This window comes from Lichenostomus cassidix, chromosome 22, assembly GCF_008360975.1.
Source record: "Lichenostomus cassidix isolate B80296 chromosome 22, HeHo_3.0, whole genome shotgun sequence".
NCBI classification, from domain to species: domain Eukaryota; kingdom Metazoa; phylum Chordata; class Aves; order Passeriformes; family Meliphagidae; genus Lichenostomus; species Lichenostomus cassidix.
The window spans coordinates 2,190,775-2,249,384 of record NC_139502.1 but is presented as its reverse complement, the minus strand read 5'-3'; the positions used below and the strand labels follow the sequence as shown (position 1 = coordinate 2,249,384).

The window sequence follows — 58,610 nt, the reverse complement described above, 5'->3', positions numbered from 1 at the left end:
CTGATAAACTGATAAAAGTGATCAATTTGGTTTTGATAAATGGATAGAAGTGGTCAAATTGGTTCTGATAAATTGATAAAACTGATCAAATTGGTTCTGATAAATTGATAAAAGTGATCAAATTGGTTCTGATAAATGGATAAAAGTGATCAAATAAATTCTGATAAACTGATAAAACTGATCAATTTGGTTTTGATAAAGGGAGAAAAGGATCCCTGCCACGCTGAGTTCCACGGGATGGAACAAAATGGGAACATTTTCAGCTGGAAAATCAGCAAAATTTTCCCAATTCCCCTGAGCTCAGGGAGTTCTGAGAGCTTCATCCCCACAGGGGCAGAGCTCACCTGCATGGAGCCCCAGGGGAATGGGGCAGGGAGGCTGAAAATCCCATGGGAATGGGGCAGGAGGTTGAAAATCCCATGGGAATGGGGCAAGGAGGCTGAAAATCCCATGGGAATGGGGCAGGGAGGTTGAAAATCGCATGGGAATGGGGCAGGAGGCTGAAAATCCCATGGGAATGGGGCAGAAGAGCTGAAAATCCTATGGGGAATGGGGCAGAAGAGCTGAAAATCCCATGGGAATGGGGCAGGAGGGCTGAAAATCCCATGGGAATGGGGCAGGGAGGCTGAAAATCCCATGGGAATGGGGCGGAAGAGCTGAAAATCCCATGGGAATGGGGAAGGGAGGTTGAAAATCCCATGAGAATGGGGCAGGAGGCTGAAAATCCCATGGGAATGGGACAGGGAGGCTGAAAATCCCATGGGAATGGGGCAGGAGGCTGAAAATCCCATTGGAATGGGGAAGGGAGGCTGAAAATCCCATGGGAATGGAACAGGAGGGCTGAAAATCCCATGGAATGGGGCAGGGAGGATGAAAATCCCATGGGAATGGGGCAGGGAGGTTGAAAATCCCATGGGAATGGGGCAGGAGGGCTGAAAATCCCATGGAAATGGGGCAGAGGGGCTGAAAATCCCATGGGAATGGGGCAGGGAGGCTGAAAATCCCATGGGGATGGGGCAGGAGGGCTGAAAATCCCATGGGAATGGGGCAGGAGGGGTGAAAATCCCATGGGAATGGGGCAGGGAGGCTGAAAATCCCATGGGAATGGGGCAGGAGGTTGAAAATCCCATGGGAATGGGGCAGGAGGCTGAAAATCCCCATGGGGAATGGGGCAGAGGGGCTGAAAATCCCATGGAAAATGGGATTTGGTGACCCCAGAGAGTTCCTCGGGGATGATGCACCAAGATCTGGGAATTTAGGGGCAAATGCACCTCTGGAGCCACAGGGATGAAGTGGAATTTCTCATTTTTGGGGAGAAATGAGGTGGTGGAAATCCATTTCCACCTCCGACCTTTCAGCCAGGGCAGCTCATCCCAAACTGCACTTTGGGGTTGATGGGGCACTGAACCCCACCAGGGGGATTTCCCACTGGAAATCCAAGAAATAAATCCAAGGAAATCCATGAAATAAACAACCAAAAAGGGCAAAAAAAACCCCTCACTCAATCCCTGCAGATGTCCTGATAAATATCCCAAACTCTCAGGCAATTCTCCAGACTTGAATTACAAACCTTTCCCCATTTTAAACCTTCAAAAATTCCATCCAGTTTGGGACCACGAGGGACTCGAGATGATTTTTTTTTTTTAAAAAAAAAGCACAAAGTGAGTGAACAGAACCCAAAAAAGTCACCAACCCACCCTGCCCCGTTCACTCTGCTTTCCATCACTCCAAAAAAACATCACAAAAAGGCTAAGCCAGCCTCTCTCTCTCTTTTTTCATATTTTTTTTCCCCTTTTTTTTTCAAACGCACTGTAATTTCTCAGGCAAACTCCTTGTGAAAAGTCAGCAATACATCCTGCTGGAAGCCCAGCTTTCCCCCCTCCACGCACCACATCTGTGCCCTTGCCTGGAGGTCATCTCTGCCGCGGCGTTTCTCTCTGCTTTCCGAGACGTTTCAGGCCGTTTTTCATCCCCAGCTCGTGACAGGCTGCTGTTTATTGTATCCCAAAGCCACCAGAGCTCCGGCCAGCCCGAGGAAACGGCGATTAGCTGGGGAGTGTAGATCTTCCTGACGAGCGGGGAGGGTGGAAATGGGAGAAGGGAGGAGAAGACGGAGTCTCCTGCACTGACAAGAGGAGAAATTCAAATTTTGGGGTTGCTCAGCCTGATCGAGGCTGGCATTTTGGGTTGGGGTTTCCATCAAGGCACACAGATCATCTTCCACTCAAAGTGCTGCTAAAATTGCAATTTTGAGGTCCTTCAGGTAGCCATTTCAGCCACCACACTTCAAATTTCAGCTCAAATCTTTTTTTTCATGGGGAAAGAGTGGAAGAAAGTGTTGAGAACAATTTGGGGCAGAATAAAAGCCATTCCTGGTCAAGGTTCACATTTTGGGTTGGGGTTTCCATCAAGGCACACAGCTCATCTTCCACTCAACGTGCTGCTAAAATTGCAATTTTGAGGTCCTTCAGGTAGCCATTTCAGCCACCACAACTGAAATTTCAGCTAAAATCTGTTTTTTCATGGGAAAAGAGTGGAAGAAAGTGTTAAGAACAATTTGGGGCAGAATAAAAGCCATTCCTGATCGAGGCTCACATTTTGGGTTGGGGTTTCCATCAAGGCACACAGCTCATCTTCCACTCAAAGTGCTACCAAAATCACCATTTTTAAGGTCCTTCATGCAGCCATTTCAGCCACCACAACTGAAATTGCAGCTCCTGCACCATCAAACCTTTTTTTTCTTGGGGAAAGAAGGATAGAAACTGTTAAGAACAATTTGGGGCAGAATAAAAGCCATTCCTGATCGAGGCTGGCATTTTAGGTTGGGGTTTCCATCAAGGCACACAGCTCATCTTCCACTCAATGTGCTGCCAAAATCACCATTTTTGAGGTCCTCCATTTCAGCCACCACACTTGAAATTTCAGCACAATTTTTTTTTTTTTTTTCACAGGGAAAAAGTGGAAGAAAGTGTCAAGAAAGTGTCAAGGACAATTTGGGGCAGAATAAAAACCATTCCCAGTGCCCTTTCCATCTCCTTTTCACCTCTGTAATTGCAAATTCCTCCTGGCTTTTTCTGGCACTGCTGGGATGCTCTGGGTTGGCACCAGGCTGTCAGAGTGGCATCTGCCTGATCGAGGCTCACATTTTGGGTTTGGGGTTTCCATCAAGGCACACAGCTCATCTTCCACTCAAAGTGCTGCTAAAATCACCATTTTTGAGGTCCTTCATGTAGCCATTTCAGCCACCACACTTCAAATTTCAGCTCCTGCACCATAAAATCTTTTTTTTCATGGGGAAAGAGGGATAGAAACTGTTAAGAACAATTTGGGGCAGAATACAAGCCATTCCTGATCGAGGCTGGCATTTTGGGTTGGAGTTTCCATCAAGGCACACAGCTCATCTTTCACCCAACATGATGCCAAAATCACCATTTTTGAGGTCCTTCCTGTCGCCATTTCAGCCACCACACTCCAAATTTCAGCTCCTGCACCATCAAACCTTTTTTTTCATGGGGAAAGGGCGGAAGAAAGTGTCAAGGACAATTTGGGGCAGAATAAAAGCCATTCCTGATCGAGGCTCACATTTTAGGTTGGGGCTTCCACCAAGGCACACAGCTCATCTTCCACCCAAAGTGCTGCCAAAATCACCATTTTTGAGGTCCTTCATGCAGCCATTTCAGCCACCACACTCCAAATTTCAGCTCAAATCTTTTTTTTCTTGGGGAAAGAGTGGAAGAAAGTGTCAACAAAAGTGTCAAGGACAATTTGGGGCAGATTAAAAAACCATTCCCAGTGCCCTTTCCGTCTCCTTTTCACCTCTCTAATTGCAAATTCCTCCTGGCTTTTTCTGGCGCTGCTGGGATGCTCTGGGTTGGCACCAGGCTGTCAGAGTGGCATCTCCTAAATCAGAATTTTCCAGGATCCCAAACCCTCCTGCTCCCCGGATTTCCCCTGGCTCTCCTCGCTAGAGCGACCTCGGCGCGTCCTGGCCGAATTCCAGCTCTGGTAATTACATCCCACATTCCCAAATTCCTCTCTTCCCCCTGCAGCATTTCCAATTGAACGTGGAATTATTCCATTATCTGACTCAAACTGTTCTCACAGCCCCTGCTGAGCCCTGGGCACTGCAGAGATCCCAAAATCCTTCCCAGAATCAGTGCTGGAACTGGGACTGACTGGGCAAACTGGGGGGCAGAGGGCAGGCTGAAAGGCAATGAATTGGGTTAGAAAAGGAGGTGGAATGAAGGTGAAGAGAGGAAGGAAAAGGAGAGCTCTGCTGGGGTTGGCTCTGCTGGGGTTTGGATGCTTTTTGGAGTTTTTTTTGGGTTTTGGGTTTTTAATCTGCACAACAAAAATCCAAAAGTGCCCTGGAAAGAGAGGGAGAGGGACAGGCTGAAAGGCAATGAATTGGGTTAAAAAAAGGAGTGGAATGAAGGTGAAGAAAGGAAGGAAAAGGAGAGCTCTGATGGAGTTGGTTCCACGGGTTTTGGGTGCTTTTTGGGGGTTTGTTGTTTTGGGGTTTTTGGGTTTTTAATTGGAAAAACAAAAAACTAAAATGGCCCAGGGAACATCGTGGGGTTGAGAAAAGGGATAAAAAGGGATTTTCAACATGGAAAGAGAGGGAGAGGAGCCAGTCTGAAAGGTGATAAATAGTGTTAAAAAAGAGAGGTGAATGAAGGTGAAGAAAGGGAGCAAAAGGAGAGCTCTTCTAGGGTTGGTTCCGTGGGTTTTGGATGCTTTTTGGGTTTGGTTGTTTAGTTTTTGGGTTTTTAATCGGCAAAATGAAAATCCAAACCTGCCCAGGGAATATTGTGGGGTTGATAAAAAGGATAAAAAGGAGAGAAAGGGACTTGCAATAAGGAAAAAGAGGCAGAGGAACCAGTCTGAAAGGCAATGAATTGGGTTAAAAAAAGGAGTGGAAGGAAAGAGAAGGAAGCAAAAGGAGAGCTCTAGTGGGGCTGGTTCTAGCGGGTTTTGGATGGTTTTTGGGTTTTGTTGTTTTGGTTTTTGGGTTTTTAATTGTGAAAACAAAAAACCAAAACTGCCAGGGAACATTGGGGGGTTGATAAAAAGGATAAAAAGGAGAGAAAGGGACTTTCAACATGGAAAGAGAGGGAGAGGGACAGTCTGAAAGGCAATAAGTTGGATTTAAAAAAGGAGTGGAATGAACTTGAAGAAAGGAAGGAAAAGGAGAGCTCTGCTGGGGTTGGTTCCGTGGATTTTGGGTGCTTTTTGGGTTTTGTTGTTTTGGTTTTTGGGTTTTTGATTGGAAAAACAAAAAGCTCAAATGGCCCAGGGAATATTGTGGGGTTGAGAAAAAGGAGATAAAGGGATTTTCAACATGGAAAGAGAGGGAGAGGATGAGAGGAACAGTTTTAAACTGGCAGAGGGAAGGGTTAGATGGGAAATTGGGGAGCAATTCCTCTCTGTGAGTGGCTGGGATTCTGGGAATTCTCTGGAATTCTCCTCTGGGAATTCTCTGGAATTCTCCTCTGGAATTCTCTGGAATTCTCCTCTGGGAATTCTCTGGAATTCTTCTCTGGAACTCTCTGGAATTCCCAGAGAAGCCTCTCCATGCCTGGAAGTGTCCAAGGCCAGGCTGGACAGGGTTTGGAGCAGCCTGGGACAGGGAGAAGTGTCTTTCTTTCCTGTTCTGTGCCCAGATAAAGCCAGGGAGATGAAACTGAGGAGTGTTGGATGAAATGGAATTATTTATTTATTATTATTTATTATTATTTATTATTTATTTCCATCAGGAATTCTCCCTCACCGTGTGGGGGAAGAATCCTCGAGGTGTTGAACATTAAAATGACCACAGAGCATTCACTGCTCACAAATGGCATCCCAGTGCCCAGCAACCAAACACCAGGGGAAAATAAAATAAAATAAATAAAATAAAATAAAAATAAAAGAATAAAAAATAAAATAAAATAAAATAAAATAAAATAAAATAAAATAAAATAAAACAAAATAGACTAGACTAGACTAGAATAGAATAAAATAAAAATAAAAAAAATATAATAATAAAAATAAAATAAAAAATAAAATAAAATAAAATAAAATACTATAAAATAGAGGCATAAAATAAAGAAAAAACCTCATTGCCTCTTTTGAAATGTTTGTGGTTCGTTGTCATTAATTGGGAAAAAAGGGATTTGTGGTTCTCTGGGGGGAAGATTTCTTTGATCCCTTTTTTCTGCCATCCATCCTAAATCTGTATTTGGATAACAGATTAGAGGATATTTTTGTTTGGGTTGCTGTTGTACTTTTAAGCTCAGTTTTTGATGATTTTCCTCACGATGTTACCATTTAAATCACTATTTTTTAAATGGAAAAGGCAGCAGGATGCACCAGCAGATGCTGAGCAGTCCACAGAGGGCAACTGTTCATTTCCCAGGGGACACCTTTCCTCGTGGTGACTGCCACTGCAGGGGCTGTTTGCTATTTTTATTATTATATTTATTATTATATTATTATTTCCATTGTTATTTTATTTATTGTATTATTATTTTTATTATTATTATTTATATTATTATTTTATTATTGCTATTATTATTTTATTCATTGTATTATTATTGTTATTATTATATTTATTATTTTTATTATTATTGCTGTTTTTATTTTATTTATTGTATTATTATTGTTATTATTATTATAATATTTATTATTTTTACTGTTATTGCTGTTTTTATTTCAAGCATTCTCGATGTTTGTATCCCAACACTCCTGCAGCGCCAGGGATTCCTGGGATTCCTGGGATTTCCTGGGTTTATTTCCAAAATGCACCTTGATTTTCCCCTAAAACCACAAACCAGCAGCCAAAGGTGAGGGAGAAATTCCACACCTGCTGCAGGCTGGGAGAGAGGGAAATGGGAAAAGGGAAAAGGAAAAGGGAAAAGGGAAAAGGGAAAAGGGGAAAGGGAAAAGGGGAAAGGGAAAAGGGGAAAGGGAAAAGAAAAAGGAAAAGGAAAATGGAAAAAGGAAAAGGAAAATGGAAAAAGGAAAAGGAAAATGGAAAAAGGAAAAGGAAAAAGGAAAAAGGAAAAAGGAAAAAGGAAAAGGAAAAGGAAAAGGAAAAGGAAAAGGAAAAGGAAAAAAAAGGAGAAAGAAAAATCGAAAAAGGAAAAAAGGAAAAGAAAAAAGGGAAAAGGGAAAAGAAAACATGAAAAGGAGAAAGGAGAAAGGAAAAAGTAGAAAGGAAAAGAAAGGAGAAAGGAGAAAGGAGAAAGGAGAAAGGAGAAAGGAGAAAGGAGAAAGGAGAAAGGAGAAAGGAGAAAGGAGAAAGGAGAAAGGAGAAAGAAAGGAGAAAGGAGAAAGAAAGGAGAAAGAAAAAGGAGAAAGAAAGGAGAAAGAAAAAGGAGAAAGAAAAAGGAGAAAGGAGAAAGGAGAAAGGAGAAAGGAGAAAGGAGAAAGGAAAAAGGGAAAGGGAAAGGAAAAAGGAAAATGAAAAAAGGAAAATGGAAAAAGGAAAAAGGAAAAGGAGGAAGAAAATAGGAAAAAGGACAAAGGAAAAAGGAAAAAGGAGAAAGGAAGACGGAAGAAGGAAAAAGGAAAAGGAAAAAGGACAAAGGAAAAGGAAAAGGAAAAGGAAAAGGAAAAGGAAAAAGGAGAAAGAAGAAAGAAGAAAGAAGAAAGGAAAAAGGAAAAGAATAAAGCTGCTCTTGAAACTCCAAAAGGAGATCCAAGCTCAAACACACATTGCCAAAACAGGGATAAATTAAAAAAACCAGAGTTTTCACCAATTCCTGAACATATAAATTCTCTCCCAGCTCTGATCTTACAGATAGCAACCAAAGAATTGGTGGGAATAAATATTTCCTTCTCCTAATCCTTGGAAAACTCTTCATTACTTCAAAAAAAACCCCAAATCTGAGTCATTTCCAAGCAGCCTCTCATCACTCTCAAGGCTGAAGTAGTTACTGCAGAAAGATCAAGGGTTAAGCTGCGAGACTTTCAAAGAAATAATAACAATAAAATTAAAAAAATATTAAAAAAAAAACCTCATCCAATTTTTTTTTCCCCCCAATTAAATCAAGACCATTCCTAATTAGTTTTTTCCACCGGAGACATCTAGTGGGAAATGACAGAACTGAACGAGCCACGAGCTGCCTTCACCCTCTCATTAAGATATTTTTCCCAAAAGCAAGGCAGACAAATCCAGCTCACAGCTGGAGACCAGCAGCTCCAAAACGGATGGATTGCTTTCTGCCAGCCTTGCTGCCACCCAGCTTGGAGAATCACTCCCAGGGCTTTTTCCCTGCTGGATTCGGAGTTTTGCAGGAGAATGAGAGGAAAAGTTGGGGCTCCTTGAGAGATCTCCTGCTTTTAATAGCTTTTTTTTTGACTCCACACCCTCAGAAATCTTTTTTATTTTGGCGGTTGGAGGAGCTGGATGGTGCTGGCTTTGCTTTGGGAGGGTTTGGCTTCTTCCAGGCACAGAGAAAAAGCAAAACTGTGGTATTTAAAGCTCAAATTCCCATTTAAAATCCACTCAGAGCCCAAAATCATGTGTAGTTCGTGGTCTGGATGACCAAACGCCCCAATCCCACCACATCCTAATTGCCTAATTCCATTCTGGCAGCTGGAAGCTGGACGGTGTTAACTCTGGGTGAGTTTGGCTCCATCTAGGCACACAGAAAAAGCAAAACTGTGGCCTCTGCAGCTCAAATTCCCATTTAAAATCCACTCAGAGCCCAAAATCACATGTGGTCCATGGCCAGGATGACCAAACACCTCAATCCCACCCTGTCTTAATTTCCTAATTCCATTTTGGCAGCTGCAGGAGCTGCATGGTGCTGGCTCTGCTTTGGGTAAGTTTGGCTTCATCCAGGCACACAGAAAAAGCAAAACTGTGGTATTTAAAGCTCAAATTCCCATTTAAAATCCATTCAAAGCCCAAAATCATGTGTAGTTCATGGCCAGGATGACCAAACACCCCAATCCCACCACATCCTAATCATTTCATTCCATTCTGGCAGCTGGAGGAGCTGGATGGTGCTGGCTCTGCTTTGGGGGAGTTTGGCTCCATCCAGGCACAGAGAAAAAGCAAAATAATGCCTTTTAAAGCTCAAATTCCCCTTTAAAATCCACTCAGAGCCCAAAATCACATGTGGTTCATGGTCAGGATGCCCAAACACCCCAATCCCACCCTGTCTTAATTTCCTAATTCCATTTTGGCAGCTGGAGGAGCTGCATGGTGCTAACTCTGGGTGGGTTTGGCTTCTTCCAGGCACAGAGAAAAAGCAAAACAATGCCTTTTAAAGCTCAAATTCCCATTTAAAATCCACTCAGAGCCCAAAATCACATGTAGTTCATGGCCAGGATGACCAAACACCCCAGTCCCACCCTGTCCTAATTGTTTAATTCCATTCTGGCACTTGGAGGAGCTGCATGGTGTTAATTCTGGGCGAGTTTGGCTTCTTCCAGGCACAGAGAAAAAGCAAAACTGTGGTATTTAAAGCTCAAATTCCCATTTAAAATCCACTCAGAGCCCAAAATCACGTGTGGTTTACAGCCAGGATGACCAAACCCCCCAGTCCCACCACATCCTAACTGCAGCAGGAGGAAGGAGAGCTCAGGCTGGAATTTGGGAGGATCTGAACGAGGCTTTGGTGGCTTTGGAAGAAAACCAATGTCCTTTTCCCCAATATTTCACCTTCCAGAAGGTTCTGCCTGCAGGGGTTTGCAGGTGGATTTTGGGTTGCAATTCCCCCAGGAATGGCCAAGCCTGGGAACCCCTGGGATTTTAAATTTTATCTTTTTTTATTCTTTCACTTCCCTCCAGCCCATTCCGTAACTGGGAAGGGAAAAAAGGGAAAAAAGGGAAAAAAGAAAAAAAAGGGAAAAAAGGGGGAAAAAAAGGGGGAAAAGGGGAAAAATTAAAAAAAGGGAAAAAAGGGGGAAAAAAAGGGGGAAAAGGGAAAAAAGGAAAAAAAGGGAAAAAAGGGAAAACCCGTCCTGTCCCGGAATGAGGAGCTCCAGGATATCTGAAACACTCCTAAAAACCAAACAAAAAAATTGCATTTTCTGCTCCTCTGGAGAGATGAAATCCTGCCAGATAAAGGGAAAACCTGAAGAGGAAGAAGCTCCACGGAGGGAACACTGGAATGTGGATTTTAGGCAGGCAGGCAGCTCTGCTCCACCTGCTGAAGAGAGGAAATTCAATTAAATCCTCTTTGTTTTATTTCTTTCCCCACTCCACAGCTCTCAGCTTCCCTCTCCTCACCTGCCCAGAGCAAAACTCACCCATTTTCCAGGCTGGATGGTGGAGAAAAGGTTTCAAATGAAAAATCCCTTGTGGGGATGGGAAAAAAAGGGAATTTTTGGGAAGGTGGAGCTGCTCAGCCCCAGCTGCAGGTGAGAGGACAAGGATGTGGCACCAGCTGGCCGCAGGGACAGCAGCCCTGGGGACAGCAGGAAATTGCCTTTTTGCTATTTATAAACTGCCAGAGGGAAAGAACAGGGAAAATCTGGGCTTGCCTCACCCCAGCCTCATCTGGAGGGGTTTGAGTCTCTCAAAACCCCAATAATTTGGGTTTCTCAGCTCCCAGCCTGTTTCAGTGTCACTGCACTGTGGTGCCAACTTGGCTAAAGAATTTTAATTTTAATTTTGGGGCACAGCTCTGAAGTTCTTCTCCTTATTTCAAGTTTTTTAGAAGAATGGAAGTGCAGTTTATCTGCACTGACTTTGTCCCAGAGCCCTGACAAGTCCTTTACGGGTTTATTTTGGGGAAATTATTCCCACTTTGGACCTTCTTGTGTGCAAAATGAACTGAGAAGAGCAAAGCAAAGGTGAAGCCAGGATTGATCCCAAATTAATTCAGTTTGTACAGAGCCTAATGCAGAAATACCTCAGGAAAGGAATTCACCTGATATGGAAATAAAAAGGAAAAAAGAGGTTTTCAGGACAACTGAGCTAAATGCTGATAACAAAACCTCTTTGTGCTGCAAACAAACATCAAACTTAGGTCTGTTTGATGGCAAAATGGATAAAAAGAGATTTTCTGCCCTGCAAAGCACAGGTTCAAGTTGCAAGCAAAGCCCTTTTATTGTGCAATAATTCCTTTATTTCTGCTCCTTGCCATGTCCCAGCTGAGGCACCTGTGAGAGTTCCCCAAACTCACCCCAGTGGGTTTTTCCAGCCGATTATGGTTTGGAATATTTCCCCCAGCAGAGGTTTTTTTTAACAGGAGATGCTGGTGCTGCACTCACCAGCTGGGGAAAAAAATCCAGTTTCGAGCAGAGAGTGTGAAGTTCAGCTTTTCAGGGCAGAGGGAATCCCCAGCGGGATGGGGAAAGCTCCAGCTGATGAGCACATCCATAAAAATAATAAATGATAAAAATCCGTAAAAATAATAAAAGAGGAGCTGGTGGTTGTGCCGAGATAACGACAGGAAATAAAAAGATTCCTTGCGCTGAACGCTTGGGAATATTTAATCAAAATGCTGCTGCAAAGGGGTGAGGAGGGAGGGAGTTTTGGGGCTGCAGGATGGGATCTCTGTGGGGTTATGGGGTGTCCTGGATGGAAGGAGCCACAGCAACTCCTGACACCCCAAAATCCCAAAATGCTGGAGCTGTGGGAGATTTGGGAATGTCACATTCCCTGGGGAGGCTGGGCAGTGCCCCAGCACCCTCTGGGGGAAGAATCTTTCCCTAAAATCCAACCTTTTATCTAAAATCCACCCTAAACCTGCCCTGGTGCAGCTCCAGCCCTTCCCTGGGTCCTGTCACACCTGGGGAAACCTCAAATCTTTTTGATTTCTCAAATCTTAGTTTTTAGATCTTTTAGATCCTCAAATCTTAGTTTTTAGATCTTTTAGATCCTCAAATCTTAGTTTTTAGATCTTTTAGATCCTCAAATCTTAGTTTTTAGATCTTTTAGATCCTCAAATCTTAGTTTTTAGATCTTTTAGATTCTCAAATCTAGGTGACTCCTGAAGGTTCCCATCCGCCGAGGAGCTGGAAAAGGGACTCTGCAGGGTCAGGGGGATGCTAACCAGAGTTTCTTTCCCAACCCTGGATAACTGGATCCCACAAAAAGTGCAGTTGGGGTTGGGAAAGAAGCGCAGAGGCTGCTGGAGATTGAATGATTCGTGAGCTGAGCTCAGGGTTTGTAAGTGGAGCGAGATGGGAGAAAGGGCTGAGGGAAAGGAGGTCTGGAAAGGAATCTCTTGGCACAAAAAGGGTGAGGAAAAAGCTCTGTAGGGCTGAAAATCCTGTCCTGGGAGAGCCCAGAGCACCCTGAGCTGCTGAGCTCCTCACCTGCCCTCCATCCTTTCATTTGGGATAAATTCCACTGAGAGAAATTCAAATATTCCTACAGCTTCTCCCTGCTGGAAAGGTGTAAATCCCTCCGGATTGGATTGTGGGGAGAAATTCCTCCCTGGAGGGTGGGGAGGGATGGGATGGAATTCCCAGAGGAGCTGTGGATCCCTGGGAGTGTCCAAGGCCAGCTTGGAGTCACCTGGGACAGTGAAGATGTCCCTGGAAGTGACACTGGATGGGATTTAATGTCCCTTCCAACCAATCCATTCCACAGAACAAACTGGCAGCACCCAGTGCTGCATTTAAAAGCCGTTTAGCTGTAAAATAGCTAATGTAAAATAGAAAAAAAAAAACGAGTCAGCTAATGTAAAACAGAAAAGAAAAAAATTAAAAGAAAAAAAGAGAAAAAACCAAAAAGAAAAAAAAAGGAAAAAAAAAAAAGAAAAAGAAAGAAAAAAAGAAAAAAAGGAAAAAAGAAAAAAAAAGAAAAAGAAAAAAGAAAAAAAAAACCAAAAGAAAAAACCAAAAAGAATAAAACAAAAAAAAAACAAAAAGAAAAAAACAAAAAGAAAAATACAAAATGAAAAAAACAAAAAGAAAAAAACAAAAAGAAAAAACCGAAAAGAACAAAAAGAAAAGAACAAAAAGAAAAAAACAAAAAGAAAAAAGAAAAAAAATAAAAAGAAAAAAAGAAAAAACCGAAAAGAAAAAAAAAGGAAAAAAAAGGAAAAAAGAAAAGAAAAAAAAAAAAGGAAAAAAGAAAAGAAAGAAAAGAAAAAAAAAAACCAAAAGAATAAAACAAAAAAAAAAAAAAAAACAAAAGAAAAACAAAAGAAAAATACAAAAGAAAAAACAAAATGAAAAAAAAACAAAAGAAAAAAAAAACAAAATGAAAAAACAAAAAGAAAAAAACAAAAAGAAAAACCGAAAAGAACAAAAAGAAAAGAACAAAAAAAAAAAAATAAAAAAGAAAAAAAAAAAGAAAAAAAGAAAAAAAGAAAAAACAAAAGAAAAAACGAAACAAAAGAAAAAACGAAAAAAAAGAAAAAAACAAAAAGAAAAAAAGAACAAGAAAAAAACAAAAGAAAAAACAAAAAAAAAACTAACAGAAAAAACCTTCCTTGGCAGGCTCCAGACCATGCTGGCCTCTCCTCCAGAGGGCTTAGCCCAGAGTCCAGCAATCAACCATCCCCTCCCTTCCCCAAACCATCCATCCCTCGCTAATAAACTGTCCCAGCATTGAGTTTCAAGCCCGATATTTCCAGGGCTCCACGGCTTATTTCCAAGCCCCGCCATCAACACGAGCGAACGCAGGAAAAAGGATGAAATAAAACACATCCTATCGGAGGAAATGAGAGCTCCTTAAGCAAGAAAAACACCCAGAGGAAAGAGGTGGGCATATCAGGATACAAATGGGCCGCCGGGGAGCTGCAGATTCCACAGGCATGATGTTGTTGGAGTGTTTGATAGCGGAGCGAGCACCTGCGGAGATGAATTACATCCTTGTCGGGAGCGCCAGCAGCGCGGCCCTGACAGCTCAGGAAGCGCTGATGGTATATTTCAAATCCCCGCCAGCCGCACAGAGCGGGGAAATTCATCACAGGGCTGGAAGGGATTAGCTGGAGGGGTTTGGGGGAAGGTTGGTCCTCCAAAAAGCACTGAAATTTTGATTTTGTTTCGGTGTGGTTGCACCTGAACGGCGGCGAGAGGAGGGTTGGGAGTGAAGCGCTGGGCCCAGAGAGGGAAACGGCACGGGAAGGGTTAAAAAATGGGACTAAAGGAAGTTTTTTGCAGGTTGGATGGTAATGTCTGCTGCTTTCAAGGGGGGAAACCTCGTTTTACACACGTAAAATCTCACTTTACACACGTAGAATCGCACTTTACACACACAAAATCACACTTTACACACACAGAATCACACTTTACACACACAAAATCACATTTTACACACACAGAATCACATTTTATACACACAAAATCACACTTTACACACATAAAATCACACTTTACACACACAGAATCACATTTTACACACACAAAATCACACTTTACACGCACAAAATCACACTTTACACACATAAAATCACATTTTACACACACAGAATCACACTTTACACACACAAAATCACACTTAACACACATAAAATCACACTTTACACACACAGAATCACACTTTACACACACAGAATCACATTTTACACACACAAAATCACACTTTACACGCACAAAATCACACTTTACACACATAAAATCACATTTTACACACACAGAATCACACTTTACACACACAAAATCACACTTAACACACATAAAATCACACTTTACACACACAGAATCACACTTTACACACACAGAATCACATTTTACACACACACAATCACACTTTACACACATAAAATCACACTTTACACACACAAAATCACACTTTACACACACAGAATCACACTTTACACACATAAAATCACATTTTACACACACACAATCACACTTTACACACATAAAATCACACTTTACACACACACAAAATCACACTTTACACACACAGAATCACATTTTACACACACAAAATCACCTGCGGAGATGAATTACATCCTTGTTGGGAGCGCCAGCAGCGCGGCCCTGACAGCTCAGGAAGCGCTGATGGTATATTTCAAATCCCCGCCAGCCGCACAGAGCGGGGAAATTCATCACAGGGCTGGAAGGGATTAGCTGGAGGGGTTTGGGGGAAGGTTTGCTCCTCCAAAAAGCACTGAAATTTTGATTTTGTTTCGGTGTGGTTGCACCTGAATGGCGGCGAGAGGAGGGTTGGGAGTGAAGCACTGAGCCCAGAGAGGGAAACGGCACGGGAAGGGTTAAAAAATGGGGATAAAGGAAGTTTTTCGCAGGTTGGATGTAATTTCTGCTGCTTTCAAGGGGGGAAACCTCGTTTTACACTCATAAAATCGCACTTTACACGCGTAGAATCGCACTTTACACACGTAAAATCACATTTTACACACACAAAATCACACTTTACACACATAAAATCACACTTTACACACATAGAATCACATTTTACACACATAAAATCACACTTTACACACATAAAATCACATTTTACACACATAAAATCACATTTTACACACATAAAATCACACTTTACACACATAAAATCACATTTTACACACATAAAATCACATTTTACACACATAAAATCACACTTTACACACATAAAATCACATTTTACACACACAGAATCACACTTTACACACATAAAATCACATTTTACACACACAGAATCACATTTTACACACATAAAATCACACTTTACACACACAGAATCACATTTTACACACATAAAATCACCTGCGGAGATGAATTACATCCTTGTTGGGAGCGCCAGCAGCGCGGCCCTGACAGCTCAGGAAGCGCTGATGGTGTATTTCAAATCCCCGCCAGCCGCACAGAGCGGGGAAATTCATCACAGGGCTGGAAGGGATTAGCTGGAGGGGTTTGGGGAAGGTTGTTGCTCCAAAAAGTACTGAGATTTTGATTTTTTTTCGGTGTGGTTGCACCTGAACGGCGGCGAGAGGAGGGTTGGGAGTGAAGCTCTGCGCCCTGAGAGGGAAATGGCACGGGAAGGGTTAAAAAATGGGGATAAAGGAAGTTTTGTGCAGGTTGGATGTAATTTCTGCTGCTTTCAAGGGGGGGAAACCTGTTTTGCACACGTAGAATCGCACTTTACACACGTAGAATCACATTTTACACACATAAAATCACATTATACACACAGAATCACATTTTACACACACAGAATCACACTTTACACACACAGAATCACACTTTACACACACAGAATCACATTTTACACACATCAAATCACATTTTACACACATCAAATCACACTTTACACACACAGAATCACATTTTACACACACAAAATCACATTTTACACACATCAAATCACACTTTACACACACAGAATCACATTTTACACACACAAAATCACATTTTACACACATGAAATCACACTTTACACACATAAAATCACACTTTACACACAGAATCACACTTTACACACATAAAATCACACTTTACACACATAAAATCACATTTTACACACATAAAATCACACTTTACACACATAAAATCACACTTTACACACACAAAATCACACTTTACACACACAAAATCACACTTTACACACAGAATCACACTTTACACACATCAAATCACACTTTACACACACAAAATCACACTTTACACACATCAAATCACACTTTACACACAAAAAATCGCATTTTGCACACACAGAATCACAAAATTACTTACAAAAAATTACTTACGCAAAATTCCTTACAAAATATTAATTACAAAAAGTGAGGCACCGAACCACGAAGAGGTTTGTGAGAAGCCCAAGGGTGTTCTGAACGGTGTGAGCAGAACAAGGGGAATTGAATTCCTTGCCATGCCCATCACACCACACAGGCTGACATTTCAGTGCATTTTGAAATATAAAAATTTGAATTTTCCCTCTATTTCAGTGTATTCCTGACTGAGACAGGCGATGCAACTTGGGGATCAAAAGTTTCCGTGACAGAAAGAAATTTTGTCCCGTGGGTCAGGCAGAAAGGTGATTGAAACCAGACCACAAACGTGGTGCATCTCAAAGAAATTGGACTGAAAATGTCTATTCTGCATTGAAAAAATTCAGATTTTCATGCTATATTTTTTTTAAAAAAAAAAGTTTCAAAGTGACAAACATCAAAATAGAAGCTCCACGTTGGAGTTTTTAATAATTCCAAAAGATTTGGAATTATAAACCAAGATTTTACCAGCGTTACAGAAGTTGGGATTTTCAGAACGCTTTCCAATTTCAGAGTTTCCCCCACAAGCTCTCATTAGGCTAATTTGTTATTTTTTCCTTGCTTGCCACGGGAATCTTAATTACAATTGCTCCAAATCCAACTCCCATCCATCTTAATCATTTTTGGCCAGGCTGGTAAATCATCTGCTGCAATCACTTCCAAAAAAAGTTTGTTCTGCACTGAAAAAAAGGCTGAGAAAGGAAACAAAAAGTGAATTTATCTTTTTGGATTCATCTTTTTTCCACTCAGCCCTCAGCAGCAGGGAGGTGGAGTGGAGTTTTCAGAGCTCAGGGTTTTCAAAAAGTGGGGTTTTGAGAAAAATTCTGGGGAATTTTTGAGCAAATGGTTTTGCTGGAGTCAGGAGGAGGTTGGGAATTGGAATCGAAGAGAATTGGAATTGAATTTTGAATTGAATTGAAAGGAATGGAACTGAATTGAATTGAGTTGAATTGAGTTGAATTGAATGGAATTGAAATCAAACTTCAGGGAATCACGGAATGGTTGGGGTGGGAAGGGATTTAATCCCATCCAGGGATATTTCCAGGGTGCTCCAGGCCTTGAGAATTCCATTAAATTCATTTATTTTCTCCCCACTTCGTCAGGGAGTGACCTCATCACCTGGATGGAGACCTAACGAGCACAAGGTAATTATTGGGAATTAAAAATCATCCCAGAGCTGAAATCTTTGGCCAAAACCTCTCCCAGCCTGTGCCAACTGCAGTCACCAACGCAGTGCACAGCTCAATGGGTTCTCTTGTTAGGAACAATTTGAAATTTGTCTGGGATTTTTTCCTTAAAAAAACAGAAAAACCCCATTTTTTTGGAAAGATTAAATATCAACTGAAAACAGAGGAAACATCTGCAGGGCTTGACCTTCTCCTCAACCTCTGATGGCTGCTGAGTATCAGAACTTTTGAGTGAGAAACCCAAATTGAATTTATTCTTGCCTGGTTTTGTTTTTCCTCAGGTGGGATTGCCAAACAGAGGATTTGGGGATGAAAATTCTCCCTGTGCCCAAATTGGGGCACAAAATTCAGGTTTCTCTCATTCCCCACAGCCCAATTTCAGCCACTCACTGCCCTCCCCTGGGGCATTTTTGGGCAATTTTTGCCCAAAAGAATTTTTCTCCCAAGTTTGATTCCATTTTCCCTGGATGTCCTCTAAGGAAATTGTGGGAACTGAAGGTGAGCACCACAAAACTTTGGATATCCAGCTTGCTTTGGGTCCTTGGCTGCCTTCAAACCAGATGGGAATTGCAGCTTATCAGCTCTGAAAGGAGAATTCTGCAGAGCAGAGCTGCCAGATGAAAAAAAATTATCATTATGATTATTATTGATAATAATCATAATAATTATAATGATGATAATAATATCTGTTGATCTGCACCACTGCATTTAAGGAGTATATTTTCACTCATTCTAAGAGTTTTATTTGATATAGAAAACTTTATCAGGATCCTCCATGGATGATGGAGAAATGTTCTCCACACAGGAGGAAACCCAATCCTGCTCCATTATTATTATTATTATTGATAATAATGATAATAATATCTGTTGATCTGCATCACTACATTTAAGGAATATATTTTCCCTCATTCTAAGAGTTTTATTGGATATAGAAAACTTTATCAGGACTCTCCCTGGCTGATGGAAATTCCTCCCCACCCAGGAGGAAACCCAATCCTGCTCCAGCTCCCCACTGTCCCACTAATCCACCCAAATCCCTCCATCCTCTGCTCCTCTCAGAGCTTCCCCTCCTTTTCATCCTCAAAAAAACCCTCCTAAACCCCGAGTTTCCGAGGAAGTTTCCCTAATGAAGACCTCATTAGCAGCTCACAAACACACCCAGAGCACCTCCAGCAGCAGAGAAAGGAGAGAACTCCTCAGCCCAGCCTGGATCTCGGGGTGCAGCAGAGGGAAAATAATGAAAAAACCGAAAAAAAGGTTCAGATTTCCTCCCCAGAAGCGCAGCCTGAGCTCAGCTGCAGCAAGGTGAAAGGCTAAATGTGGACAGAATGGGAATTTGTGAAGTGCTTCCTGGGGGGAATACTTAACAGCAGAAATATGTTTCCCCTGGAGACCTTCCCCACCATTTGGTCCGATTTCTTCCTCCAAGAAGTGAACCAGCTCATGATGTAATGCTCCAGGGAGAACATTCCTCTCGAAAAAGAGTATCTTCCTAGGGAGAAGTTGGAAGAAAACATCTTAATATTGTTTAAACAGCTTTTGGCACAGGCGCTGCTGCTCGGGGCTGGGGGAGAAGCAGGCTGGGAATGGGAAGTTGTAGGGGTTGGGTTGAGGCTTCTCCTCGACTGTCACCCCAAATCCTCAGTCCTCAATGGAATCAGGGGGAAAGAAAGATGTTTTCAGAAGTGAAATAAGGCATTTTTTAGAAGAAAAGGATTTGCTTGGTTAATAAAAGAGATACAATTCAAGGCAGGGCAAAACCCAAGGTGACCCAAAACCCCAAAGCTTGCAGAGCATGCAGGAAAACCCAAACCAGCAGAGCTCTGTGAGGAGGGAAGTTTTAGGGGTTGGTTTGAGGCTTCTCCTCGACTGTCACCCCAAATCCTCAGTCCTGAATGGAATCAGGGAAAAAAAAGATGTTTTCAGAAGCGAAAGAAGGCATTTTTTAGAAGAAAAGGATTTGCTTGGATAATAAAAGAGGGACAATTCCAGGCAGGGCAAAACCCAAGGTGACCCAAAACCCCAAAGCTTGCAGAGCATGCAGGAAAACCCAAACCAGCAGAGGAGCAAGCAGGGGGAGAGCTGGAAAAAAACCCCCAAAAAATGAACATTTAGGGATTCCATTCCATTCCATTCCATTCCCTAGCTGGGATTATGTCATGCTTAGCACCACCACAACTCTGTGTTCACATCAACTCCTCCTGGCACAAACCTCACAGAGCTTCCCTTGCAAACACACCCTGGGCACTTCGGGCTTGTTTGATTTTATATATATTTTTTTTTTCTTGAGGAAAAGAGCCAAATGAGGTTTTTATTCCTCATTAAGGTTTGTACCCACAGATTACCTTTTCCTCAATGGCACACCTGAGGCCACTCAGCAGCTCAAAATCTCAGTTTGAATGTGAATTCCCTCAGAATTCCTTAATAGATTTGCATTAGTGGTTATATTATTTACAGTCAGAAGGTTTGTGACCTGCTGGGTGCAGGATGGAGGATTTGGGTTTGGCCAAACCTTGGGGGGATTTCCAGCAGGGAATTTGGGTCTGCAGGGGATTTAGGGGATGTTGGATCCCTGTTTGCCACCCTGGTGCTCCCAGGAGCAACAGCTCAGCTCGAGAAGAGATCAAATCCAAACCCAGAGGGGATAAAAATCCCAATTTCCCAATTCCTACCTCGTCCAGGTCAAAGCATCATCAGGGTTTTGGAGGAATGAACAGAATTTGTGCTCAGCTTCTCCTCAGACGTTGAGATTCCTGATTATCTTTAATTTTTTCATCGTCAGGATGTAAAACCAAGGCTCACTGAGCTGCTTTAAAACATCCAGCTTTGCATTTGATCTGTTCAAAGAGGTTTTTGCTCGAAATAAAAACTTTGTTTGCAGGGTTTGGTTGGATAATTTAACTTTAGTCCTTCGTTGTTCAAACTCTCAGGAGAGCTCTGGGCACAGTGACTGAATTAAAAGGTGTTGTTCTTGTTATTAATCATAAGTAAATAACTAAAATATTAATATTACTATGAATAACACAATAAAATATAACAATAACTATAATAATGATTATAATCATGATAATAATAACAAATAATAGGATTGTTGAGCCCATAAAACACTTTGCACACCACAGAATATCTCAGTTTCAATGCCAGGGCTTGGCAATGCTAAACCAGCAGTTCAAATCCCCATAAATGATTTAAACTGAGCTCAGAGGACTTTCAGCCCAATCCTTTGCAGGCTTCTGTCGAGAGCTTTTACTGCTTGTGGCTGCAGATTTTTCAGGTTCTTGGTCGACCCTAAAACCCTTAAAGCCTTGAATCACAGCTATTTATCACCCATCAGGGAGCTGCAGAAAATGTATTTTCCTCCGGAATGACCGTTCTCATAAAAAAACTAATTTAAAAAAAAAAAAAAAAGACAATTAGGAATGTTTTTTTTAAAAATCTCCACTCCAGCCCAACTTAACAAAGATCCTTAAACCTCACAAGCCTGACTCCCCCCCAAAAAAAACGAATGCCACCTGCAAGCTGTAAATATATACATTATTTAATTCCTTTTTCTCCCCCCGCCAAGTATTTTCTTTGGCCGTTCCCTTCAGCCCAAAAATTGTCAAACTAAATTCCCCTTTAAGAGCAGAGCTCCAGCTCCTGCCAGCTTGGGGGGGAAATACACTTTATTTATCTTGGCTGGGCTTTCGGGGTGGAAGGTTTTGCAGCCCATCCGAAGGAGCTCGGCGAGGAGGTGAAATATTGCACAAGAAAAGCCATTCATTAGATCTGTCTGCTCTGCCTTCCACAAACACTGCAGCCTGGCCAGAGCCCAGCTGGGCAGGGGGCAGGGAGGTGGGAGGCAAAGGGGTCACTGGAAAGAACCCAAAATCAACACGGGTTGGGGTTTTTGGGGGAGTTTGTCCCTCCCTGAGTAGTCAGGTTTGCATTCTCTCCCCAAAAAATCAACACAGTTTGGGGTTTTGGGGAGTTTGTCCCTTCCTGAGTAGCCAGGTTTGCTTTCTCTCCTTTCTCTTCCCCCAAAAATTAACACAATTTGGGGTTTTTGGGGAGTTTGTCCCTCCCTGAGCATGCAGGTTTGACTTCTCCCCCCAAAAACTAATAGAGTTTAGGGGTTTTGGGGAGTTTGTCCCTCCCTGAGCAGCCAGGTTTGCCTTTTCCCCCTTCTCTCTCCCCAGAAAATTAACACAGTTTAGGGTTTTGGGGAGTTTGTCTCTCCCTGAGTAGTCAGGTTTGCATTCTCTCCCCAAAAAATCAACACAGTTTGGGGTTTTGGGGAGTTTGTCCCTTCCTGAGTAGCCAGGTTTTGCCTTCTCCCCCTTCTCTCTCCCCAAAAAATCAACACATTTTTGGGTTTTTGGGGAGTTTGTCCCTCCCTGAGTAGCCAGGTTTGCTTTCTCTGCCTTCTCTCCCCTAAAAATCAACACAGTTTGGGGTTTGGGGGAGTTTGTCCCTCCCTGAGTAGTCAGGTTTGCCTTTTTCCTTTTCTCTTCCCCCAAAAATCAACAATTTGGGGTTTTGGGGAGTTTGTCCCTCCCTGAGTAGTCAGGTTTGCTTTCTCTCCTTTCTCTCCCCCCAAAATTAACACAGTTTGGGGTTTTTGGGGAGTTTGTCCCTCCCTGAGCAGCCAGGTTTGCCTTTTCCCCCTTCTCTCTCCCCAAAAATAACACATTTTTGGGTTTTTGGGGAGTTTGTTCCTCTCTGAGTGGTCAGGTTTCCCTTCTCTCCCCAAAAAACTAACAGCATTTGGGTTTTTGGAGAGTTTGTCCCTCCCTGAGCAGACAGGTTTGCCTTTTCCCCTTTCTCTCCCCCCAAAAATCAACACAATTTGGGGTTTTTGGGGAGTTTGTCCCTCGCTCAGCACACAGGTTTGCCTTCTTCCCTTTCTCTCCCCCCAAAACTAACAGAGTTTGGGGTTTTTGGGGAGTTTGTCCCTCCCTGAGCAGCCAAATTTGCCTTTTCCCCCTTCTCTCTCCCCAAAAAATCAACAGCATTTGGGGTTTTTGGGGAGTTTGTCATCCCTGAGTAGTCAGGTTTGCCTTCTCTCCCCCCAAAACTAACAGTTTGGTGTTTTGGGGAGTTTGTCTCTCCCTGAGCACACAGGTTTGCCTTTTCTCCCTTCTCTCCCCCCAAAAATCAAGTTTGGGGTTTTTGGGGAGTTTGTCCCTCCCTGAGCAGCCAAATTTGCCTTTTCCCCCTTCTCTCTCCCCCAAAAATCAACACAGTTTGGGTTTTTGGGGAGTTTGTCCCTCCCTGAGCACACAGGTTTGCCTTTTCCCCCCCAAAACTAACAGAGATTGGGGTTTTTGGGGAGTTTGTCCCTCCCTGAGCACACAGGTTTACCTTCTCCCCTTTCTCTCCCCAAAAACTAACACAGTTTGGGGTTTCTGGGGAGTTTGTTCCTCACTCAGCACACAGGTTTGCCTTTTCCCCCTTCTCTCCCCAAAAAATCAACAGCATTTGGGCTTTTTGGGGAGTTTGTCATCCCTGAGTAGTCAAGTTTGCCTTGTCTCCCCCCAAAACTAACAGAGTTTGGGGTTTTGGGGAGTTTGTCCCTCCCTGAGCACACAGGTTTGCTTCCTCTCCTTTCTCTCCCCCCAAAATCAACACAATTAGGATTTTTGGGGAGTTTGTCATCCCTGAGTAGTCAAGTTTGCCTTCTCTCCCCCCAAAACTAACAGAGTTTGGGGTTTTGGGTGAGTTTGTGCCTCCCTGAGCAGCAAGATTTGCCTTCTCTCCCCCCAGAAAATAACACATTTTTGGGTTTTTGGGGAGTTTGTCCCTCCCTGAGCAGCCAGGTTTGCCTTTTCCCCTTTCTCTCCCCCCAAAATCAACAGCATTTGGGGTTTTTGGGAGATTGTCCCTCCCTGAGGAGCTCAGCCTTCCATCAGGAGCTTTTCCTGCCAAAATTCCAGTTCCCAAATTCCCATTTCCCAGCCCCACCAGGATTCCAGCCCAGCTCTGGGCTGGGGTTAGGGGAGATTTGGGGTTTAGAGCCCCAAGATGAGCACGAGGAGCTTCCCAAATTCCCATTTTCCAGCTCCAGCAGGATTCTAGCCCAGCTTTGGATCAGGGGAGATTAGGGGTTTAGAGCCCCAAGATGAGCATGAGGAGCTCAGCCTTCCATCAGGAGCTCTCCCTGCCATCAGGAACTTCCCAAATTCCCATTTCCCAGCCCCAGCAGGATCCCAGCCCAGCTCTGGGCTGGGGTTAGGGGAGATTTGGGGTTTTGAGCCCCAGGATGAGCATGAGGAGCTTCCCAAATTCCCATTTCCCTGCTCCACCAGCATTCCAGCTAAGCTCTGGGCTGGGGCTCAGGGGAGATTAGGGGTTTTGAGCCCCAAGATGAGCATGAGGAGCTCTCCCTGCCATCAGGAGCTCATCCTTCCATCAAGAGCTCTCCCTGCCATCAGGAACTTCCCAAATTCCCATTTCCCAGCACCACCAGGATCCCAGCCCAGCTCTGGGCTGGGGTTAGGGGAGATTTGGGGTTTAAAGCCCCAAGATGAGCATGAGGAGCTTCCCAAATTCCCATTTTCCAGCTCCAGCAGGATTCCAGCCCAGCTCTGGATCAGGGGAGATTTGGGGTTTTGAGCCCCAAGATGAGCATGAGGAGCTCAGCCTTCCATCAGGAGCTCAGCCTTCCATCAGGAGCTCAGCCTTCCATCAGGAGCTCTCCCTGCCACCAGGAGCTTCCCAAATTCCCATTTCCCAGCTCCACCAGGATTCCCTCCCAGCTCTGTGCTGCCCAGCAAGTCCCACATCAGCTCAGAGTCCTCCTGAGCTCATCCCAGCCAAGCAAACCCCCAGCAAGGCTCATCTGTCACTCATCTGTCACTGCTGACAGGTATTTGCTCCATCTGCCCCTCAGGGGCTGCAGTGATGGAGATTCCACACCTCCCCAGCCCTGAGTCCCTGCTCAGCCCTCTCTGTGCAGCAACTTTTCCCTAATGTTCAACAGAGACCTTTCCCAAGGATTTAAACACATTTCTGGTCCTTGTCAGAGCAGAAGTGGAGAACAGGTTATTGCCTCCCACCTTCTGCAGAGCTGAAGATTTGCTCAAACCCTCTCCAGGTTAAGGAGGCAAATTATTTTGAGGATAAAAGGAACTAAAAAAGCACCATAAAGAAGTAGAAATCTCTCTTGGAAAGAACCAACCTCTTCATTTCTTGTAGAAATCCTTCATTTCTTTCAGCCTGCAGAGCTGAAAGCATCCACAAATAATTCCTGACAATCCTTCTCCACCCAGCTGTGCCAGGAGGAAAACCCAAGCTTTGTTTTGCTCTCCTTATCCTTGTTCTTCTCCTCCTGCCTTAATTCCTGCTCAGGGAATCTTGAGGGAGAGCTCCTGATACTGAACTCAGAACAGCAGCTGGGATTCACCTCTGCAGCACCAAACACACAGTTTATGGCTTTTTGGGGCAAATCTGACTGTGATTTCCATATAAAACTCACAGCTGATTCCAGCCCATCACAAATTCACTTTTCCAGGTTAATTCCAGAGCACAGTTCAGTCGCTGCTTTGTTTTGAACAGCAGAAGTAGCAGCTCTGGCTTGAGTAAAATAATTTACAAATTCAAAATTTATGAATTCATTAATTTAGGAATTCACTCATTGTTTTTTTAAGCTTTAAATGTCCACCCCAGCCAGCCTCTCAGAGGTTTTATTTCCCGAGCAGAAAGCTCAGCCCAGCCTGCCCTCTCCTGGCAGCCAAGCACAGCATCCAAGCACAGCAAATCCCCAAGCCAAACATCAAGGCCACTGTTTTTGGAGGGATTTATCCCTGGTTTTGGAGGGATTTATCCCTGTTTTGGGACAAAGCCCTGTTTTTGGAGGGATTTGAGGCAGGGAGATGTGGCACTTGGGGCTGTGGTTTATGGGCCACAGGGCAGTGCTGGGCTCTGATCTTCAAGCTCTTTCCCAAGCTCAGTGATTCTGCAACTTGAGCAGCACTTAAATCCAGGAGTTCCTTTCAAGTTGCTGTAGGAATTCTTGTCTGGGGAGCAGGAGGAATAAAAATCCAACAGCTCTGGTTGATTGGAGCTCTATAAAAGCAGCCAAGCACATCGAGGGGTTTATCCCACATCACTCAGGGTACAAATGAGGTCACAGAGGGGACTGTGTGGGACACAAAGCCATTTCCTCCAGGCTGGCACTGGGACAGCCCAGGGTGACAAATGGCAGCAGACAGACAGACCACCTGCAATCCTCCCTGCTGATCTCAGGGAGCTGAGCAGAAAATCCAACCAGGAAGGTGACAGGAGCTGAAATCAGGACTAGAAATAAAGCACAACTTTCCTGGTGAGGAAGGATTCTGTCCCCTCCCTCAGCCAATTTAATTTTCCAGATGAATTTTATACACAATCAAAATTTAAAAGCTTTTTTCTTTGTTGGTTTGTTGTTTTTTTGTTCTTTTTTTTTTTACATCAGAGAATAATTCATGAACTCTAACACAAAATCTTAATCTAAGGAACTCCACATGTCCAAATTCTTTTCAGGAGATGGGAGCAATTCCCCACTCTCTCCTCTTCCCCTTCAAGAAGTGATTTCTTCTTTATTTGCAGACAGCTCAAAGGGTTTTTTAACATATTTTGAAATGTAGAAAAAAATTCATACAGATTTCAACAGCAATTGATGAGGAATGGTCAAGAAAATGGGAAACAAACCCTTCACATAATTGTAGCTGAAAGGACACATTTCACACCATGGTTTAACTGCTAAAGACAAATCCACATTCATCATGGGAGAAGAATTTTTTATTCTCTTCATCAGCTGCCATAGCTGTGCCAGACCAATGCTCTGAGCCAGTCTGCCACACAGTCCAGCTCTTCAAGCATTTTAGGCATCAAGACTAGGAAAATGAGTTCTAAGTTATGCAGAAAATGAGTCAGAAAATCAGTGAGGAAATAGAAAGAGAAGAAAGAGAACACAAAGCTCCAAGAACCACCTTCACTTCAGGAAATTGGAGATTTCACTCTCAGCTCAAGAGTTTCTGTCTCTTCAGGGTGTTTTTGGTGCCTCCTGTCCTTCCCCCACCCAGAATTTGTGCTTCTCCTCCTCTGGGTGGGAGCCCAGGCTGGTTCTGCTCGAGCTGAGGCTCCACAGCTGCTCCTCCTCCTCCTCCTCCCCCTGCCAGGAGCAGCAGCGAGAGCAGCAGAGCTCTCGTTCTCCTTCCCCGGGGCTGGCAGCGGGCTGAGGCTTTGCTTTTTGGGGTGAACATTCTCAGCTCCTGCCAGGACTGAGGTGCTGCTGCCTCTCCTGCCTTGGGGAGGAGCTGCTGGGGGAAATTCCTTGGGAATCTCGCTGGGAAGTTCCACCCAGGCCAGGCCTTGGCTGGCTGCATCCCTGCTCAGCCTCATGCTGCGCCGAACCCGCAGCTCCCCCTGGGCATTGCTGCTCCTCCTGCTGCCCTGGGGGAATCCCTGGGGGAAATCCTGGGGGAATCCCTGGGATTCCTCCTGCCTGCCCCGAGGAACTGATAGGATTTCTTCCACATTGTAAGAGGAAACTGCCAGATCCACCCCAGTTACCTCCAGGTTTTCGGCAGGAGGGAGGTAGAAGGAGCTGCTGCGTCGCCTTTGCCTCCGCGGTGGATCAGAGCTGGCAGGAGGATGAGGAGGATGTTCAGTTCTCTGGGCAGCTTCCTGGTTGTGGTGTTGGGTCAGAATTTCCAGCCCAGTTAGGAGATTTCCTTGGAATTTCTCATTTTCTATCAAGGAAATGCTTTCTTTTGCTTCTTGTTCACGTGGAGTCTCTTTGCCTCGCTGGAAATACTCAGATGTGTCAAAATCACTTTCTGCATCTGGCACAGTGTTTGAAAACTGGGGGGGATAAAGAATAAGAATTTCAATTTTTAAAAAAAAAAATTTAGGCCAAAGGTAATCCACAAAACCTGGTTTCAAACAGCTGAATTGGCTGCTGTTCTCCTCACTAAGTCATCCTCCAAAATCCCCAAAAAAAGGGAATCCTGCAGGCTGGAATGTTTCAGGGTGAAAACTGAAAGCTTTGAAAACCCCAAAGGTTTTCAAAGGTTTTTTGGGTTGCTTGGGAAAAAAAGCAGAGAATCCTGGAATGGTTTTGGGGCTGGAAGAGACCTTAAGGATATTCAGTTCCAGGCTCAGAGAGCTTCCCCTGGCCCAGCTGAGCTCTGAATGCTCAGTGCCCCCAAGCATGGAGACCCCACAGCCTCTCCAGGCTGGCTGTGCCAACATTTAACCACTTTTAGGGTTTTTCCCCCCCCAAACATCCCTTTTGTGACCCAGGAGCAGAGTCTGTGCTCCCTGGCTGTCCCAACATTTAACCACTTTTAGGTTTTTCCCCCAAACATGCCTTCTGTGATCCCTCAGTTACCTGAGGAGCAGAGTCCATGCTCCCTGGCTGTCCCAACATTTAACCACTTTTAGGGTTTTTTTCCCCAAATATCCCTTCTGTGATCCAGAAGCAGAGTCCATGCTCCCTGGCTGTCCCAACATTTATCCAATTTTAGGGTTTTTCCCCCAAACATGCCTTCTGTGATCCCTCAGTTACCTGAGGAGCAGAGTCTGTGCTCCCTGGCTGTCCCAACATTTAACCACTTTTAGGTTTTTCCCCCCAAACATCTCTTCTGTGATCCATCAGTTACCTGAGGAGCAGAGTCCATGCTCCCTGAGCCCTCAGAGCTGGTGGCTGTTGTCACCTCCATGTCCCCAAGGCTTGGGCACACAGCAGCTGCATGGAGCTTCTTCCCTCTGCTCCTCCCAGCCTCTGCCTGCTGGGGAACTTCCTGGGGAATACCGCTGGGTTTGGGATTAGCCAAAGCTGCACCCTCTGAAGGACAAAAAACAGGGTTATTGAGTCAATGTGCTAAATATTTTATGTATTACAAGCAAAGCTTCATGGTATTTTACTTATTATAGGTATTATTCATTATTTTACTTAATATAGGTATTGTGTATTATTTTACTTCCTACTTAAATTTCAAAAAATTCTGTACAACCATCCCAGAGAAACAGTGGGGAAAAAACCCCAAAGTTCTGCACATCCCTTCAGTCTTCATGCCCAACTCACCAGCTTTAAACACTATTTAAATATCTTAACCATCCAAAAAAGAGATTTTTTTTGGTCAGATTTACTCTGGAGTCCAACAGGAATTAAATTTATCAGTTGGACATCATTAATTTATTAATTATTAATGCTAAATATTATTTATTAGCATTATTAAATTCTAATCAATATTTAGCAAAGAAAATAGCAATTTAATTGCTATTGCAGAAGCAATTAATAGTAAAATAATCTACAATGGGTTTATCACCAATGCACAAAACTCAAGCTAACCTCAGAAAAGTTTTTAATGTAACTGTTAAAATAGGAAATCAGAAGGGAGAGAAAGAGCAAAGCAAAATAAACCTAAAAACCAAATTACCTGTACAAAGTGCATCTGCCTTTGGTGAGTTTGGAGTTGAGACAGCAGAGAAAACCTCTGGAATTTCAGGGATAGGGCTGAGAAGAGGTTTTTTAGAAGCTATTTCTCTCTCCCCATATATAGATTTCTTGGCTTTTTTCTTCCTTCTTCTCCCAAAGCTTGGGTACTTCATTTTCTGAAAAGGTTGAGAAGGCAGAGCAGAGCACAGAGAAATTTTAACCATCCTCTGCAATGCCATGAACTCAAAAATAAAGCAGAATTCACTCACCTGGCTCTTTTTGGGAGCAGCCGTGGTTGGATTCTTCTGTCTCTGGATTTTGTTCTTGGTTGGATTTTTGGTGTCTTTGTCATTTGGAGTGTCTGGAGCTGCTGAGTCACCATCAGGGTTCTCTGGCACAGCTCTGCTCTGCTGGGGAAGAGGATTTTGGGGAGTTTTGTGCTTCTAAACCCCCCAGAGTCCACCAGGAATCAACTGGAATTAATCCAACTGGGAATTAAATATTACAGACTCATTGCACACAGTGCAATCCTGTTTGTAGAATTGTGAAAATACAGGAAATGCTCATTTTTAGTTATTCCTTTTAAGAAAATGAGTTACTTTTAAAATATTCCTCTATTTTCTGCCTTCTCCTTCCACCAGGAGTCCAACACTGAAAGCATTTCTTGCTCTAAAATCAATTCTAAAATTCCAGCAACCAAAACATTCTGTCAGATTGTTTGGGGAAACTCCTGGAAAATTCAACAGAAATTGTCAATTCAAGTGTCAGGCTGGATTTTTAATAACTGGAAAATCTCATTTCCTGAAGAAAAGGCACTAACAGGAGGTATTTCCATATACCTGGATATAGATAAACCTCATACCTGAGGCTGGAAAAATATGTTTAAGCATCAAGAGGGATAAAAGAATAATTCTGCCTGAGGAAGTTCAAAAATCAAAATAAATTTAATCACTAAAGGAACTCACCTTCCTTTTAGTACAAGAACGAGTTGTCACCATGTCAGCTGTGTCAATCTCTGCCACTATAAATCAAAAAAGAGAATTTTGATTCCATTTCAATTCAATTTAGTAACATTTTATTGAAATTATCCTCATAATTTCTAATATTTTGCACTTCAGCCAACTCAGTCTTGAGTAGAGATTTAATCTGAGGGTTTATCAAACATGGCAAGACATAAAAATTACACCTTGCTCTCCAAAACAGAGGAAAATTACAATATCAGAATCAAGATTTAAAAAAAAATTACTTTAGGCAGTAAAATTTTCACAGAAAAATACCCCAAGTTGAAATAAAATCCAGTTAATCTAAAGCTCAAGTAAACACTGCAAAGCTTCAGAAAAAATATTTAGTTTATAGCATTCAAATTTTAGCACAATTGAAATATATCCTCTGTATAAAAAAACAATGCCTAGAGAAAAATAAACCAAACCCTTCAAGTGTCAGTTTGCAGGTACAAAAATATTTATTTTCTGCAGACAAAAACACAAGTTGGGTTTACCTTCTGCCTTGTCAGCAGGTGAAGGAGCTTCTGCAGGAACAGAACCTTCCAGGATTTCTTGGGGAGGCTCAATGCATTCCTTTTCATGGAAGAAAATGACATTTTTTAGCTATAAATGATACCAGATATATCCTGAAAAACACCTCATTTTAGAGGAGACAAAGTGGGTTTATTTTGTTTCCTTAAAGGAAACCTTTGCTCTGTGTGGTAAAAAAGAAATTATCAAAATATAAGGAAAAGCGAAGGGAAAACCATTTCAAGGTTTAAAAATCTTCTAAAAAAGCTCTGCAGACCAAAGTGCTGCACAGAATTCATAAAAACTCAATTTCTCCATGTGATTTCTAACCCCAAGCAGACTCTGCTTTAACATTTCAGCCATTTCTGTTTAAAACCAACCAGGCTGGGGAGGAGAATCAAACAAGAATTGATCATTCCCAGGGAGCTGAGGGGTTTTTGTCACTGAAAAAGCAAAACTCACCTCATCCCAAGCAAAATCCAGGATGGGCAAAGGCTCTGCTCGGAGGTTCTGCCCTCGGGGGCAGCCTGGGGAAGCTCCTCTGCGCAGGGGGGTGTTGGCAGGAAGGGTTTGGTCGAAGATTTCGGGGCTCAAAACTTCCCCAAAAGTCACTTTTTTCTTCTTTGGTGTTCTGGAGCTCTGAGTGTCTGCAGTGTCTGGTGGAATGAAGTGGAATGAAGGGCTGAGTGAAGTGGAACTGGTAATGTTTGTGCTAAAAATCATCACCCAAATAAGCAGCAAAATATTATCTTTACAGATCCTGGGAGGTCAGCCAGGATTTTCAGTGTATTTATTACACTATGAAAAAATGAAGGAAGAAATAGATTAAAAATGACCACTTGTTCCTCAAGTTCCAGTGGGAAATTCCTTATGTTCCAAGTGGGAAATTGCTTGAAAAAAGGGAATTCTGTTCTGGTGGTTGAGGCTTTATGAAGTTTTAGTTTGGGATTAATTTTTTTAAGAATTATTTACCTCAGCAATTTCTTTTCCCTATCATCAGTAAGGAATTCAGTGGTGGTTAAGGCATTATCAATAACCTGATTTAGCACAGAGGAAAAAACTCATAATCCCACATCATTCTTTAGCTATTTTAAAAAGAAATAAAGGAAATTAAGGGATTTTTTTGTTCTTAAAAAGGGTAATCTGACCTGTTTGTAACATTTCAAAGGTTTTTACACAAGTGGAGACTGCAGCAGCTTCACCTCCTCCTCTGTCAATGGCACTGCTTGAGTATTCCTGGCAGATTTAAATGACAAAATTCAATATAATTTATTTTAAATGTTGTCCTCCAAGCAACATTTAGTAATCAGTTGTTCTGTTTAATCAAACCTACGTGTTTGCTAATGAATAAAACTCAAAAACATTCATTTCATGGAATGATGGAATGGTTAAAGTGATCCAATCCCACCCCAGACATCTTCCATTATCCCAGGTTATCTCAACCTGGCCTTGGACACTTCCAGGGATTCTCAGCTTCTCTGGGAATTCCATCCCAGCCTCTCACAAGGAGGAATTCCTTCCCAAAATCCCATCCAACCCTGGCAGTTTGAAGCCATTCCCCTTTGGAAAGTCTCTCTCCCTTTTTCCTGTCACCCTGGAAGTTGCACTCAGGTCACCCCAGATCCTCTCACAACATCAAAACTTCCATGATGACCACTCAGAAATAAATTATTCCCAAATTATTCCCAATCCTATCCATTTGTCACCAAAGCAGCTTTAATCTCACCTTCAGTGAAGGCTCTGAGCAGAGATTTGGGCTGTCCAGGATTTCCCTGCCTGGGGTTTTCTTCAGGATGGACCTGAGCAGGGAGCTGCTCTGGGAGAGATCACTGCAGGGAATATTCTCTGTTTGGAGAGGTGTTGTGGGGGTTTGGCTTCCATCCAGCATTCCCAGGATCACATCTGCCCCAAATCCAACCTTCCTGGGGCTGAGAGCTGAGCCAGCATCACCTCCAAATCCAACCTTCCTGGGGCTGAGAGATGAGCCAACATCACCTCCAAATCCAACCTTCCTGGGGCTGAGAGATGAGCCAACATCACCTCCAAATCCAACCTTCCTGGGGCTGAGAGATGAGCCAACATCACCTCCAAATCCAACCTTCCTGGGGCTGAGAGCTGCACCAGCATCTCCTCCAAATCCAACCTTCCTGGGGCTGAGAGCTGAGCCAACATCACTTCCAAATCCAACCTTCCTGGGGCTGAGAGATGAGCCAGCATCTCCTCCAACCTTCCTGGGGCTCAGAGCTGCACCAGCATCACCTCCAAATCCAACCTTCCTGGGGCTGAGAGCTTCTCCAGCATCTCCTCCAACCTTCCTGGAGCTCAGAGCTGCACCAGCATCACCTCCAACCTTCCTGGGGCTCAGAGCTGCACCAGCAGCACCTCCAAATCCAACCTTCCTGGGGCTCAGAGCTTCTCCAGCATCTCCTCCAACCTTCCTGGGGCTCAGAGCTGCACCAGCAGCACCTCCAAATCCAACCTTCCTGGGGCTCAGAGCTTCTCCAGCATCTCCTCCAACCTTCCTGGGGCTCAGAGCTGCACCAGCATCACCTCCAGGGCTCTGCTCACACCTGGGAACTTCAGAACAAGGATAGATGTGACACTCAGAGGCTGAAAATTGAGGTAATTTCAGTATTAAAAACATGAGCTGTGTAAAAATGCACACATCTCCACAGGTGCTGTGCAGAAATATCGCACAAAAATCCATTTGGCTGGAAATTTTGGCTACTTGTGCCACTTTACATTTGCTTTTTGTTTTCAAATAAATGTGCCATTTACTGTTTTCAGAACTGTATAAAACATATCAAAAAGGAGCATGAAGAAAAAGTTTCTACTGCATCCAAAATTGTAGACAAGATGGCAAAAATCAGACGAATTTCCTGACAAATGTTGAAGTATTTCTATTTCCTAATAAGAATATATCAGAGCTGAATCCTCTTACCATGGTTTGTTTCCAGGGTATCTCCAGTTACAACAGAGTCCAAGGATTTCACAGGATTTGGTTGCTCATAAATCCATTCCTAGGGAAAAAGTTTAAGGATTTTTTTCACCAGCACAAGCCATGGAGGGTTTTAATCCCACAAACAAGGATTTCAGATTTTTCTCAATCATCCACTGCTTGAGTTGAATCGATTTTCCCAAAACACCCAAGCTAAACATTTAGAAGGATTAACAGAAAGGATGAAAACCCTTTTTTTAATGACTAATTAGAAGGTTGTTGATAATTAAAGCACCTTTGCAGCAGTAGGTGTTGGGGACAAAATGCTGCAGATCCTGGGGTTCCTCCTGCTGCTCTTGGTCACATTTTCACTCCAATTTTCTTTCAGAGCAGCTCCTCTGTTGCCCAAAGTGAACTTTTCACTCCACTGCTCCAGGTTTGGCTCTTTTTTAAAAGGTGTTTTGTTCTGAGCTGCAGCAAGGAAAAATCAAACAGAAAAATCAAAGAAACCGCAAAGAGAAACTTCAGGTTTTGCAGTGAATTCTCTTTTGTGTTTCGCCACCAAAGTGTCAGGTAATGTTCTAGGCAGGGAGGAGAACATATTTTTTAGATCTGCTTGGAAAATAACATTTCCAAACCCTCAAAAAAGTGATTATTTTAATATAATTCATATCTGAAAAGTGATTATTTTCATATAAATCTTATTAAGACCAGCAAGAAGAGAGAAGTAAAATAAAAACCACTCTCAGTTTCATGGAAAAAAGCATGAATATACTAATGTTTAGTGAGAAATACATCAAAGAGTACAAATCTAGGAACTCAAACTTAGGACAGAGTCAGAAAAATGCTATTTTTCTAAGAAATCACTATTTAGGATGTATGAAAATGGTTTAAACAAACAAAAAAACCCCTCAAACCAGAATATTTAATCAACTTACCTTCCTGGGTGGATCCTTCCAGGTCCTCAGCCTCTTTCAAGGATTCAAAGGAGGTTTGGAAAGCATCGATTTTGTCCTTCAAGGACCTCACATTTGCATGTTTAAAGGGACTGATCTGCCAAAACAAAATGAACCCCAGCAGGCATTTCCTTCCCCACCTATTTAGCTTTAATGCTTTGTGACATAAAATACAGAGAATTTTGTATTTGATCTGGCTGCAGTTGTAGCTGGATGGTAAAAATAAGGGAAAAAAGGGACTTTTTACCCACAAATCTGCTACATTTTACTGCATTTAATCTGCTCCTCCAGACTGTGCTCAGAATTTGCTTCCTCACAGTCCAGGATAGTTCAATTTATGAAAAAAAATCTGATTAAATAAATAATTTGTGCTCGGCTTGACTTCACTTGGAGCTTTAATCACCCTTTAATTACCCAGAAATCAAGCACAGCAAACACAGGAAATCAACAACATGAAAATACATCAGCAAGCTCAGCAGGGAGAAGAAATTCCAACCTCTTCACAGTGTAAAAAAAAAATGAAAAATCCCCAAATCCTAAAGCCAGGTGACCAAGGGACATCAGGAAAATGAATGTCTGGACTCAACTGAGCTCCCCCAGCAGGTATTTGGGATATTTTGGATATTCTCACCCGTGTGAAAGTTTCTTTCTGCCTGCTGCTCCTCTGCTGGGCCAGGTACCTGATCAGGGTGTTGTTTTCAGGTGATCCCCTTAAGCCAATGGTTGATCTTCGCCGAAATTTTAGGGAATTTGAAGTCCCTGCAAAGAGAGGAGAGGTGAAAAAGAAAAACAACAAAACCAGAAAAATGTTTTTTTAATACATAAAACTTTAAAATGTTATTTTTGTTCCTTTTAGTGGTGATTAATGCTGTTTATTCTAAGATACAAAGTTACTTGCTCAGCCCAAGAAACCTCCCTGAGCACATCAAATTAAGTGCTTTTAATTAAAATTAAAGTGATATAAAATTAAATTGAGGGTTAATATTTAACCCTTCACACACCAATCTGTCTTTTTGTTTTTCTGTTGTTTGTTAAGGAAGTCTCTACCTAAACCCTGGCAGAATTTGTCCTACAATTCCCTTGTGAATCTCAGACATCTCATTAACTGAAGAGAGATAATTAAGGAGCATTTAATGATGTAGGGTTTAACCTATACAGTTGAAATTATCCTATATGGGATATCCTATAAAGCTGTTGCAGGAACAACCCCTCAGTCTGCTCCTGGCCATATTCCAGCTCAGATCTCCTGAATTGCCCTAAATTGGAGCTTTTTTTGGCACCAGGTTGGACTAACAACCTGAAGAAATCTCTCTGAGAAGGACAGGAGCCATTTGGCAGCCCAGCTCACCCTTGGGTCGTTTGGCAAAACCTTCTGGAGGAATCCCAAGCTCAGGAATTGTCACAGCAGCAAAATCAGGTGGTGTCCTCTGCTCAGAGAGTCCCAAAGCAGGATTTCCTTCCACTCTGTCCCTCCCAGGAGTGGAGGAGAAGTTATTTCCCAAGGGAATGGGAAAATCCTCCTGGCTGGCCAAGGGCAAGGGGGAATCTTTGAGCAAATCCCCCCTGCGAGCCCCAAAACAGCTCCCAGGGAGCTCCCCAACCCCCTGGGGGTGAGCCACATCCCCCTCGGGGCCTTTGGGGCACTGCAGAACACGTTTTTGGGGCCGTGGCTGCTTCCCATCGCTGAAATTCTCCTTCCTGGATGCTCTGATGGCTCTGGGTTTGGTCACTTTGCAGCTCTTCGGGTCTTTTGGCAGCGGGAAAGAGGTTTCTTCCTTCTCTTCAGGACAGCTTCTCTCATTTCCTTTGACTTTCAGGGGAGATTTGGATCCTCTGAGCATTGTTGGGGATTTATTTGAAGGAACATTCACTCAGCCTTTGCTCCTGTAGTTACAGATTCCTGTCAAAAAGAAAAATAATTATTAGTTGCTAAGAGCAGGAGTTCACTGCCATCCCCAAGCTTCTCCCAAATCCACATTATTCCTGGACAAGGTGTTTAACAGTGGGGTGGGAAGAGGAATTTATCCCCAAAAAGCTGCAGGGAAAGGAGAAGAAGGACTGGGAACAGAAAGGGAAACACAGAGCAATAAAACCTGCATTATAAACATGGACAGAATGGACTCAGGATAAGGAGAAAAAGCTGTGATTTCACTCAGTCCAACGTCATTTTTGTATAAAATACATACTAAATGTCTATGTATTTTACAGATTTTATGCATAAAATACATACACATTCAGTATAAAAGACATGTATAAAATACATTACTAAGTATATATGTATTTTATAGATTTTATGTATAAAATACAAACACATTTAGTATAAAACACGTGCATAAAATACATTACTAAGTGTATATGCATTTTATAGATTTTATGCATAAAATACATACACATTTAGCATAAAATATGTGTACAAAACACATTAACCACAACCACACTGCGTGTGTTTTGCTCTAAGTGTTACAACTATCAGCAGTTTAATATTAATACTACTTTTAATAACATTAATTAGCACGAGCAGAAAGAGCAAGCAAGTCTCAGGAAGGCAGTAGAACTAACAATACCAATAATTTATTTTTTTTTAACACCACTAACTTCTAAGGAGAAAATCTAAAGGGCCAATTTTTTTTTTTTTTGCATTTAATTTCTTGAATTTGAAGGTAAGAAGTAACAATACCAACAATGCATTTTTTTTAAACACCACTAACTTTTAACGAGAAAATCTAAAGGCCTAACATTTTTTTTTGCACTTAATTTCTTGAATTTCAAGTCAACGACGGACAATTCAGTAACGCGAGCCTGAAATTTCACATGCATTTTCAGAAAAAAAATCACTAAAATTCAGCAATACCTTGCGGGCAACCTTTTCCTTTCTTATGTTATTTTTGTTCCGCTTTCACGCCCCAGAGGAGGCTGATTTTCCTTTTTTTCCCAAAGGAGGTAAAACCCCCACCCGGGACTCCCTCAGCCTCACCGCCTCACCTCGCAGCCCTCAGCGACCGCACCGCTCACCCTCCCGGACACCCCGAGGGCTCCTTTTTCCGCGTTCCCCGGTAATTTTAGGCTCCCCTCACTCCTTTTCCCCGTTAATTTCGCCTCTCCCCGCTGTTTTTCCCCGTTAATTTCGCCTCTCCCCGCTGTTTTTCCCCGTTAATTTCGCCTCTCCCCGCTGCTCTCCCCTCCCGGCCCGCCAGCTCCCCTCACCTCAGCCCCGCGCCCTGCCCGCCTCACGCTTTCAAACCGCGCCACGCCCCCGCAGATCCCTCCGCGCCCTCACCGCTTCTCCCTCCCCCGGCACCCACCGCAGCGCCGCGGCTCCGGTAGCACCGGAGGGATGGATGGATGGCAGAAAACAACCCCGAGCCGCTGTTCTGCTCCCGGGGCTTGGCGGGGCTCGGCGGGGCCGGGGGGACTCTTTGAGCCGGCGGAGGGATCGCGGGCCGTTGAGGACGCAGTACAGCTTGGGAAGAGGGGAAGAAAAAATAAAATGATTACATGGATTCATTCAACGGCCCGCGCGCACGTGACGGGCGACAACCAATCACAGGCTGGTTATGCAAATAGAGAGGTTATCGCTCTCGCGATTGGCTGCCGCGCAGGTTTAGCCCCGCCTCCCCGCCGCGGCGCGCGGCGCTGATTGGCCGGCGGGCCTGCCCGTCAGCGCCCGCCCCTTCCGGGTGTCGGCGCGGCGGCGGGCGCAGCATGAGGCGGGTGACGCTGTTCGTCAACGGCAGCGCCCGCAACGGCAAGGTGAGGCCGCCCGGGGCTGCCGCTCGGCTCCCCGCGCTCCCCCGGCCCTCCCCGAGCCTCCCCGAGCCTGCCGAGCCTGCCGGGCCTGCGCCGCGCCCTGCCGGAGGGCAGCGGGGCGCGGGGTTCCCCCTCACCGCCTGTGGAGGGAATCGTGAGGGAGTCGTGAGGGAATCGCGAGGGAATCGTGAGGGAATAGTGAGGAGGGAGTTGTGAGGGAATCGCGAGGGAATCATGAGGGAATCGTGAGGGAATTGTGAGGAGGGAGTTGTGAGGGAATCGTGAGGGAATCGTGAGGGAATTGTGAGGGAATAGTGAGGAGGGAGTTGTGAGGGAATCGTGCGGGAATCGTGAGGGAATTGTGAGGGAATGGTGAGGAGGGAGTTGTGAGGGAATGGTGAGGGAATCGCGAGGGAATGGTGAGGGAATCGCGAGGGAATGGTGAGGGAATCGCGAGGGAATCGTGAGGGAATCTTGAGGGAGTCCTGCGGGAATGGTGAGGGAATCGCGACAGGCGGGGATCTGTCGCGCTGCTCGGTGGCTTTAGGGGTTTGGGTGCTGCTGAGGGCTGTGGGGTGACTGACCCTGGCGATAACCGCGTTTAATCGCTTCAAACCTCTCTAAAATCGCCTCAGGGCTGGAAATACAGTGTTTTTCAGGCCCCAGCGGTGCTTGGCCGGCAGAGGAAAAGGCCTTGGCAATCAGTTCCACACACACTCCTTGATTTTGGTGTTTCCATCCTCCTTCTGGGTGCAGAAATGGACGTGAATGTGCTTTAATAATGTGTAATTCTGTTAATTCCTGCCCGTTCATGTGATGGCATTTCAGCCTTGCACTTCTGCTGAATTGTCTCCGTGATGCTCATTTTCCTATCCTCAGCTGCAGCTCACACAGTTCAGCTGCCTGTCCTGGAATATTTGCTTTTACCAAGAGTTTTTGGGGTTTTTAGAAACAAAATTACCAAATTTTCCTTAGAAACACAATGACCAAAATGGAGCTGTTTAACACAGGGTGGGCAAAAGTTCAAAATTCTCAAAAAATTACCAAAATTACCAAAATGAAGCTTTTTAACACAGGGTGGGCAAAAGTTCAAAATTCTCAAAAATTTACCAAAATGAAACTTTTTAACACAGGGTGGGCAAAAAAAAAAAAACAAACCACCAAACCAAAAAAACCCCAAACAAACAAAAAAAACGTAAAAAAACCAAGAGGAAATTTTGCCCACCCTGTGTTAAACAGCTTCATTTTGGTAATTTTGTTTCTAAGGAAATTTGGTATTTTTTTTTAACTAGGTTTTACCTCTCCAAACTGCATTTGGAGAGTAACAATATTAACAGAGTTACATATTAGTAGAGCAACAACATTTAATAGAGTTACAGTTGGAGTAACAATATTCATTCCTTTAGAGAAATAAACCACTGTTTCATATTCTCACAGCACCAACTCTCACTGCTGTTGTGAATTTTGGGGATAGCTGTGCAAAAATCACCCTTTTTCTGTATTCCAGCACCACCAAAGTTGCTATTTTTCCTCATTTTTCCACCAAGATCCAAACAGATTTTCCTCCCCCTGACAGCCCTGAGAAGTCTGAAGAGGCAGAACTTTCTGAGGACAGTTTTGTGGGTTTGTTTTTATTCAGAATCTCCTCTCTCTCTCCGTGCCCAGGTGGTGGCAGTGTATGGGACTCTGTCAGATCTGCTCTCCGTGGCCAGCAACAAGCTTGGCATCAAAGCCACCAGTGTTTACAACGGCAAGGGAGGCCTCATTGATGACATTGCTTTGATTAGGTGAGGAGCAGCCAGGAAAAGGCAAATTAATAATGGGGATTGAGAGATGAACCTGTTCATCCTCCTGTGTCAATAACCAGTGCTTTCACTAAAAACAGATAGTAACATTTCCAGCCAGGATGCCCAAAGGTGCTTTCATGGGGCTTCAAAGCATGAATTTGGAGCTTCAAAGCATGAATTTGAAGCTTCAAATCGTGAATTTGGAGCTTCAAACTGTTAATTTGGAGCTACAAACTATGAATTTGGAGCTTCAAACCATGAAGTTGAAGCTTCAAACCGTGAATTTGGAGCTCCAAACTGTGAATTTTGAGCTTCAAACTATGACTTTTGAGCTTCAAACTATGACTTTTGAGCTTCAAACCAAGAATTTTGAGTTTCAAACTATGAATGTGGAGCTTCAAACCGTGAATTTGGAGCTTCAAGCCATGAATTTGGAGCTTCAGACCATGAATTTTGAGCTACAAACCATGAATTTGGAGCTTCAAATCGTGAAGTTGGAGCTACAAACCATGAATTTGGAGCTTCAAACCATGAATTTGGAGCTTCAAACCGTGAATTTGGAGCTTCAAACTGTGAATTTGGAGCTTCAAACTGTGAATTTGGAGCTTCAAACCGTGAATTTGGAGCTTCAAACCGTGAATTTGGAGCTTCAAACCGTGAATTTGGAGCTTCAAACCATGAATTTGGAGCTTCAAACTATGAATTTTGAACTTCAAACCATGAATTTGGAGCTTCAAACCATGAATTTGGAGCTTCAAACCGTGAATTTGGAGCTTCAAACCATGAAATTTGGAGCTTCAAACCGTGAATTTGGAGCTTCAAACCATGAAGTTGGAGCTTCAAACTGTAAATTGATTCAGAATTGAATACAGAATTTGCTACAAAGATGTGATTGAGGCCTGGATGTTTGTGCCAGGAAATCCCCAATATTCCAGTCAGCTTTGGGATGAGGATTTTCCATCAAGGAGACAAACCCTGTCATTGCTTTGATTTCACAGAATAATCCCAGACTGGGGAGAAAAGCAGCAATTTTGTCAGAATGGATTGAGATCACCAGTGGTTCCTCCCTGGTTGCTCCAGATCAAATCCCTGGTGAAGTCAATCCATCCCAATCCACTGAACCTGCAGAATACAAATCAAAATCACACTCAGCAGTTCCAGCTGGAAGTAAAAATGAGACATTCCAGTGTCAGTTGGATGAATAAATTACAATTTATCTTCTTTTTCTCTTCTTTCTGCCCCTTCCTGTCTCAGGGATGATGATGTTTTGTTTGTCTGTGAAGGGGAGCCTTTCATTGGTAAGTCTGTAAATCTTATATTTAACCTTTTATTTAACGCATAGTATATTTTAATATAAAGCTAAGATTTTATTTTGTGATGTTTTCAGAAGGGAATTCTTTCCCTAGGGAATTAACTAAAGAATATTCACCATTTTCCCAATAATTGCTGTGTTTTTTCCCTGCAGATCCTCAGACTGATAGCAGAGCTCAGGAGGAGCTGACAGGGTCCCACACAGACTGGCTGACTCTCAATGTGGGAGGAAGATATTTCACCACCACCCGGTAAAAATGGCCTTCAAAACCTCCAAAATCTTCATTTCAGCAAAGCAGAAACACTGTAAAAAATAACTTCCTGTGGAGTATTGACTTGTGCAGCTTTCCCTGTCTTTGCCAGCAGAGTTTTGCAAGAAATTAATTCTTAAACATTTCCGGATGAAGTGAAAATAAAATTGTTCTGCTCTTGGTTTTTCAGGAGCACTTTGGTTAACAAAGAACCTGACAGTATGTTGGCCCACATGTTCAAAGACAAAGGTGAGTATGTTGAGATCAACTTAATTATTTTAAAGTAATTAATTAGCAAAGTAGGCAAAAGGCTCTGTCAGGCTGAGACTCTTGTTCAGAAACTAAAATAAGCAAAGTATGTTAAAATACCAAAGCAGAACAGGAATTATTTTTTAATAACTGTTTATTTCTTCATGTTCACCACCTCATCACCTAATGCTGATCATCTCACAAACTGCAAATACAACTCCCATCCATTGTTAGTGTTTTGGGTCCTTTTTTTTGTTTGTTTCTTTATTTGATTTTAGGTTCTCATTGCTGCATCCTGCTCACTTTTGGCAGCAGAGCCAATGAGCAAAACTCTGCAGCCTTGGGGAGACAATCAGCCTAAAATCTTAGTGCTGCTTTTATCTAGCCATGATTGCTTTGTGTGTGATAATAAACTGAGTTATTCAGAGCAGCAATAAATTAATTTCAAGCTCATTTTTCCCCCCCACTCCTCTTCTCCTTCCTCCTCTCTCCAAACGACCCTTCCAAATGGCATATTTGCCATCCCAGTCCCCTTTTTAACAAAAACACCCTAAAAACTGAAACAAATACTCTTCTATCACTACAAAAAAAGTAATTCTATATATATATATGTTGTGGAAACAGATGCTTGGGGGAATAAGCAAGATCCTAGAGGAGCTTTCCTCATTGACCGCAGTCCCGAGTATTTTGAGCCCATTTTGAACTATTTACGTCACGGACAGCTCATTGTAAATGATGGCATTAATTTGCTAGGTAGGTACTACCTGTCTGACATTCCTCAATTCTTCCTCCTCACAATGAAAGCTTTGCCCTCAGGTAGGGCAAGAGGGAGCTTTGTGCTTCTCCTCGTGGTTGGGAGTTTTTCCTTTGGATTTGTTCATTTGGTGGATTTGTTCTCAGCGGTGCTGGCTTTAATGAGGATGGGCTGCTTGTTTCTCTTTAATTGTAATAATTTTTAATGCTCCACACTGGATTGATAATTGGAATTCTGGAGTTGATCTCTTTCACTCAGTGCTGCTGGTGGAAATGTCATGTCTGAGTTTTTTTTTTTCCCTTTTAGCCGCAAGCAAACCTTTCCTCTCTCCCCAGTTCCCTCCAGTTTAATGGGTGTGGTTGTTCTCCAGTTAGGGGAGAGAAGGGTGGGTTGGGAATTCCCTGGAATAACCAGCTCTGCTCTGCTTGTAGGGGTTTTGGAAGAAGCCAGGTTTTTTGGGATTGACTCCCTCATCGAACACCTGGAAATCGCTATCAAGGTACTTTGCTCTGTGACACCTTGCTCTCTGTAATCCTGCTTTTCTTCCTGAATTTTTTCCTGAATTTGGGATTTATTGCTCTCCCTGGCCAACCTCTCCCCCCAGAACTCCCAGCCAGCCGAGGATCACTCTCCCATCTCCCGCAAGGAGTTTGTGAGATTCCTGCTGGCAACACCCACCAAGTCTGAGCTGCGCTGCCAGGTGAGCAACTCACCCTTGTCTGTCCAAAAAACTCCAGGAATTCTTTCCTTTCATCCAGTTGTTTCCATTTTCATCCAGCTCTGCCCTCTGGGAGGTTCAAACCACAGCCTGCTGTAAGGGAAAATCCAAATCTTGAGGGCTTTGCATTGATGTTTCATGGGTGTTATAGAATAAATGTAATGTAATAGAATAAATAATGATAATAGAGGAAATAATCTGGGGGTTGGATGTTTGTAAAGAATCATGCAATGGTTGGAGTTGGAAGAGACCCTAAGGATCATTTAGATCAAATTTATTTTGGGCAACAACACCTTCCACCATCCCAGGGTGCTCCAGCCTGGCCTTGGACACTGCCAGGGATCCACAGCTTCTCTGGGAATTCCATCCCAACCCTTCCCACCCTCCCAGGGAGGAATTCCTTCCCAAAATCCCACCTAACCCTGATCTCTAAATCTCTTACCCCCTTTCCTGTCACTCTCTGTCCATATAAAAATTCTCCCATTTTTATCAGCCCTTCAAGGCACTACAATTTCAATCCATCTGCTTATCTGTATATTCTAACACACACAGCCACCTTTTCTTTGTGCCCAGACCTCCCCTTCCCTCCTGTAACCATTTTTTGGGGACATCCCTTGGCTTTTCCAGGGTCTGAATTTCAGTGGAGCCGACCTTTCCCGCCTGGATCTTCGCTACATCAACTTCAAGATGGCAAACCTGAGCCGCTGCAACCTGGCCCATGCCAACCTGTGCTGTGCCAACCTGGAGAGAGCTGACCTCTCTGGATCCGTGCTGGATGTAAGGCTGTAACCTCTGCAGCTGTGCCAAAAAACTGGGGTTGGAACAAAAAAAACAAATCACAATTTCCCGGTGTTTTCTGGGATTGTTCCATTTGCAGTGTTTTCTCACAATGATGGGGATTCACTTACAAAGCAGAATGGAAATCCACCTTCTGCTGGTTTGGGGTGTTTATCTTCTCCCCCTGGTGACTCACATCCTGTCTCTGCAGTGTGCAAACCTGCAGGGGGTGAAGATGTTGTGTTCCAACGCCGAGGGAGCATCCCTGAAAGGCTGCAACTTCGAAGATCCATCAGGCCTTAAAGCCAATCTGGAAGGTAAGGAAGTTTTGAGAATTTGGGAAATTTTTCTGTGGCAAAAATTCAGCTTTGCTCATCCAACCCATGGGGAAAAACCCACAACTCTGGGCTGATTCTGCCCCAAATCACCATCAAATTCCCAGTTCTGCCTCCACCTCTCCCAGTTTCCTCTGAGGAAGCCTCACCTGGAGCATCAGGGGCTGCTTTTCCCCCAAAATTGTGGGTGTTTTGCAGGTGCCAACCTGAAGGGGGTGGACATGGAGGGCAGTCAGATGACAGGGATCAACCTGCGGGTGGCAACGCTGAAAAACGCCAAATTGAAGAATTGCAACCTCAGAGGAGCCACTCTGGCAGGGACTGACCTGGAGGTGAGCTAGGGCTCATTTTGTACTCTAACAGAAATAAAATTTATGGGATTGCTGGCTTTGGGGTGGATGGAGTTGGATGGAGTTAAGGTAAATGGAGTTAAGGTTCTGAGTGAAGTTCTGGGTGCATTCAGTTAACATTTCTTTTCCTCTCCCCCTGCAGAATTGTGATCTGTCAGGCTGTGACCTCCAAGAAGCCAACCTGAGAGGCTCCAACGTGAAAGGAGCCATCTTTGAGGAGATGCTGACACCCCTGCACATGTCCCAGAGTGTCAGATAGAGGCCAAAACCCTCTGCAGAGGAAGGAATCCAAACATCCATCGTGACTTTCTTCACCTCCTCCCCTTCCTGAGTTCCACTCATGGTTTTTAGCCACCTTACATTTGCAGTAGTGCCTAGGTAAACTCTTTTTGGATCACTTTTGGGGAGGGAAATTGTTGTTTCAGAGGTGCCAACAGAGAGTTTGGCCCTCTGGGAGCAGAGTGAGGAAGTGTGGCTGCTTTGGGGTGGGGAGGATTCCACGGTTTAGCTCTTCAGCATTGCCTCACTTTGGAACGCATTTTAATTTATAAAGCACAATATATGCAATTCTATTTATGAAATCTGTAGCTGCAGGATGGATAGAAAAGGTTATTCCTGTACAGTAGCAACCAGGTTCAGGTTTACAGGTGAATTTCTGTGCTCGTGGCAGGGGTGCAAGCAACATCCCCAGCTCAGAAATTAAGATATCTTTAATTAATCCTCTCCAAACGAGTGTGGAGCTGCACTGTCAATCACAGCTGGGGAGAAAGAAAAAATCCTGGTTTTTTCCACCTTTTGTGGGGAATTGAGTGCAGAGAGGAAAAGTCCAGAGCTGCCACCAAAGCAGAGAGAAGCAGAGAGACCCAAACTCCAGCCTCCCCTCGTGGCCTCAGCAGGTGAATCAATCACTCCCTGCTTCCCCTCCTTGTTCTATGCAAATCCTCCCTGAAACCATCATCCTTTTCCCCTGCTGGATCTCCAGGGGGCTGGGGAAGCTCTCCCTGCCTCCCTCACCTGTGCAGAGAGCTGGTTTTGGGGTGAGCAGAGAGCTCTCAGCACCCCTGGCTGTGGGGAAGGAGCTGCTTTTCCCTGCAGGATCCGTGGAGTTGTCAGCTCACCTTTAGTTCACACACAATCAAAAAAGCACAGCGAGAAACGATACCAAAAAACACAAAAAAAAAAAAGAAAAAAACAGGGAAAAAAGGTGCAGCAAGAACTTACCTCAGATGCTTAAACCACCCCAAAGTTTCCAACTCACCTTGAATCTAGGGAAATCAAGCTGTTACTGTAGAAAATCAGCAGGAGGAACGAGAGCCAGTGGATCCCAGCTGGGATTGCAGAGGAATCCACAGTTCTCTGGGGGTTGATTCTCCCTCGCAGTGCAATTTCCTGTCCTCCAGTCTCCTCGTCTCAAGTCGTTGTTACAAAAAATGCTGCTTTGCCACCAGCCTGGGAGGATCTGAGCTGCTTTGGGATCAGGGAATGATGTTTTTTTTTGGGGGGGAATTGCAGATTCTCCCTCCTTTCCAAGTCGGTTTGACTCAGGAGTGTGAGGTGAACTTGCAGGGCTCGGAATCCCAGAGCCAAAATTGGGATTATTTCCCTCAGATCCCTCTGGGACAGCACTAAATCCTTGGAAAAACGGCCTGGAGATTCCAGGGAAATATTCCAGTGTGATTTCAGAGTCCTCACAGCTTTCAGTGGGAATTGTCTGTTGCAGTAGAAGATTCCTAGGGCTAGAGAAACAAATGAATTATTTTTCTTTATCGTATTTTGTAGCCGGCAGAAGTAAAACTATTGTATGGAGCAAAAAAAAAAAAAAAAAAAAGAAATATATCTATATATATCTATATATATCTATATATCTATTTTCATAATCACTGTGTATAAAACCTCTTGGAACTTTCACTGAAGCACTATGGAATAATCACAGCATGTGGCACCATCCCTCACAGCTGGATTTTCGGTACCTCTTTTGCCAGGACAGAGCTTTTGCAAGAGCCCCGTGCAGAATTTGCAGGGCTCAGCTTAATTTAAGTTGCATTAATAAAAAAAAGTGTGGAAGAGAAAAGCGGCTTGGTTGTCTTCATTTGAGTTGAAATCCCAAATCTTAACCTGGATTGTGTGGGAAGAGCAAGGTTTTGTTTGGTTTTAAGCATTAAAAAAAAGCAGATTTACCTGGGGGGTTCCTGCAGTGGTTCTGATCTGTTAATTGGGAGAATTGGCATGGAATTTTTTGGATTTGGATCTCCAAAACTTCTCAGTTTTGTTGGCCCCACCCTTCAGGTTTGCTTAATAAAATACTATATATTCATTAATAAAATACAATTAATATTTGCTTAATAAAATATTCTGGAGGCAGAATAATCAGAATATCCTGAGCTGGAAGGAACTCAAGGACAATAAAAACCCAATTCCTGTGGGAGAATTTTCTCCAGAAAAAAATGGAGAAAAAGTTGTTTAAAGCTGCTCAGGACAGACTCATCAAACCCACCTAAAACTGCTTAACGAGCTGCAATTATTGGGCAAAACCCTCTTTATAAACATCCAACCCAAATCTCCTTTCACCTTTAAATAACCCTAATTTTTCATCAGGGAAGGCAGGGAAATCCCTGTGCCCACGCCTGAGGAACAGGAACATTTCTCCCCCTGATCCCAACTATTTTCACAGCTGGAGCAGTGAGTGGGAGGAGCATTTGGGGCAGGAAGAATGACTCTGCTAAGAGCCACTCAACCCTGGAATTATTTCCTTATTAAATTAACTTTGAATCCTTTAAAGCTCTGAGAGGTCATGGGAGATGCAGCAGAGGATGTTTGGAGAACAGGAAATATGAGATACTCAGGTGGCAGAAGGCAGAGGAGCTACCAGGGGGGTAAAAAAACTCCAAAAAATATCATTTCTGCAGTGAAAATCACCAAATCATATTTATTTAGGGGAATTTCTGCGTGAAAATCCAGTGGAATTGCACTGTGCAGTTGTCTGAGCACCAAAGGGTTGTTCCCTTCATGAAATAAATCAAGGATTGCCTGGATTGTGGATTCTCCATCCCTGGAAGTGCTGGATGGAGCTTGGAGCACCCTGGGATGGTGCAAAGTGGAAATAAATGAATTTAAAGTCCTTTCCAACCCAAACCATCCCAGGATTTTTCAAGCCTGAGCTCCTTTCCTCACCCATTTCATGCCCCAAACAAATTCCAACTCCCCCACCACCTTTCCCTGCAGAAACCAGACAAACTCCTGGATTTCCCAGCAGGATCAGCTTCACCCCAGCGTGGGATTTACAACCTCTTAAAAGCCAGCCTGCGACTTTTATGGCTCTTAGAGCAAAAGAGCTGAATTTAATTGCTTCTCTGGGGTGTTCCAATTATGGGCTTTGCTTGTGCTGCACAGGAGCACCAAACCTGCAGCCTGGGGGTGGAATTGGAGAAAATCTCCAGCTGGGAAGGGGTGGCTCTGGGGTATAAAAGTGAGGGGAGAGCAGTTTTCAGGAGATTTTCCGGAGGAGAAGAGCTGGAGTTACCCCAAACTCTCCCAGGCTGCAGGTAGGGTGCTGGAATGACATCCCACATTCCCTTTTTTACTCTCCTGGTGGGAAAAAACTTGGATCAGGAGAGGCTGGGAAGGGGAGATTTGAAAATCAGAGCAGGAAAAGCAGTTTAGACATCTGCCCAGCACCACCAGGGAGGGCAGCCTTTGAGGGCCAGACGTGCCTGGAACTCAGAAATCCTAATTTAGATCTTTCCCCAAATTTCTCAGGTATCCACTATTTATCTGGTGAGCTAATCCTCATTTGGAGAGGCTGCAAAACCCAGGCTGGAGGTGCAGAGCAGAGCTGGAACAGCTTCAGGCTGGCATTTTTGGGATGTGTCTGTGCAGAGCTGCAATTCCATCATTGTGGTTCTTTCCAGCTCAGGACATCCCACGATTCTGTGATCCAAAAATGCTGCATTTCCTTCATTCTCCAAAGCCTTTTTGACTAGAAATGTGCTTTTTTTCTCTCTCTCTCTCTCTCCAGGATGGAGAAGTCTTTATGACCAGAAATATGCTTTTTTTTTTCTCTCCCCAGGATGGAGAAGTCTTTATGACCAGAAATGTGATTTTTTTCTCTCTCTCTCTCCAGGATGGAGAAGCCTTTATGACCAGAAATGTGATTTTTTTCTCTCTCTCTCTCCAGGATGGAGAAGTCTTTATGACCAGAAATGTGCTTTTCTCTCTCTCTCTGCAGGATGGAGAAGTCTTTATGACCAGAAATGTGATTTTTTTTTCTCTCTCTCTCTCTTTCCAGGATGGAGAAGCCTTTATGACCAGAAATGTGCTTTTTTCCCTCTCTCTCTCCAGGATGGAGAAGTCTTTATGACCAGAAATGTGCTTTTTTCTCTCTCTGCAGGATGGAGAAGCCTTTTTGACCAGAAATGTGCTTTTTTCTCTCTCTCTGCAGGATGGAGAAGTCCAGGAGGCTCCTGGCCACTGTCCTGCTGGCTGTGCTGGCCGTGGGGATGTCCCTGGGCCAGCACTGGTCCTTTGGCCTCCAGCCAGGGGGGAAGAGGAGCCCCCAGGAGCTGCTGGGACCATTCCAGGAGGTGAGGCTGGGCTGGGAAACACCTCTGGATGGGAAAAATGCAGCCAAAAAGGGGATGGAGCTTCCCTCCAGAGCTGTCTGTGTCCCTCAAACACGCCCAGAGCTGGGGAGAAACATCAAAAAGGTGGTGCAGGAGTCACTTTGGGTGGAAAAATCCCATTTCCTGGAGGTTTTCTCACTTCCTTGTGCCATTTTTCCAACCCAGATTGCAAACGAAATGGAGAAATTAGGGGAGGTGGAGCAGAGGGAGTGCCCAGGCTGGGAGCAGAACTCCAGGATCAGGGAGCTGAAGGAAGCCATGGTGAGTAACGTGGGTTTGCTGTCATCACTGATAAATTGAAATAAAATACACCGAGGGAGGGGAAAAAGGTGGGGGAGGAAGAGGGATTGAAGTTTAATTCACTTGAGAAAGTCCTATGGAAAAATTTAAATAAAATACAAGAGGGGAGGGGAAAAAAGGTGGAGAAGGAAGAGACAATTAAAGTTTAATTCATGTGAGGAAATATTATGGGAAAATGTAAAGGAAATGAATAAGGGGAGGGGAAAAGGTGGAGAAGGAGGAGGAGGGATCAAAGTTTAGTTCACCTGAGGAAATCCTATGGGAAAATTGAAATAAAATACACCAGGGGAGGGAAGAAAGGTGGAGGAGGAAGAAGAATTAAAGTTTAATTCACTTGAGAAAGTCCTATGGAAAAATTTAAAGAAAATACACGAGGGGAGGGGAAAAGGTGGAGAAGGAAGAGGGATTGAAGTTTAGTTCATGTGAGGAAATATTATGGGAAAATGTAAAGGAAATACATAAGGGGAGGGGAAAAGGTGGAGAAGGAGGAGGAGGGAATTAAAGTTTAGTTCACCTGAGGAAATAATACAGGAAAATTTAAACAAAATGCACGAGGGGAAGGGAAAAAGGTGGAGGAGGAGGAGAAGGGGTTGAAGTTTAGGTCACTTGAGGAAATTCTGGCTCTGCCCTCATCATGGGATTTTAGGATGGTTTGGGTTGGAAGGGAAATAAAACCCACCTCATCCCCAGGGCAGGGACATCTCAAGGTCATTGTCACCTGCACTGCTCCCTCCCTGTCCCCTCCAGCATTCCCAAACCCTCTCTGGGCCACTCCAGGATCAATCATTCCCAAATAATCATCTGGGCCACTCCAAGATATATCATTCCCAAATAATTCTCTGGGCTATTATAGGACAGGGATCCATCATTCCCAAATCCTATGAGCAACTCCAGGATCCATCATTCCCAAATCCCTTTCTAGGCCACTCCAGGACAAGGATCCAGCATTCCCAAAACTTCCCTGAGCCACTCCAGGATCCATCATTCCCAAAACTTCCCTGAGCCACTCCAGGATCCATCATTCCCAAATCCTCTTTGGGTCACTCCAGGATCCATCATTCCCAAATCCCTTTCTAGGCCACTCCAGAACAAAGATCCATCATTCCCAAATCCTCTGGGTCACTCCAGGATCCATCATTCTCAAATCCCTTTCTAGGCCACTCCAGAATCCATCATTCCCAAACCTTCCCTGGGTCACTCCAGGATCCATCATTCCCAAATAATCCTCTGGGTCACTCCAAGATCCATCATTCCCAAATAATTCTCTGAGCCACTCCAGGATCCATCATTCCCAAATAATCCTCTGGGCTATTACAGGACAGGGATCCATCATTCCCAAATCCCACTCCAGGATCCATCATTCCCAAACCTTCCCTGGGTCACTCCAGGATCCATCATTCCCAAATAATTCATTCCCAAATCCTCTTTGGGTCACTCCAGAATCCATCGTTCCCAAATCCCTTTCTAGGCCACTCCAGGATCCATCATTCCCAAATAATTCTCTGGGCCACTCCAGGACAAGGATCCATCATTCCCAAACCCTCTCTGAGCCACTCCAGGATCCATCAATCCCAAACCTTTTGGGTCACTCCAGGATCCATCATTTCCAAATAATCCTCTGAGCCACTCCAGGATCCATCATTCCCAAATAATTTTCTCAGCCACTCCAGGATCCATCATTCCCAAACCTTCCCTGGGCCACTCCAGAATCCATCATTCCCAAATCCCACTCCAGGATCCATCATTCCCAAATCCCACTCCAGAATCCATCATTCCCAAATCCCACTCCAGAATCCACCATTCCCAAACCTTCCCTGGGTCACTCCAGGACAAGGATCCACCATTCCCTGGCTCCCCTTGGAACCATCATTCCCTTTTCCTCCCCAAATTCACCCCAAACCCATCCCTGCCCTCCCTCAGCTCCCCAAAACCCCAAACCCCAAACCCCAAACCCCCAGCTGCAGCCAGATGGGATGTGCTGCTCCACCTCCCCGGGCTGGCAATCCCATTTTCCATCAGATGTTCCTGAGCAGTGACAACACAACTGCCACCCCGCCAGCTCCCTCAGGAAAAAATGTGCTTTTCCATCAAGGCAGGCTGGAAAAGCCACCAGGTGACAGGGACAGATGGTCACCACTCCCCAGGAATGTCCCTGGGATGTCCCTGAGCTCCAACTCTCCATCCCTGCTGCAGGTTTGAAGGCAAATCCCAAAGCTCGGAGTGCTTAAAGCTTCTCCAGCCTCTCGCTGAGGAGCTCAGGAAATCAGAAATTCAGCCATGCAGAGCCTGAATTCTGCTGGAATTTCAGTTTTTATTATACCTGAATAAATGGGATTTTGGCTTGTCTTCAATCCAGGGCTGGGGAAAATCAGAAAACCAGGAATAGCCATGCAGAGCCTGAATTCCAGTGGATTGTCAGGCAGAAATTACCTGAATAAATGGGATTTTAGCTTGTCTTCAATCCAGGGCTGGGAAAAGCTAATTAAATCAGGAATAGCCATGCAGAGCCTGAATTCTGCTGGAATTTCATGCAGAAATTACCTGAATAAATAGGATTTTAGCTTCTCTTTAATCCAAGGATGGGAAAAGCTCAGAAAATCAGGAATAGCCTGAATTCTGCTGGATTTTCATGCAGGAATTACCTAAATAAATGGGATTTTAGCTTGCCTTTAATCCAGGGCTAGGAAAAGCTCAGAAAATCAGGAATAGCCATGCAGAGCCTGAATTCTGCTGGATTGTCATGCAGGAATTACCTGAATAAATGGGATTTTAGCTTGTCTTCAGAGCTAGAAAAAGCTCAGAAAAGCAGGAATAGCCATGCAGAGCCTGAATTCTGCTGGATTTTCATGCAGGAATTCCCTGAATAAATGGGATTTTAGCTTGTCTTCAATCCAGGAAATCAGGAATAGCCATGCAGAGCCTGAATTCCAATGGATTGTCAGGCAGGAATTACCTAAATAAATGGGATTTTAGCTTCTCTTTAATCCAGGGCTGGGAGAAGGTCAGAAAAGCAGGAATAGCCATGTAGAGCCTGAATTCAAATTAATTGTCATGCAGGAATTACCTAAATAAATGGGATTTTAGCTTGTCTTTAATGCAGGGCTGGGGAAAACTCAGAAAACCAGGAATAGCCTGAATTCTGCTGGATTTTAATGCAGGAATTTCCTGAATAAATGGGATTTTAGCTTGTCTTCAATCCAGGGCTGGGGAAAGCTCATTAAATCAGGAATAGCCTGAATTCCAGTGGATTGTCATGCAGGAATTACCTGAATAAATGGGATTTTAGCTTGTCTTTGATGCAGGGCTGGGAAAAGTTAATTAAATCAGGAATAGCCATGCAGAGCCTGAATTCTGCTGGATTTTCATGCAGAAATTACCTAAATAAATAGGATTTTAGCTTGTCTTTAATCCAGGGCTGGGAGAAGCTCAGAAAATCAGGAATAGCCTGAATTCTGCTGGATTTTCATGCAGGAATTACCTAAAGAAATTGGATTTTAGCTTCTCTTTAATCCAGGGCTGGGAAAAGCTAATTAAATCAGGAATAGCCTGAATTCTGCTGGATTTCCATGCAGGAATTACCTGAATAAATGGGATTTTAGCTTGTCTTTAATCCAGGGCTGGGAAAAATCAGGAAATCAGGAATAGCCATGCAGAGCCTGAATTACAAAGGATTGTCATGCAGAAATTACCTGAATAAATGGGATTTTAGCTTGTCTTTAATCCAGGGCTGGGAAAAGCTAATTAAATCAGGAATAGCCATGCAGAGCCTGAATTCTGCTGGATTTCCATGCAGGATTTACCTGAATAAATGGGATTTTAGCTTCTCTTTAATGCTATTTGTACTGAACATGGATTGGAATTGTGGTTTGGGATTTCCAACAGTTCTCCCTGCACAGGGAAGAGCCAGCAGCAGTAACTTACTGGTTTTTTATTATTAAAATAATACAATAATAATTAAAATATTTTTAATAATATATTACAATTATTAATTTTTTTTTTTAACTCCAAGAGGTGATGTTAGGCAGGAAAACACACACAGAATAACGACCAGAATATTTGAAATATCCTGGGAATAAATATCATTTGAAATATATTTGAAATAAATATATTTGAAATGAATATATTTGAAATAAATATATTTGAGATGAATATATTTGAAATAAATATATTTGAAATGAATCCTTTCTGGCTGAAGGGAACTTGCAGAGCTGAACCAACCAAACCCCAGCAGCTCCTCATTTCCTCAGAAATTTCCCATTTTCTTGCTGCTTAACAATTAAACCCTTTCAATGGTTTGAACCATTAAACCCTTTTAATAAAAAATTCACCATTAGTAAAAAATTTACCATTGATAAACCATTTCAATAAAAAATTTACCATTAAAAAACCATTTCAATAAAAAAATTACCATTAATAAACCATTTCAATAAAAAAATTACCATTAATAAACCATTTCAATAAAAATTTACCATTAATAAAAAATTTACCATTATTAAACCATTTCAATAAAAAAATTACCATTAATAAACCATTTCAATAAAAAATTTACCATTAATAAACCATTTCAATAAAAATTTACCATTAATAAACCATTTTAATTCTAATAAACCATTAATAAACCATTTTTATTCTACTAAACCATTAATAAACCATTTTAATTCTACTAAACCATTAATAAACCATTTTAATTCTAATAAACCATTAATAAACCATTTTAATTTTAATACCAGCTCCTCATTTCCTCAGAAACTTCCCATTTTCTTGCTGCTTAACAATGAAACCCTTTTAATGGTTTGAACCATTAAACCCTTTTAATAAAAAATTCACCATTAATAAAAAATTTACCATTAATAAACCATTTCAATAAAAAATTTACCATTATAAACCATTTCAATAAAAAAATTTACCATTAATAAACCATTTTAATTCTAATAAACCATTAATAAACCATTTTAATTTTAATACCAGCTCCTCATTTCCTCAGAAACTTCCCATTTTCTTGCTGCTTAACAATTAAACCCTTTTAATGGTTTGAACCATTAAACCATTTCAATAAAAAAAATTACTATTAATAAAAAATTTACCATTAATAAACCATTTTTATTCTACTAAACCATTAATAAACCATTTTAATTCTAATAAACCATTAATAAACCATTTTAATTTTAATACCAGCTCCTCATTTCCTCAGAAATTTCCCATTTTCTTGCTGCTTAACAATTAAACCCTTTCAATGGTTTGAACCATGAAACCATTTAAATAAAAAATTTACCATTAATAAAAAATTTACCATTAATAAACCATTTCAATAAAAAATTTACCATTAATAAACCATTAATAAAAAAATTACCATTAATAAACCATTTCAATAAAAAATTACCATTAATAAACCATTTCAATAAAAAATTTACCATTAATAAACCATTTCAATAAAAAATTCACCATTAATAAAAAATTTACCATTAATAAACCATTTCAATAAAAAAATTACCATTAATAAAAAATTTACCATTAATAAAAAATTTACCATTAAAAAACCATTTCAATAAAAAATTTTACCATTAATAAACCATTTCAATAAAAAAATTACCATCAATAAACCATTTTTATTCTACTAAACCATTAATAAACCATTTTAATTTTAATAAACCATTTTAATTTTAATAAACCATTTTAATTTTTAACATTCAAACCCACTCAGGTTTTTTTCCACCCCCAGTTTTCTCACCAAACCACATTTTTATTTTTTTTATTTTTATATTAAACAGAACAGAGAAATAAGAGTGGCTGGAAATCTCCACCTTATGGAAAAAAATCTGAATTTTCCTCCTCCTTTCCTGGGCAAGTTGGAGCACAAAATTCAGATTTTCCCTCCATGCAGAGCACCTCAGGGTTCAGCCCTGGGGGATTTCAGACAATTCAGAACACAGAAAATTCCATCCTTAAAGCGATTTCTGCTCCTAAAAATGCAATTTTGCTTGCAGGAGAGGCTGGTGGAGGGAGAAGGAAGAAGAAAGAAGGTTTGAGCTCAAAGCCAAATGGGGCAGAGGTTCAAAATTCAAATAAATTCACTTTTTGTCGAAATAAATTCACTTTCTGTTAAAATAAATTCACTTTCTGCTGAAATAAATTCACTTGTTGTCGAAATAAATTCACTTGTTGTTCAAATAAATTCATTTTCTGTCGAAATAAATTCACTTTCTGCTGAAATAAATTCATTTTCTGCTGAAATGAATTCATTTTCTGTCGAAATAAATTCACTTTCTGCTGAAATAAATTCACTCTTTGTCGAAATAAATTCACTTTTTGTCGAAATAAATTCATTTTCTGCTGAAATAAATTCACTTTTTGCTGAAATAAATTCACTTGTTGTCAAAATAAATTCACTTTCTGTCGAAAAAAATTCATTTTCTGTCGAAATAAATTCACTTTCTGCTGAAAATAAAGTCACTTTCTGTCGAAATAAATTCACTTTCTGTTAAAATAAATTCACTTGTTGAAATAAATTCACTTTCTGTCGAAATAAATTCACTTTCTGCTGAAATAAATTCAATTTCTGTTGAAATAAATTCACTTTTTGTTGAAATAAATTCACTTGTTGTTGAAATAAATTCATTTTCTGCTGAAATAAATTCACTTTCTGTCGAAATAAATTCACTTTCTGTTGAAATAAATTCACTTTCTGTCGAAATAAATTCACTTTCTGTCGAAATAAATTCACTTTCTGTTGAAATAAATTCACTTTCTGTCGAAATAAATTCACTTTCTGTTGAAATAAATTCACTTTCTGTCGAAATAAATTCACTTTCTGTTGAAATAAATTCACTTGTGGTTGAAATAAATTCACTTTCTGCTGAAATAAATTCACTTTCTGTTGAAATAAATTCATTTGTTGTTGAAATAAATTCACTTTCTGTTGAAATAAATTCACTTTCTGCTGAAATTAATTCACTTTCTGTTAAAATAAATTCATTTTCTGTCGAAATAAATTCATTTTCTGTTAAAATAAATTCACTTGTCGAAATAAATTCACTTTCTGTTGAAATAAATTCATTTTCTGTGTAAATAAATTCACTTTCTGCTGAAATAAATTCACTTGTTGTCAAAATAAATTCACTTTCTGTCGAAATAAATTCACTTTCTGTTGAAATAAATTCATTTTCTGTTGAAATAAATTCACTTTCTGTTGAAATAAATTCACTTTCTGTCGAAATAAATTCACTTTCTGTCGAAATAAATTCACTTTTTGTTGAAATAAATTCACTTTTTGTCAAAATAAATTCACTTTCTGTCGAAATAAATTCACTTTTTGTCGAAATAAATTCACTTTCTGGTAAAATAAATTCACTTTCTGTCGAAATAAATTCATTTGTTGTCGAAATAAATTCATTTTCTGTTGAAATAAATTCACTTTCTGTTGAAATAAATTCATTTTCTGTCAAAATAAATTCACTTTCTGTCAAAATAAATTCACTTTCTGCTGAAATAAATTCATTTTCTGTCGAAATAAATTCACTTTCTGTTGAAATAAATTCACTTGTTGAAATATTGTTGAAAATTTTGATAAAATTTTTTAAATAATTTAAAAATTTTGATAAATTTTTTTTAATAATTTGAAATTTTGATAAAAATTTTAATCAAAAAATAAACTCACTTTTGGGAATGAACTCCTCCCCATCCCTCAGTAGTCAAGAGAAGAAGAAAACAGCAAGAAAACTTTGATAAAAATCATTTTAAATTTCGATAATTTTTAAAAAATAATTTTAAAATGTTGATAAAATTTATTTAAAATAATTTTAAAATGTTGATAAAATTTTTAAAATAATCTAAAAATTTTGATAAAATTTTTTAATAATTTAAAAATTTTGATAATTTTTAAAATAATTTAAAAATTTTGATAAATTTTTTAAATAATTTAAAAATTTTGATAAAATTTTTTAATAATTTAAAATTTTGATAAACATATTTATCAAAAACTAAAACTCACTTTTGAATGAACTTCTCCCCATCCCTCAGCAGTCAAGAAAGAGAAGAAGAAAACAGCAAGAGAACTTTGATAAAAATCATTTTAAACTTCGATAATTTTTAAAAAAAATAATTTAAAAATGTTGATAAATTTTTTAAAAATAATTTTAAAATTTTGATAAAATTTTTTAAAAAATAATTTAAAATGTTGATAAAATTTTTAAATCATTTTAAAATGTTGATAAAATTTTAAAATAATTTAAAAATTTTAATAATTTTTTAAAATTTTTGATAATTTTTTTAATAATTTGAAATTTTGATAAAAATTTTTATCAAAAAATAAACTCCCTTTGGGAATGAACTCCTCCCATCCCTCAGCAGTCAAGAGGAGAAGAAAACAGCAAGAAAACTTTGATAAAAATCATTTTAAATTTCGATAATTTTTTAAAAAATAATTTCAAAATGTTGGTAAAATTTTTAAAAATAATTTAAAAATTTTGATAAAATTTTTTAAAAAATAATTTTAAATGTTGATAAAATTTTTTAAATCATTTTAAAATGTTGATAAAATTTTTAAAATAATTTAAAAATTTTAATAATTTTTTTAAATTTTTGATAATTTTTTTTAATAATTTGAAATTTTGATAAAAATTTTAATCAAAAAATAAAACTCAATTTTGGAATGAACTTCTCCCCATCCCTCAGCAGGAAAGAAAGAAGAAAACAGCAAGAGAACTTTGATAAAAATCATTTTAAACTTCGATAATTTTTTAAAAAATAATTTTAAAATGTTGATAAAATTTTAAAATAATCTAAAAATTTTGATAATTTTTTAATAATT

The 58,610-nt window shown here is 41.9% G+C and overlaps 3 protein-coding genes across 19 annotated transcripts; 2 read left to right on the top strand and 1 right to left on the bottom strand.

Annotated features, from left to right (window-relative positions):
* Positions 1–26,536: 26,536 nt before the first annotated feature.
* On the bottom strand, positions 26,537–38,077 carry CDCA2 (cell division cycle associated 2). Of its 15 annotated transcripts, XM_085080801.1 has the most exons (17): positions 37,811–38,076; positions 35,955–36,506; positions 35,238–35,365; positions 34,589–34,703; positions 33,946–34,121; positions 33,654–33,732; positions 33,024–33,289; positions 32,940–32,984; positions 32,439–32,855; positions 31,861–31,948; positions 31,175–31,368; positions 30,697–30,775; positions 30,164–30,219; positions 29,468–29,608; positions 29,200–29,374; positions 28,420–28,604; positions 26,537–27,619 (listed from the first exon to the last, which is right to left on the bottom strand). In XM_085080801.1, exons 2-17 carry the CDS (start codon positions 36,445–36,447, stop codon positions 26,753–26,755), a joined length of 3,504 nt encoding a protein of 1,167 aa, XP_084936927.1. In that variant the 5' UTR covers positions 36,448–36,506; positions 37,811–38,076; the 3' UTR covers positions 26,537–26,752. The 15 variants fall into 15 exon arrangements, with proteins under 15 accessions (XP_084936927.1, XP_084936920.1, XP_084936925.1 ...); XM_085080794.1 differs by having other exon boundaries at positions 32,439–33,191; positions 33,231–33,289; positions 37,811–38,077; XM_085080799.1 differs by having other exon boundaries at positions 32,901–33,289.
* A 158-nt stretch (positions 38,078–38,235) lies between these two features.
* KCTD9 (potassium channel tetramerization domain containing 9) lies at positions 38,236–46,956 on the top strand. 2 transcript variants are annotated; one of them, XM_085080805.1, is made up of 12 exons: positions 38,237–38,356; positions 40,019–40,140; positions 41,395–41,438; positions 41,606–41,702; positions 41,893–41,951; positions 42,576–42,704; positions 43,137–43,204; positions 43,310–43,405; positions 44,051–44,200; positions 44,412–44,517; positions 44,734–44,867; positions 45,028–46,956. In XM_085080805.1, exons 1-12 carry the CDS (start codon positions 38,309–38,311, stop codon positions 45,142–45,144), a joined length of 1,170 nt encoding a protein of 389 aa, XP_084936931.1. In that variant the 5' UTR covers positions 38,237–38,308; the 3' UTR covers positions 45,145–46,956. The 2 variants fall into 2 exon arrangements, with proteins under 2 accessions (XP_084936933.1, XP_084936931.1); XM_085080807.1 differs by lacking the exon at positions 42,576–42,704 and having other exon boundaries at positions 38,236–38,356.
* Positions 46,957–48,361: 1,405 nt separating this feature from the next.
* Positions 48,362–55,972, top strand: GNRH1 (gonadotropin releasing hormone 1). 2 transcript variants are annotated; one of them, XM_085080809.1, is made up of 4 exons: positions 48,362–48,427; positions 49,324–49,465; positions 49,670–49,765; positions 55,789–55,972. In XM_085080809.1, the coding sequence occupies exons 2-4, from the start codon at positions 49,325–49,327 to the stop codon at positions 55,828–55,830; spliced, it is 279 nt and encodes a 92-aa protein (XP_084936935.1). In that variant the 5' UTR covers positions 48,362–48,427; position 49,324; the 3' UTR covers positions 55,831–55,972. The 2 variants fall into 2 exon arrangements, with proteins under 2 accessions (XP_084936935.1, XP_084936934.1); XM_085080808.1 differs by lacking the exon at positions 48,362–48,427 and having other exon boundaries at positions 49,157–49,465.
* The last annotated feature ends 2,638 nt before the right edge of the window (positions 55,973–58,610 follow it).

Bases quoted from the DNA above. Each gene is read 5' to 3' on its own strand.
- CDCA2 (XM_085080789.1), bottom strand. From the start codon at position 36,447: ATGCTCAGAGGATCCAAATCTCCCCTGAAAGTCAAAGGAAATGAGAGA. The intron at 34,122-34,588 runs GTAAGTTGATTA...TCCTTGCTGCAG, and splicing joins GGAAGGATCCACCCAGGAAG to CTCAGAACAAAACACCTTTT. The intron at 29,375-29,467 runs GTGAGTGAATTC...CAACCTTTTCAG, and splicing joins CTGCTCCCAAAAAGAGCCAG to AAAATGAAGTACCCAAGCTT.
- KCTD9 (XM_085080805.1), top strand. From the start codon at position 38,309: ATGAGGCGGGTGACGCTGTTCGTCAACGGCAGCGCCCGCAACGGCAAG. The intron at 43,406-44,050 runs GTGAGCAACTCA...TGGCTTTTCCAG, and splicing joins AGTCTGAGCTGCGCTGCCAG to GGTCTGAATTTCAGTGGAGC. The intron at 44,201-44,411 runs GTAAGGCTGTAA...CTGTCTCTGCAG, and splicing joins TCTCTGGATCCGTGCTGGAT to TGTGCAAACCTGCAGGGGGT.
- GNRH1 (XM_085080808.1), top strand. From the start codon at position 49,298: ATGTGCTTTTTTCTCTCTCTCTGCAGGATGGAGAAGTCCAGGAGGCTC. The intron at 49,466-49,669 runs GTGAGGCTGGGC...TTTCCAACCCAG, and splicing joins TGCTGGGACCATTCCAGGAG to ATTGCAAACGAAATGGAGAA. The intron at 49,766-55,788 runs GTGAGTAACGTG...TTTTGCTTGCAG, and splicing joins GGGAGCTGAAGGAAGCCATG to GAGAGGCTGGTGGAGGGAGA.